Source organism: Muntiacus reevesi, chromosome 10 (assembly GCF_963930625.1).
Source record: "Muntiacus reevesi chromosome 10, mMunRee1.1, whole genome shotgun sequence".
Taxonomy (NCBI): Eukaryota; Metazoa; Chordata; class Mammalia; order Artiodactyla; family Cervidae; genus Muntiacus; species Muntiacus reevesi.
In genome coordinates, this window is record NC_089258.1 from 41124494 (window position 1) to 41193631 (window position 69138).

General features: G+C 53.8%; 3 protein-coding genes and 1 long non-coding RNA gene across 6 annotated transcripts; 1 reads left to right on the forward strand and 3 right to left on the reverse strand.

Annotated features, from left to right (window-relative positions):
- Positions 1 to 10968: 10968 nt before the first annotated feature.
- On the reverse strand, positions 10969 to 12905 carry LOC136176771 (uncharacterized). Its single transcript, XR_010664625.1, has 3 exons — positions 12839 to 12905; positions 11347 to 11414; positions 10969 to 11046 (listed from the first exon to the last, which is right to left on the reverse strand). It is a non-coding gene; the product is annotated as an uncharacterized lncRNA (long non-coding RNA).
- A 1690-nt stretch (positions 12906 to 14595) lies between these two features.
- COLEC11 (collectin subfamily member 11) lies at positions 14596 to 38198 on the reverse strand. The gene is made up of 7 exons (XM_065947182.1): positions 38074 to 38198; positions 33008 to 33150; positions 25469 to 25540; positions 19825 to 19896; positions 17361 to 17414; positions 15514 to 15609; positions 14596 to 15331 (listed from the first exon to the last, which is right to left on the reverse strand). The coding sequence occupies exons 2-7, from the start codon at positions 33123 to 33125 to the stop codon at positions 14940 to 14942; spliced, it is 804 nt and encodes a 267-aa protein (XP_065803254.1). The 5' UTR covers positions 33126 to 33150; positions 38074 to 38198; the 3' UTR covers positions 14596 to 14939.
- Positions 38199 to 42131: 3933 nt separating this feature from the next.
- On the reverse strand, positions 42132 to 47063 carry RPS7 (ribosomal protein S7). Its single transcript, XM_065947159.1, has 7 exons — positions 46988 to 47063; positions 46743 to 46826; positions 46577 to 46648; positions 46297 to 46440; positions 45309 to 45373; positions 42677 to 42827; positions 42132 to 42241 (listed from the first exon to the last, which is right to left on the reverse strand). The coding sequence occupies exons 2-7, from the start codon at positions 46815 to 46817 to the stop codon at positions 42164 to 42166; spliced, it is 585 nt and encodes a 194-aa protein (XP_065803231.1). The 5' UTR covers positions 46818 to 46826; positions 46988 to 47063; the 3' UTR covers positions 42132 to 42163.
- Positions 47064 to 57759: 10696 nt separating this feature from the next.
- On the forward strand, positions 57760 to 67684 carry RNASEH1 (ribonuclease H1). Of its 3 annotated transcripts, XM_065947219.1 has the most exons (9): positions 57760 to 57956; positions 58996 to 59111; positions 61786 to 61944; positions 63689 to 63788; positions 64626 to 64680; positions 65028 to 65112; positions 65572 to 65696; positions 66824 to 66914; positions 67294 to 67684. In XM_065947219.1, exons 1-8 carry the CDS (start codon positions 57826 to 57828, stop codon positions 66908 to 66910), a joined length of 858 nt encoding a protein of 285 aa, XP_065803291.1. In that variant the 5' UTR covers positions 57760 to 57825; the 3' UTR covers positions 66911 to 66914; positions 67294 to 67684. The 3 variants fall into 3 exon arrangements, with proteins under 3 accessions (XP_065803291.1, XP_065803290.1, XP_065803292.1); XM_065947218.1 differs by having other exon boundaries at positions 66824 to 67684; XM_065947220.1 differs by lacking the exon at positions 61786 to 61944 and having other exon boundaries at positions 66824 to 67684.
- Positions 67685 to 69138: the final 1454 nt, after the last annotated feature.

The following is a 69138-nucleotide window of genomic DNA, read 5'->3' on the forward strand; positions in this document are numbered from 1 at the left end:
CTGTCTGCCCTCTGATGGAGACGGATACGAGGCTTATGTAAGCTTCCTGATGGGAGAGACTGACTGAGGTGGAAGCTGGGTTTTGTTCTGATGGGCGGGCTATGCTCAGTAAATCTTTAATCCAATTTTCTGTTGATGGGCGGGGCTGTGTTCCCTCCCTGTTTCTTGACCTGAGGCCAAACTATGCTGGAGGTGATGAAGATGATGGTGACCTCCTTACATGCATCCCATGCGCACACTGCTGCACTCACTGCCCCCGACCCTGCGGCAGGTCCTCGCCGACTCACACCTCCGCCGGAGACCTGGACACTCCCGGGCAGGTCTGGGTCAGTCTCTTGTGGGGTCCCTGCTCCTCTCTCCTGGGTCCTGGTGTGCAGAAGGTCCTGTCTGTGCCCGCCAAGAGTCTGTTTCCCCAGTTCTGTATAAGTTCTAGCGGCTCTATGGTGGGTTAATGGCGGCCTCCTCCAAGAGCGCTTATGCCACCCCCAGGTCTGCTGCACCCGGAGCCCCTGCCCTGCAGCGGGCCACTGCTGGCCCGGGCCTCCGCAGGAGACGCTCAGACACAGCTCTGGCTCCGTCTCCGTGGGGTCTCTGGGTCCTGGTGCACACAAGGTCTGTTTGAGCCCTCTGAGCGTCTCTGGCGGGTAAGGGGTTTGATTCTAAACATGATTTTTCCCCTCCTACCATCTTGCTGAGGCTTCTCCTTTGCCTCTGTGGTTTGTTAACCAAAGCAGAATGTTTGTTTGTTTGGCCACACCTCATGACTCAGGGGGATTTTAGTTGCCCCACCAAGCAGGGATTGAACCCTGGACATGGCAATGAAAGCGCTGAGTCCTCACCACTGGACTGCCAGGGGCTCCCAAACCAGGACAGCTTCGAGAGTGAGCTGTAGACTGGCTGCTGGCCACTCCGTCGAACCTGAGGCCCAGGGACCCTTGTGGTCTGGGAAAGAGTGTCCTGACCTCTGAGCCCAGCCAGAACCTGAAAGGCAGGGGAGGGCCGAGGCTGTCTGGGGTCGCTGGTTGTCTGGATGGCCGAATGTGGGGGCCATCTCTGTGTGGCCGGAGAGCACAGGCCCGAGAGTGAAGTGCACATCAGAGGAAGGGCCGTTAGCCTCCAACTAAAATAAATAAAGTAATTTAATAATAGAATAAAGGACGGTGTCAGTGAGCCCAGACTCTGCTCGGTCCTCTCCAACTCTCGTGACCCCGTGGACTGTAGCCCACCAGGCCCTCCGTCCATGGGATTCTCCAGGCGGGAATACTGGAGTGGGTGCCATTTCCTTCCCCAGGGGACCTTCCCAACCCAAGGGTCGAACCCACGTCTCTACATCTCTTGCATTGGCAGGTGGGTTCTTAACCACGAGCGCCACCTGGGAAGCCCATACACAGAAGAGGGCCAAAACCAGAAGATGTCTGGTTTTCTTTTACGAATAGGAACCTTTTGATGTTGTGATGACGTGGTCTTTGTTGCAAAAGCCCCTACAGATCCTTGCTCCCCCCTCACCTCTTCGGAGCCATCCGTAGAGCCCTGTGAGAGGCTGTGTCCCGGGCTGACGCCCTTGGCTGTATCCTCCGAATAAAGCACGGTGCTCAGCTTTTAGGTTGTGCAGGGTTTTGTCTGTTGACATCTGCCTCCCGAGGACGCAGCTCGGTGAGCTCACCTGGGCATCCCTCCCCTGCTCAGGGCCTGCAGCCCTCCTCTGGGGCAGAAACCTTCCAGGCACAGGGGGCCTCGCTACCCCTCCAGGCTCCTGCCCTCACACCCCGCGTCAGCTGCCTTCCCCTCGTCCTCTGTCTGACCCTCCCCGTCACCCCGCTGCCTTGCCTGCTCTTCCCCTGACTGAGGGCTCCTTCGAGCCTCACTTCCCTGCATGGGCCTCCCCTGCCTCCCCACCCTGCGTGGTAGATGTGGCCCCGCAGTGCCCTGTCCTGCCTTGATGCCAGCGCTGGTCTGCACATCTCCCGGCAGAGCCTAAGCTCCCGAGGGTAGGTCTGTAGCTCACCTGGCGCCTCGTGTTAGGTTCTCACGTGATTCTCACACTGAAGTCTGAGGCCCACTCATCTGCCCCATAAGAAAACACACGGGGGGTGGGGAGTTCTTTTCACAGGGGCAAAATGCGTGTTTCCAACCTCGGGCAATGCTGCCCCGGTCATAGTTGTCACCAATTTAGGGAACGCTCCCTGGGAGACCTTGGTGGTGACGGGCTTCCTCGGGGAGGCCAGCCCTCTTCCTGATTCCGGCTGTTCTGTGCTGTTCTAGCTCAGGTCCCCACAGTGGTCAGCACCAGCCCGGGTGCGTAAGTGCAACACTTGCTCTCGCCCTGAGACACCCTGCTCACCTTTCCTCCTACAAACTCAGATGCCAAGTCAATCAGCTGTGTGAAGTTCTGGAGGCCTAGCCACTTTTCCTTCCCAGGGGGAGTCAGCCAAGCTTCCTGCAAGGAGAAAGGCAGGCTGGGTCAGCATCAGGCCCCCAAACCAAGGCTTGAGCTGTTCAAACAACACACATGCCCCCCACTGGTTGTGGGGGTACCTGCTGGCTTAGGGTCCCTCCCCAGCAACTTTGCACAAAACTGCAGTTGGGAAGGAACTAGAGATGACCCCCATGTGAAGCATCTAAGAAGAAAATACACAAATTCTGCAGCCACAAAATGCAAAGTTTCATTATTCAAGGAGGAAAAAATGCTTCAGTGTAGAAAAGAACAATCTGCCTTGAATAGTTTTGAGGTACATTCAAAAAATACATACCGGGCTTCCCTGGTGACTCAGTGGTAAAGAATCCTCTGCAAATGCAGGAAACACAGGTTCAATCCCCGGTCCAGGAAGATCCCACACGCCATGCGGCAAGTAAGCCCATGTGCCAAAACTACTGCACCTGCGCTCTAGGGCCCAGGAGCCGCAACTGCTGAGACCCCGCGCCCTCCCGGCCGCGACCCTCAAGAGCAGTCACTGCAGTGAGAAGCCCCCGCTCGCCACAGCTAGAGAAAAGCCCGAGCAACAAAGAAGACTCAGCACGGGCCAAAATAATAAATAAAGCATAAATAAAGTTATTCGGAAAATAGCCTTACAGAAAGGCTACTCTGAGACATTAGGAAACAATGTCACTTTAAAAAACAAAACATGTTTTGATTCCATGTGTTTGACTTCGTATGAATAGAACGATAGATTTCTAATTTAAAAATAATATACACACAAGCAACAAAGGTTTGGAGTGTAGCACGGGAAACTCTAGTCAGCACCTTGTAATAATGGAAAACACTCTGTAATATATGTGTATATGTATAACTGAATCACCTTGCTATGCACCTAAAACATTTTGTCAACTATACGTCAATGAAATATAATATTAAGAACACACACACACACGTCGAGCAGCGGGGCGGTAGACCCTGGTGGAGGTGGGCACAGAAATCAGAGGAGAGACACCCTCCTCGTCCCCAGTGCCGGACGTCCTGCCTCGGGAGCCTGGCGGCGTCTGTCCCCTCTGCCAGGCAGTTCTTCCCCTGCACCTGTGCAGCTCACCCGTGACCTGTGCTCAAGGCTTGGCTGGACTGTCACCTTCTTGGTGCAAACTGCTCCTGCAGTGCAGTGGCATCTCCACCCACCCGCCCACCCCAGCACTGCCAACACCCCTACCACATCTACCTTTGTCTCCACAGCACACAGACCTCTGTGGGATTCGCCTGCTTGTAGGTTTTATTATCTTATTTCCCGATTAGATGTGCTACGCTCCATGAGGACACTCGTGAGTCAGCTCATTAGAGAAGACCCCGAGGCTGGGGAAGACGGAGGGCAGGAGGAGAAGGGGGCAACAGAGGACAGGATGGTTGGATGGCATCACCGACTCAATGGACATGAGTTTGAGCAAACTCTGGGAGATGGTGGAGGACAGGAGAGCCTGGCATGCTGCAGTCCACGGGGTCACAAAGAATCAGACACAACTGAGCAACTGAACAACAAATGAGGACACTGATTTTTTCTTTTTTTTTTCTGGCCCACTGGTGTATCTTCAGGGCTTGGACTGTTGACTGCCACATACAAGATGCTTGGTAAATATTTGTTGAATAAATGAATGAGTGAATAATGCTTTCCTGATTTGTGTGTTAAAATACTGATTCCTCAAATGGACTAAAATCTTCCCAAGGATGAACAGGTGCAGAAGAAAACAGGACATTTATTTTCTGACATTTATTTGAGTTTACAATAGCGTCCTACACAGTTCATTTATTTTATCTCATTTTACCAGCTGAGCCACCAGGGAAGCCCTCTATTTTATCTCATTTTAATCCTCAGAACCACCCTGTGAGTTTGGTATTCACATCTTACAAACAAAATGCCTCTCTGAGAGGCCAAGTGAACTGTCCAAACCACACAGCTGGGGAGGGAACCCTATTTCCAACCCAGAAATGTCCTGACATGATGGACATTTGAGAGCTTTCAGCCCACGTCAAAGTCACAGAATGGATGCTCATCCGTTAGCGTTAGGCTCATCCAGTGGCCGAGGCTGAAGCTCCCGTGGTGGCCAGGCCCGCGGCCACGCATGGGACTAACCCCTGACCCCTGCTCTCCAGGGGTCACAGTGGAGGGCAGACACAGCAGGAGATGCAGAGATGAGAGGTGTCCTCCTGGGGCCCCCTTTAGGAGGGACACCGGGCTGGGCACCAGGAGATGGAGCGACAGAGAGCACGTGGCCGGGTGGGCTCCAGGGCCTGGGGGCTGGAGAACCCCACTGGTCCAGACCTGCATGGATCAGCCTGGAAGCCCCTGGCCACAGGTGGCTACTCAGCGAATTTTAAAGAGTCACAAGTGAACAAAATAAAATTTTAAAGAATTACAAGTGAATAAAAGTGAATAAAATAAAATTACAATACAATTCCTCTTGTACTGGCCACATTCTGTGTGGTGAGTAGCCGTGCATGACTCCCAGGTCGCCCGGTGCAGAGAACTTTCCATCCACTCAGGACATTTACTGCCTGGAGAAGATAATAGCGGACGGCCCACCCATGCCCCTCCACCACATACTCGCAATCTTCAAACCTTTAACGCCAAAGGACAGGCAACACTAGTCCACCCGGCAGATGCGCCCTCACTGCTGATCTAACACTTCTCCCCGGAGCGTCCCTGCTGTGCCCCCGGGCAGCCGTCGGAGCTCACACACTCTGCCCTGCTCAGCTCAGCCAGCTGCTCAGGGCACTGGGGGCTCAGAGGATGGGGCAAGGCCGGGCCACAGGGTGGACCCATCCCAGACCCAGTGGGTTGCTCAGGTGCCCCCCACCCCCGACCACCACCATCACGACAGCTCAGTCTGTGTCCAGCGTCTTGAACAAAACCCACAGGGCCGGGCCCCGCGAGCACACTCAACAAAGACTTGTGAGTGTTTCATTTCCGCAGCTAATTATGGAAAATGTGAGTCACCCGTTGTTTCAAACAGGCTCGGCTTTGTTTCTCAGTCGGCTGCAGTGAATTTGAGACACCCCCAGGAGAGAGCATCCGCACGTTTGCCTGAGTCAGGGATGCAGGGTTGCCGGCTCGGTACCCCACTGAATGGGAGGAGCCAGGCATCATGGCAACGCAGGCCCGACCCACACGGAGCAGGCATCACTCTGCCTCCCTGCGTCCCAGAGCGCCGTGGAGGGTGGCGGGCGTTCTTTTTCACCTTAGCCGTCTCTTATCTTTTGCTTTGATGTGCCTCAGACTACACCAAACAGTCGGTATGACACGCATGGACCAGAGGATACAGATTCAAGGGAGAAAGAGATTAAGGGGAAAAAAATTTTACACTTTTTCCCTAGGTATTGGTGTCACCTTTTCAGGTTCTTCCAGCCCCGCCCCCTGAAAACTGGCGCTCCATTTAGACAAGGAACACTGCAGCGCACTTGTTTTAAAAAAAGAACACGCCCCAACACGACATTGTTCATCGACTATGCTCCAATATAACATAAAAAAAAAAAAAAAAAAAGAATGCTCCCTTCTGGAATGAATGTTCCGTTTGGAAAATAAATATATAAAAAGTCCTTCCTGGGTCCACATTGGTCGGTGTAGCAGCACCCCCTGCAGCTAAGGGGTGAAGCCGCCGAAGCGACCCTCGTTCGTCTGCAAGATCCAGGCCGCGTCCGGCCACCAAGCCAGATCTTTCAAAGTGGCCTGTTTCTCAGACGGGGTGAGCACACTTTCCTCATTACAATACATATATATATATTCATCAAAGGGTACTTCAAAAACAGCTGGAAGTTTCCGAGGCTGACCTCTGCTTTTCCCCATGAACTCTGGCATTTGGCAACATCTGTTTTAATCGGCAGAATAACCTTGGCTTGGGGCAGAAATTCTCCGCAGTGTCTTCCTTAGCCTTCCCTGGAGGCCACGTCTGCCTGCTTCCTGAGCCTGCATGCTTTGCTAGAACTGAGGTGTCACATGGGACCTTACAGCCACTCCAAGACCTAGTGAGTTAAAGCTTTATCATTCTCTTGGTAAACTCCATTAACAGGTAAGATTTCGCTACTCAAGTGTGTTTAAAATGTGTTGCATTGAAATAAAAGAAAAACAGATCTTTGTGAAACACTGCAGAGGAGCCAGGATAGAGAGAAATCTTTGAGGAAAATGAAACTCCCAACTCAATTTAATAGAAATAGCAGGGGCAGAGGTGCGGGATGTGAAATCCAGCCCCTGTCTTCTCTTCAGACACACAGCTTTTCCTACGACCCTGTGTTTAGACAAAACATCACGCCCTTCAAACAGGCGAGTCACTCAGCCTTGGGGACTGAGCAAACAAGGCTTGATGCTGGTGTGGGGTCCACGCGTTCTGTGGTTGGGCTAAGATGGTAACTATCTGCTATTTGAACCATTTGAGTTTGAAGTTAATGAAATCTAAAGCTCAGTGCTTAGAAGCCAGGTGTCATCTGAACAGCCAGAAGAGAGATTTCCGTCGCTGTACAAAGTTCTAGTCAAGGTGGAGGTGTGTGGATGCAAAGTACATTGCTGCATGTTATAGGAGGGCACTCGTTATTTTTACGCCTTTTCACAAATAACCTTGGGTGTAATATCAATTTTCAGTAAGTCTTGAAAGTCTTTAACAACCTCCCACCAAGGCAGGAAAGCCAGAGCTAACACTGCAGAGCTGCCCATGGGCTTCCTGCAGTTGGGGACATACTAGGTGCCCCTACAGTTGAAGACCTACTAGGTGCCTCGGAGTTGGAGATGTACTAGGTGCTCCAGGGTTGGAGACCTATTAGGTGCCCCTGAAGTTGGAGACCTACTAGGTGTCCCTGCAGTTGGAGACCTACTAGGCACCTTGGAGTTGGAGACCTCCTAGGTGCCCCTGGAGTTAGAGACCTAATAGGCACCCCTGCAGTTGAAGACCTAATAGGCACCCCTGCAGTTGGAGACCTACTAGGTGCTCCAGAGTTGGAGACCTACTAGGCACCTTGAAGTTGGAGACCTCCTAGGTGCCCCTGAAGTTAGAGACCTACTAGGCATCTCTGCAGTTGAAGACCTTAATAGGCACCCCTGCAGTTGAAGACCTAATAGGCGACCCTGCAGTTGGAGACCTCCTAGGTACCTCAGAGTTAGAGACCTACTAGGTGTTCCAGAGTTGGAGACCTACTAGGCACTCCTGCAGTTGGAGACCTACTAGGCACCTTGGAGTTGGAGACCTCCTAGGTGCCCCTGAAGTTGGAGACCTACTAGGCGCCTCTGCAGTTGAACACCTATTCTTTGCCTCAGAGTTGGAGACCTACTAGGTGTCCCTGCAGTTGGAAACCTACTAGGCACCTTGGAGTTGGAGACGAAGTTAGAGACCTACTAGGCACCTCTGCAGTTGAAGACCTAATAGGTGCCCCTGCAGTTAGAGACCTCCTAGGTGCTCCAGAGTTGGAGACCTACTAGTCGCCCCTGAAGTTGGAGACCTACTAGGCGTGAAGCATGGCGCTCAGACCATGACACAGGCTCTAATGCCCATGAGCTTCTTACAAGGTGACCATGTCTGTCCCCATGTTCCCCATGGATACCATGCACATCCAGCCCCGCTCGGTCTAGGCCTGGGGAGGGAGCTCAGATTGTCCTCTGCAGCCTCCAAAGCCAGTGCTCCTCGCTCAGGGCTTGTCAGACGTGAGGCCACTGGGAGGTCACTGGCGAGCTGAGGGCAGCTGCCCGCCGCGGCCACCAGGCCTCCCTGCACAGATGCCTTCACCCTGGACTCGGGCCGCTCTCCACTCATACTTTGCTTTCCTGCTGCATAGCCTCCTGATCACACCTCCTGGGGGCTGAGGACCCCACCACCACTAAGCCCCACCCCGCATGAAATCCTCGGCCAATCTGAGTGTGAGGGCATGGAACCCACCCACCAGCCTCATTCTGTTACCGAGTCCAAGCTTGCTCTGCTGGCTGCATGAGGCTGGGAAACGACTTTATTTGGAAAGCCAGCTGACCGAGAAGATGGCAGGCTAGCACCAAAAAATAATCATCTTAGCGAGGTCTGGATGCCAGGTTCTTTTACAGATCAGAGATGGGGGGAGATGAGGAAGCAAAGTAAAAAGGCCATTAGTCTTGCACATCGAGAATGGCAAGCCTCAGCCACTGATTGTGTTCATTTCTTCCTTACTGCCATCCACAGGTGGACAAGGCTCTGAACGAAGGCAGTTTGGTTTAACAGTCAGGCGGAGAGGCAGGGTTCTCTGAGGCAGGCAATTGTGTATGATTATAATAACAAAAGCAATGAAAAGCAAGCCAAAGAAACAGTTCCGACATGGAGCCACAATTAGCTGCTTCTGTGCAACAATTCCAGTTCTGGAAGGCCAGCGCGTGGCCTCCCAGGCCGCTCAGGCCCTGGCCCCTTCCTGCCCACGGGCCTCAAGCACTCAGTCATCAGCCTGTCTATCACATCAGCCATCACTCCCAGAGCTTCTTCTGACAGCCAGCTGGGTACCGCTGGGCACTGAGGATGAGACACTAAATTGACCCGCCTGCCTTTGAAGACAGCACTGGGAGAAGAGTGGGAGGGATGAAGTGGGCGTCACAGGGCCATGGAGGGTGCAGAGAGGTCCTCATGTCGGGAGGCTGTGGGTAGGCATTGACGGAGCAAACGTGAAATGGGCTGAGATTCCCCAGTCATGGGCAGGGTGCGCCTCATCTCCGGAGATGCACAGGTCCTGGGGATTGTGCCCACAGGCAGACTCCCCAGCGGACTGGGTCTGAGTCCAGTGATGGGGACCCGTGAACACACACCTCCCACCGCCGGAGGGGGTCCAGTGGTGGGGACCCGTGAACACACACCTCCCACCGCCAGAGGGGGTCCAGTGACGGGGACCCGTGAACACACACCTCCCACCGCCGGAGGGGGTCCAGTGACGGGGACCCGTGAACACACACCTCCCACCGCCGGAGGGGGTCCAGTGGTGGGGACCCGTGAACACACACCTCCCACCGCCGGAGGGGGCCCAGTGGTGGTGACCCGTGAACACACACCTCCCACCGCCGGAGGGGGTCCAGTGGTGGGGACCCGTGAACACACACCTCCCACCGCCGGAGGGGAGTCCAGTGACAGGGGAGACAGAGACACGGGCGCCCATGGATGGTCCCAGCACAGACACGCGGCGGGCCCGAGTGCCGGCACAGCCCGTCCTCCCTGCAGAGGGCAGAAGGCCCCCACCATATTCTGCTTCTTCATCCCCAAAAAACCCTGTGTACATGTCGCTTCACATGGCGAGAGGGAGTTCGCATCTGTGACAAAGGTTATAGGCCCTAAGAGAGGGAGGGGATTCTGGGTGACCCGGGTGAGGTTACCCTAACCACCTGAGACCTCTCGGGGAAGCAGGTCGCCCCTCGGTGAGTGGGGGGCTGTCCACGGCTCTGAGACTCAGGCGCTGTGGGTGCCCCAGACTCTCAGCTCATGGCCCCCCACTGCTTCTATTGATGGAGGAACCCCCACACCTGACTTCTCTCATTCCCACCCGCTCAGACCACTCACCCGCTCAGACTACCTGCTGCGTCTACCTCTACATCTAACTACTAAATACAGAATTCCCTTACCTATTCATTTAAAATTAGCTTTTATATAATTCTAGGCAACAAGCAAGACCTCCTCTAAAAGGGGCTGTGACTGAGGTCAGACCGCTATGCTTAACGCATATGCTAAAGCTTTTCAGGCAAACTGCAACTCGGTCATCAGAGATCAGGAGCATTATATGGGTTATTCCAGTGCATGGAGGCCATTATTCCCTCCCGACGGAAAAAGCCTAGTCTTTAAATTTCATACAGTCAAGAGCTATTTTCCTTTGGGATTTGCCCTAAAATGGGAAGGTGCTGTGGGGGTGAATCTGGGAAACGTGTGTGGAAGTCTTTGTTCGAGGAGACAGCCAGGCTGTGCTGACAATTCAAGAACAACAGTGACTTCTGTCATCAGTGTTGAAAAGCCCTAATTAAAAAAAAAAAAGCCTCTGGCCAGAAGTATGAGGTTTATAGCAAAATGGATGAAGTTTATTGAAGTGCGGACAAAACTAGAGTGAGTGTGGGCAGTGACACAGAGGGCCCCAAGGTCGGCACTGCGGCCCCTGGGGAACGCGACTGGGGATTTGCTCAAGTTTTTCCCGGGTGTGGCTCTCCTTCGGAATAAAGTTTCATCTCACCCGTGGGCTTGGTGCTGTCAGCGTTTCTGTAGTTTTTTAAAGACCAAAGTCAAATGATTTGAGCTCCAGCAGGGCAGGACCAGAGCCCAGAGCCGCTCAGCGCACTCAGGCTGTTCCCGGCTCTGCAAACACTGTTCCTGGGGCTCAGCCACTCCCGACACGGAGTGTCCGCCAGACCCGCCCCACCCTCCCCTCTCACGGGGGTCAACACTCGCTGTGCTAGCACGTCCCTCTCTGCCGCCCTGTTCTTTCCACAATAACAACTTAAAAACGTGTTGTCTATCAACGGGCCTCCAAGCTCACCAGGAAGGAGTCTGATGTTCTGCATTCAGGACTGGGTCTCTTCTGTCCCACAAGCCAGCCCGGATCGCGTGGCGCTCAGGCGCCAGCAGGAGAGAATTCAGTTTCCCAGGGATGGGCTGCTCCTGTGTGACATCAGGAGGGCTGTGGGCAACGGAGCTCCGAGCTGAGTGGCCCCTCCCCGCAGAAGCCAAGGGCCCCCCCCACCCCCAACTGAACAATGTGGGCCTGAAGCCCCCTCTGCCAGCCCTCGGGTCCCCGGGGGTCCATCTCTAGGAGGCTCCCGTTAGAGCATGTGTCCATACACCCAGCCGTGGGCGCCCAGCAGAGGGTGTGGGTGCAGGAAGGACCCTCCGCCCAGAAAGTGCAGACGCACACGGAGCTTCCGGGGGCTAAAGGGGCCCGTGGACCTGGAGAAAACATACCTGTGCCTCGTGGTGCAGGAAAGACACCTGTCCTGGCCCTGGAAGCCTGGGGTCTGGGGAAGGGCTCCCTGTGAGATGGGGACAGCTGAGCACCACCTGACACCTGTGTTCATACATGACACGCATGATCATGCCTGACACCTGTGGTCACACCTGACATGCGTGGTCGTGCCCAACACACGTGGTCACACCTGACATACATGGTCATGCTTGACACACGTTGTCTTGCCTGACACCCATGGTCACGCCTGATATGCATGGTCATGCCTGACACACGTGGTCATGTCTGACACATGAGGGGCGCAGCCGACTGCACTCATCATCACAGCATGCTGCAGTGCGGTGTTATCCCGGCTCACAGATGTAGAAACTGCAGCCCAAGGTTGCCAAGGTCATCCTGGGAGCCTATGTCAGGAGCGGCTAACCTGAGCAGGGGCTCAGACACCCGGTGTGTAGGTGCGCGGGTGCCGCTGCCCCTGGAGGCGTTTCCCACCCCAGGAGACCCTCCCGCTTCCCTGCCAGGGCTCTCCTCCCAGGCCTTGGCCCCCGAGGCTCCCCCTGCACCCCCACCCCGCCCTGATGGAAAGGCTGCCCCCGTCCCCCTCCAGGAACCTGCCTAGCTCCCACCAGACCCTCTGGTACCCAGCGGCACACGTCTCCCCTTCCAAGTGAAACTCTTAACAGCAAAACGCGTCCTGTGCTTCTTCACGGAGCAGACTGTCTTAATTTAAATTAATGGGCGTGCTTCTGTCCTGATGTCTCTGGTCACTCACGGCCTCTCTGGAGGCGGCAGCCACAGTGTCCAGGCGGCGGCCTCCAGTGGGTCCCCAGAGCAGGAGGGCCTTGCTGTCCTCCGCTTCTCTGAGTCCAGCCAGACACAGACAGCAGCCACAGCAGGGTTCTCGGAGCTGGCGGAGGCTGCCGGCCCCGCAGGCCCATGTTCTGCAGTATGTTTGGGGTTCTCCCTTCCTTGGACGGAGCACCTGACATTCTGCAGTCTTTCCAAAATTCCTTTCACCTGCCCCAAAGTTTTCAACAAACCCCCTTTCTACTTACACCAGCCAGACTCTGATTTTCTTGCTTACAGCGAAGAAACAGCCCTGCCCTCAGTTCTGACCTGCTGGATTAAACTGGGCTACACCTGGTGACCCCCCCCACCAGGTCTTCCCCTGCCGCCTGCCCCCAAGGAAGGGCGTGGGTTCCGCCTAGACCCGACACCAGGTGGTCGGTGCCCACGGGCAGACGTCAGAGCCTTTGTCACCCTCATCAAGAGGCAGGGATGTCCAGACAAAGGCTTCCCCAGGGACAAGAATATGCCCACAGGATATCTGAGCGAGGAATCACCTTCCTGCCAGCCTAGCTGCGGCCTCCGCCCCCAGACCCCCAGGGCCCAGGGCAGCAGGGGGTGGGGACCAGGGCAGGAATGACAGCCCCTGGCTAGAGCCGACCGCCCCGCTGCAGTCCGAGCAGCCACCTGGGGTCACACTCGCACCTGGAAGGGACCCCACACGAGCTCGATTCTTTCCTGACGGCCCCCCGCGGCTGGGTCTGGGGGCCCCTGCTCCCCTTCCTCCCAGGCGCCGGTCATCCCTTTGTTCCTCCTTCGGCCGTCTCCGCGGCCGCTGGGTGGCAGTGTGGACGCGCGCACCGGCCACCCCGCCGGGCAGTTCCTCGGGCCGCGGGCGGCGCGCATCCGCGCACAGCGTCGTGGTCCCGCCTCGGTGCAGCCTGAGAAGCCCGGCCCACCCGCAGCCAGACCGCCGCTCCTCCTCCGCAGATGGGGCGCCGCGCCCTCCCTTGCCAAACCGGGGGATTGAATTAGCGCTTCAATCCCGCCTTCCCGCCGGCTGTCGAGTCCGAGCGAATGCGGCTGCAGTCGTCACCCCCTGCAGAGGCGTGTGGCCCTGCCTGACCGCAGACCGAGCCGCGGGCTTCCTGCGCGCCCTGCTGGCACGGGGCCTCCCAGAAAGGCGTGGCGGAGGAGGGAGCGTACACGGCTCCCTCTGGTCCCCATGAGAGCACAGAGGTGCCCCATTCCGCCTCCCTATAAGAGAGGGACCCAGACCAGGGAGGTGAGGGCTTGCCCTGGGCTGCACTTACCCGGGGAGGAGAGCCCGGCTAGGGCCGGTGGGGGCACCCCTGACCCACCCTAGAACCAGGGCGGTTCCCGTGATGGGGCGCAGTCTCTCAGGCAGAGGTCCCGGCCCTCACGCTGCAGAGGCTCAGGCTTCAGGACTCCCGGGCCCGACCCCTCCCGAGCCCCCGGCCCGCACCGTCCTGCGCAGTCAGCTCCCTGGCACCGGGCCCCCTGGGCTGGATCTGCATGTCCTGTGAGGGGCAGGCACCCGGGCCAGCTCAGGGCAGTGGGCTGGGGGCGGGGATGCCTGCAGACCCGGGGGTGCTGTGGGGGCGCCCACAGAAACCCGGAGCAAGGCTGCTATGGTACCTACACATCCACAGGGCGCTCGGAGAGGACCAGCCCTCTGATGGAATCCGGCCCCTTCACCGCGCTGGGCGTCACCCGGCCTTCCCTTCGCCCCAGTGCTCGAGGCAGACCGTCCCTTCCTCCGAGGCAGTCAGAGTACAAGCTGCAGACATAGTCGGGTAGCAGGGCCTCGCTCCCAAAGTGGACTCGCAGGAGGCGCTGAGACGGTCTCCCCCCAGCCCCCTTCTGGCCTCCAGCCCCGGCTGTTTTCCTTCGAGCATACACATTTATATGCTTCCTTAGAAAAATCAAGATGTTTGTTATTTGCTTGCTTAGAAAAATGAAGATGCTTGTTAATTATTTTGCTGAGGTTTCTGACATACAAGAGGAAGAACCATGGCTGACTGTGGCAGGCAGCTTCTAGAATGGCCCCCAGTGGCCCCACCCCCAGGAGGCCCCTCCTGAGCACAGGCTGGGCCTGGCCACTGGCTTCTGAGACAGGGATGCAGACTGGGACGGGGCGTCACTTCCCTCATGGGCTCAGGCTGCACTGCTCGGAAGCGCCAGCGGTCCTCGGGAGCTGCCCAGGGCAAGGTGCCCAGCGAGGAACCCAGGCATCGTCCAGCCGCCTGAGTGGCCTCACGGTCAAGCGTGGCCAGTAAGGCAGAGCCTGGCCGTGCCTGGCATGAAGGCCTGCCCCACGGCACCTGCAGGGACACCAAGTTGCTGTTTGGGGGTGACAGTGATACAGGAACAGACAAGGAATACCGCTCCTGAGGACGGGGAAGACAAAAGGACACCGTACATTCAGTCAACAGATTGGAGCCTTTATTTTTCTTGTTCTTGAAATCTGGGTTTGCAGCAAAGCAAAATTGTCTCTACTTGATTAATAAAGAAAAGGAACTTATATTTTAATATAATTTACGGATGCATGATAAAGAGGATGCTTTTCCATGCATACTCCTTTAAGACCTCACTACCATTGTTCGTACTTAACTGTTGTAATATTTAAAGACATCATTTTATACTTTGAACAAAGCCAAGAGCAATTCTGAGTAATAATTACATAACAAACATTCTGGCTACAAGTTGTAAAACGTTAGGTTCTTCAGGAATAATACCCAGAAGCACTGTTTTTCCTTTCAGACCCTGGAGATGTGGGGGCCCCCTACACGTGCTCTTTGTCAAACTCGCAGAGGAAGTGCATGGTGAGGTGGCAGGCCACGTCGTTCCAGCCCCCTGAGGCCACCAGCTCCACGCAGTCCTCCTCATCGTAGGCATTGTTGGGTTCCCCACTGCGCCACTTGCTGAAGGTCTGCATGGGCGAGCGGTCCGCGTAGACGAACGCGCCCTCCCTCTCCAGGTCGTTGATGCCGATGAAGACGCGAGACAGGCCGGCCTGCGTGATGTAGGCAGCCAGCAGCGCGTTGGCGGCCTCGTCCTTGGGCATGCTCAGCGTGCCGCCCCGGCCCTGGCAGGCCAGCTGCGCATCCACGTAGCGCTTCTCTTCCTTCACCAGCAGGTACATCTTCTGCTCCGTCTCGCGCACCCCGGCGACGGCTGCGACGATAGGGCTGCAGGGTGAGCGCTGGTGGTCCCCGAACGGAGCACCGACCCAGCGCACCGTGCAGCAGGAGCAGACAGAGTCCCGGCCGGCCCACGGAAACCACGCCCGCATCCAGCAGTCCCCGGGGCAGGGCTGGGTGAGGCCCGGGAGCAGGAAGGTGCCCGGAAGCACGTACCGTTTTTTATGAACTTCAGCTCGGCCGTGAGCTGGGTGACCTGGTTGTCCATCTCCCCGATGGCCTTTCTCAGCTGGCTGCACTCGCACGGGATGCCTGCGGATGGAGACCACGGCCAGCATGTTAGGAGATGAACCCCCTCCTCAAAGCACCGACGTGATGCAGCAGACACGCAGGCCGTCCAGGCTGTGAGCGAGACTTAACCCTAAAGACGAGGAGCGGTGGGAGGGCGGCAACAGGGGCGCCCGAGTCAGGTCCGAGTTTCTCAGTCTCGCTCTGGTCACCGTGGGAAGGAAATCAGTGGGGTGCAGAAGTGGGACGGGGTGGGCGAGAGTGAGTGTCGTGACCGACACCGCTGGAGGATATCTGGACCATCACTGCCGGGGGCGGGGGGAGGTGGAGAGAAGACGTGACGTTTGAGAACCTTGGTGGAGCTGGAGCCCTTGGGTGATGTTCGGTCATCCATGCGTAGCCCAGCACGCTTCAGTTTAGGTATCTCCTCCTGGCCTCTCGAGAGGACCCTAATCATCATGCCCTGAAGAGCTCCACGGGGTAAGGAGCCTTTTCGGAATGTCACTTGGCCGTCACAGCATCCGGGTCGACTCGCAGGTGGAGTCACACCTGGCTCCAGCCTCCGCTCCAGACGTGGAGGGGCCGCTGGCTCCGCCCGCCCGCGGCCCCGCCCTCCCACGGCTCCGCCCACCCGCGGCTCTGCCCACCTATGGCTCCGCCCACCCGTGACTAGGCCCCGCCCCCAACCGCGGCCCCGCCCACCCGCAGGACTCGTCAGCGTCGGCGTCCGGCCCGTCGTCCAGACTCCCAGCCAGCCTTTCTCACCGACAGCCCGAACGCCCCCACCACCCGCAGGGCGCCCCCTCCCGGGGCACGGGTGCCGCTGCGCCTGGGTGCGGTCGCTCTGAGGGCACTCTCTCTGAGCGGTGTCTTCGAGGTCTCTGAGGGCCGAGCTGGAGAGCTGGGCCCGCTGTCCGCCCCACAGGCCCCTCAGCGCGCCCAGGGGCCGCCCCGGGGACGCGGACGGCGCGTGCCCACCTCATCCAGAGTCTGTGAGGCGTCTCCTGCGCCACCCGGGGGCGGGGGGCAGACAAGGACCGGCAGGTGCAGACCCGCCGGGAGGGGGTCTCAGCAGCGGGTCTGAGCGGCCGCGAGAGCCGCGGGAGGCCGCGGCAGGGGCCGGAAGCAGGACGGACGTCGGGGTGCCCGCAGGGAGGGACGGTCCGGCGCGGTGGGGAGGCTGTGTGTGCTCAAGGCGGACCTGCGGGGACGCTGGAGGCGCGAGCTGGGCGGTGGCTGGGCGGTGAGGGCCGCCCGGGAGGGGCTGGGGCAGGCGGCTCCGCGTGGAGAAGGAAGGCGGGCAGCAGAGGGGCTCCTCCGGGGAGAGAGGGGAAGTGGGGGCGACGGGACGCTGACAGAGAGGACGGGTCTGCCCGCCGCCGGAGGGTGGCCGGCAGGGACGAGCTGGGCTGGGGTCCCCTGGGGAGTCTGCTGCAAGGACTCCAGAAAGAGCACAACCAGAAGGTACAGACAGTGCTTTTCAGAGAAGCCGGGAGCTCAGAGCAAGCGGGCTCCCCAGAGACGCATCAGGAAAGGACCCCTGTGTCTGAGCTGGATGAGGAGCTGGGACCACATGCAGTCGGCAGGCAGACCACGGCCCGAAGCAGGACAAGGACACGTTCAGGCGGGAGGGAACCAATCACTGAAGGAGCCTAGGGAGCAGCGCCGGGGAGGGGGGTGGAGGGTGGCAGGTCCGGGTTCTGTCATGATTTAAACTTTCTAAAAGTACAGTTTTAACACATGTTTAAGAAAGTCTTGGACCCTTTATGCCATACCTGGTTCTCCATTAGGGCCAGGGGGTCCTATGTCACCAGAATCTCCTTTTTCACCTGCAAAAGAGAAGCAAGGCCAAAGTCACCAAGCAGGGGTGCGGCGTGCTCCATGAGCTCAGAATGTCCAGGTGACAGCGTTCATTCTCCCATGGGCAGTGCCCTGGGGTTTCTCCCGGTCCCTCCTCCCGCGGTGAACTGTAGGGAGATACAGTCTGTCGAAGATTGCCTCTCCAGGCTCTGCTTACATGACCGGGAACACACACATGCATGGGACTTGAGAGTTGACCAGACAAGCGTTCCTTCATGTCAGTCCTGGAAAGTCAGCGTGTTTCCTAGAACATCCATCATCTCAGGAAATCTTAGGCTCAGTGCTAGTCCTGTCCGAGTCCCTCATGACAGCAAGAGAACCCAGGTGGAACATGTGACCTCAGAGATGAATGGACCTTATGGGTTACCCAGCCAGACAGTCAAGATGAGACTGATCCTCCCCGACCCTCTCTGGGAGGCAGCAAGGTGTCACCATGGACACCTGAGCACCAGCCTTCCGTGGACAGGACACTCAGCCACTCTGCCCCTCCATCTCTCCCAACTTATGAAACAAGGGGGTCAGAGAAAGCCACGGAGACAGAGCTTCTAGCTGCTTTGAAATTAGACGATGGATATTTATTTTTAAATCACAGGGATGTCCCTAAAGCATAATCATTCTTCCCACTGAGAGAACCTAGGCATCTCTGCTGACCTGGCAGTGAAGGGATGGTGAAGTGCATATCCTTGGAGACCCGTGTTCTCTCTGATGGAGATGAAGAGAGCTCGGTAGGCTCCACCCTAGTGATGCCTTTGTTTTATCAGCATCAGGAGCTTGAGAATGACGCAGGGTTCAGCCTGACAAGGGCCCAGCATGGCAGCCTCAGAGACGCGGAAGCCCGGGTAAGCTGAGCCCACTGAGTGCCTCCAGGGCAAGCTGTCCCCCATGAGACCCCGACATTTACCCAGAGCATGTGCTGTGTGTTACAAGCATGCACACCCCTACTCCTAGGCAACGTCCACTGCCTTTTGCACAATGGTTAAAAGGCAGAAACCCCTCCAGCGACCCTCAGCAGATGAAGGAGCAAGTACAGTGTGGTCCATCCATGCAACAGAATATCGTTCAGCCTATGGAGGGAGGAGGTCCTGACGCCTACTGCAGCAGAGATGAGCCTTGGAAGCATCGTTCTAGTGAAATAAGATACAAAAGCGCAAATAATGTATGATTCCATGTATATGAAATATCTAAATGGGCAAGTTCACAGACAGAATGCAGATAAGTGGTCGCTGGGGCTGGAGGGGAGAGGGGAGTTACTACTTCATGAAAACAGTTTCTCTTTGGAGTAACAAAAGCATTTTGGAAATATATGTATTTTCAAATATCTATATGTATATAAACCAGCAGTGGTGGTTGTACAACATGGCAGTGGTACTTAGTGGCACTGAATTGTACGCTGAAAGTGATGCATTTTATGTTATGAGTGTTTTACCACCACTTTTTAAAGTTTCCTGGAAGCAATCATGTCCTCTGTGTCACGCACGTCTGTGTGCTCTGTGACGAATCCCCGGGGCAGGGGCTCCCTGCGGATTTGCTAGGGACAGAGGAGCTCTAGGGACAGTCCCTGTCCTCAGCGTGGGGCCCGAGGACTGTGCCCCGTCACCCCATCTGGGGCTTTGAGTCACGAGTGGGTCTAGGTGATCTCTCCTCATGGGGGCCACAGGGACCTGCCCTTGCCCAGCCCGGCCCTGGCAGGAAGGGCTCCTTGGCCAGGACTGTGATGGAGGGTGTGCTCACTGGGCAGAGCTGACCACAGCCAAGCTCCCTCACCCCTAACCCCCCGCAGCCTTCCAGGCCCCCCCAGCCTCAGTCTCCTGCTGCCAACACCTGCAACAAGACCTGTGAGAAGCCTCCATGGGACCGGGGGCCTGCCTGCCTCATCAGGAGCCTGGGGGTCCAGCAGAGGTGTAGATAAGCCAGGGGCTCAGAAATTATTCGCTGACAGAGGGTGGAGGGGGCAGTGCATGACGCTGAGCCACCCCTTGACTGCCCTGGGCCTCGTCTCTCAAGCCCACCCTCCAGGGTCGTGCGGGTCAGACGGGGTGACGGGGGCCTTGATGCTCGTGGGGAGCTGTCCCCCAGTCCCAGGAAGTCTGAGCCCCCCGAGCGGGAGGTGGACACACGGTGCATCCAGAACACCGTCCTTCCGCTGCTCAAACAGGCCTCCTGATTGTCCCCCGAGACCGGGCAGCTCGTGAGCCCTGCAGGGTGGAGGCACCCCTGCCTGGAGGCACCCAGTCGAGTCTGATCACTCCCCAAAACTAAACATCAGGGCAGACCCGATCACGTGTAAAGCGCATACAATGAACACGCCCCCCAGCGGCTCTCCGAGCGTCCACTGATGAGCCCGCGAGGGAGCGTGAGCCAGAGGTGTGAGTGAGATACCTTTGGAGCCGATGGGGCCGATCTTCCCGTGGCGCCCCACGCCGCCTTTCTGTCCTTTATCGCCCACGTCGCCTGGGGAAACAACGAAATCACGGTCGGCCGAGGCATGGGTAACGCGTACGGGTAAGGCGTACGCATGCCAGCCTCCCCGAACACACACGCATGCGCACACACACAGCCACGCACACATACGAGGAGGCCGGACACGAGGCGAGTCCTACCGCAGACGCCGTGTGCCCTGCGTGACGCTGGGGACGCAAGAGCGACATATCTCAGCGTCTGCTGGAGGAGGCGGCTCTAACCCCAGTGACGAGTGTTGTAACAGGAGACGCGTGGGGGCCTCCTGGGGTGGTTTGGCTGGTTTTCACACTGTTTCCTCATTGACCCACAGGGTTCGCTGGGATGCTCGCGATGGCCTCCTTAGGGGACATGCAGATCCGCTAAATTAGGTTAACCTTGGGCTCCACCGGCAGCCTCGTGAAGACCCATGCCCAGAGCAGCTGGAGGTCTCGGAGACCACCCACCCAACCACAGCTGCAGACGGGAGGGTAGAGACACAGCCAAGGGCCTTGCACCTACAGTGAGGAGCTGGGTAAATGGTTCCCGGCACGAGGACCCCACTGGGGACGGGCGGGCCACTGGAGCCTGGGGAGTGACCTCCTGCCTGGGGAACATGCCGTCTCACTCGGAAGACCCACCACTGCAGAGGAGCCTGGGTCACACTGGGGTAGGTCGGGTGTGAGCCCGGGCCTGTCACCCGGAGTCTGCTGTTTGCTAAAAAGATTCCAACTAGAAAAGGTGAGAACACAGTGCGGGTCTCCTACAACCTGAGGTTCACTTCTCCCTGAGACCCCTGCAGCGGGGCGCTCAGAACAACACCTGCCCACTCCTCTGCTCCCCCGAGACGGCGCCTGCCACCCCAAGCAGACAGGAGAGGGTAGGAGGCTGGGAGGAGGGCCTAGAGCGGAAGCACCTCCATCAGGAACAATCTGGTGAAGTGCTTCCTCCCCCGCTTCCCCCACCACATGTAAAACCTCTCAGCTTAGCAGTCGATCAAGTAATGATTCAGTTCATCTGCTGAAGGACGCAGTCAGGGTCTAGCACACATCCTGCTGTTGTAAATAAGTCATAACCGGAGGATGATTGCAGAGCCCCTGGCGTTCAGCCCATCTGTGAATTGCACAGCCGAACTTCACCACTAATTCAAGGTTGCCGCTGACAGAGGGCACCTGTCCCCAGCATGTCTGTGTCCGGCTCCTGCCCTTGGAGGAGTGTGGGACATGGTCCCTGCTGCAGGGAGCTCTGAGAAACCAGGTACAGATACGGGCAATCAGACAGTCGGACACTAGCGGCTCATGGGGCAGGGGATGGAGGCAGGCCTGGAGCCCAAGGCCAACGGGGAGCGAAGGCGCTGCGATCTGCAGACCCGGGAAGAGGCCCCCAGGGGCTTGTCACCACGGATGGCTGGACCCACCCCAGGGGGTACTCCACAGGTCTGGGAGGGGTGTCCCCACAAGCTCCCAGGTGATACAGATGCTGGTCTGCATCCTGGTCCCAGAACCAGGCTTGGGGGCCCCTGAGGTTTTGGGGGCACGAGAAGGCTGGAGGTGCAGGAGGCCACCTGTGCAGGCCGAAGCTGGGGCTCAGCCAGCCCTGCGTCTGGGCCCTCAAAATCGACTCTCTCCAAACGGTGTGATAATAATGTCCTCCTTGTGGCCTGAGATGCTGGGTGCACGGCGCTGCCCACCTGCCCCAAGGAGCCGTGTGTGGGGCGCTCAGAACTTGGGCCCTGGCTGAACTCCTCCCATCATTCGACACCACCTGGACCCACACAGATACACAGAGCCCTGGGCCCACCAGCTCATGCACCAGAGTCTACATTTTAACACATCCCAGGGTGACCCCAAGGCCCTGAAGCTGGAGCAGGACCGGGCCTGCTCCCCGCCTGGTGGCCTCACAAGAGGGCCTCTGTGCAGAAGGCCAGGCGCTGGGGGAAGCTGGGCCCCAGGTGTGGCCAGCATGACCAGCACCCCGCCCTGCACGGTTCCCACACATCAGGCCCCCCAAGGGCAGAGTGACAACAGCTACCAGCTGTGGGTGCTGCTGCGGGCGGTGTTGGTGCTGGGCAACTCACGCACACACACGTGTGTGCACGCACACACATTACACATGTGTGCACATGTGTGTGTTACATGTGTGCACACACGTGTATGCTAATACTTATATACATGTGTGCACACGTGCGTTCATGCAAATGTGCTCATGCACATGCCTGTGCATGTATATGCATGATATACACATGCACACATGTGCGTACACACGTCTACACTCACACAGACATGCACACATGAACGAACACCACATTCAGACATGCAAACGTAAACACACACCCTGCAACCCTGCCATCCTTGCAGAACTTGGGCTGGAACGGGGAGCAGGAGCCGGCAGGTCCTGCACCCTGATCCTGCGCACACGAGACCTTTGGGGTGTGGGCTGCCGCTCCTCATGGAATATTCTCTCCGTGGGGTTTGCTGGAGAAGGAAGAGGCGAGAACCACTGGGTCCCCTGACATATCCACATGCTCTCTGCTTGAGGGTGACCCACGGTCAACCAGAAGCAGCAGAAAAGCCAGGTGACTGCCAACCCGGCAGGGACTGGATGCAACAAGAGCCCACTACCTTCATCCTGCCTTCTCTCGAGTCCTTTAGGACAAAAAAGCAAACTCCCCTGCTCTGGAAGTGGGGGAGGACCGGGAACACACTGGACACACTCAGATCCTATCCCTCCACACCTCCGGAGCCGGCAGTGGTGGCTCCCGGGGAGCCCGTCCCCTCCGCTAATGAGACGGGCACTGCGCACATTTGTCCTCTGGACACGCACAAGGGACGGGGCTCGCAGCGGGCTGGTGATTCTGATTAATTTTAATGAAGATCTCACACAGTCCTTTGAAGAGGAGATGGGGCAGAAAGAGCACTTGGCAGCCTGCTTCCTCAGCGATTTTTAACGGGGATGACGCACACGTTCCAGCGCCCAGAAAGCCCATCAGGGTCAGGATCACCCTCCATCCTCCCGGGCCGGGAGGGGCCCCAGCTCCTGCGCTTGGGGGCTCAGCGGGCAACCTCTTAGCTGCGTGTCTGGGGGCTTGAGACGACACGTGATTAGCAGGTGGTGTCAGCAAGCCCAGCTCATGCCGTGTGCACAGGGCGTTTGGGCAGGAAGTGCGGGCAGGACTCGCATTCCAATGAAGGACCCCAGCAGCGGTGGGGTGGGGGGGTGGTCTGCTGCGCACGGGCTGGTCTTTGTTCTTCCAGAAAAGCCAGCCAGCAGCTTGCAGGCACTTTCAGCTGCAGCTGCTTTGAGTTCCCAGCAGGGGGGCTGCTCCGTGTGTGACCAGAGACACCCCCCCAACACATGGCATGCCAACTGACAAGGGAGGCCACCCCCCGCCTGCAGCAGCCCCACATCGACACAGCCGGCCTTCCGTGGGAGCTGTGCTGAGAAGGGCGCCAGGGGCAGGGTGCTGCGGTCCCACCCACCACACCCCCCCTGGCACCGGCCGACAGTCTTGCCCACCTCGGCCACCCCCCCAAACCAAACCTGAAGCTGTGTAAGCCCAGCTGGTCCTCCTGCTTGGAGGAGCATCTCGGACCAGAGTGTCTGCCTGACGGGCAGCAGGGGGAAGCCAGCCCAGCATGGCCAGATGCCTTGGCCACAGACCACCCCACCCACCCCGGAACCTGGGGAGGGGCGGGTCCCCGCACAGTCACCCCGGCCCTCAGACAGGCCACCCACAGATTTCATGGGCATTCCTTCCAGGTATTTCCCAGACAACTGACTGAGGGCCTTCCAAGGGCCGGGTCCTTGATGGGATGGGAAGACTCCAGTCAGGAGCCAGGGGAGAAGGGAAGGAAGGGGTCCCACGGGAAAACGGTGCAAAATCAGGGAGACTGGATGCCCGGGGGGCATTCGGGACATCTGGAGGGGATTCCTCACACTTTCTCAGCAACTCACAAAAATGTTCCTGGTCGGACAACTAGGATCCCACATGCCTCGGGGGAACTCAGCCCACGGGCCAAAACTAGAGAGCTCCCGAGTGATGAAACAAAGATCCCGAGTGTCCCAGTGAAGGCCTGACGTGGCCAGGAAAGTCAATATGTCTTTTTAAAAAGCACACCAATGTAGCCTCTCACTGCTGCCAGGATGGCGGCTCTCCGAGGAGGTGAGGGTGATGGCGGATAGCCTTCTTTTGCTTCAGTAAGAAAGAAAGGGTGGACAGATTTAACCCTTTTGAATGGCCATATCCACCCATATTTCAAAGACATCAGCATTTCGATCTACAATTACATGCCTGGAATTTATCTTCCAGCCCCACTCATGCACATTAAGAATGACATTTAAAGATGACTCACTGCGGCCAGGCCCTAGGAAACTGCAAACCTGCCTTAACAGGAGACCAGCCAGATAAAACCCAGACACCATGTCGTCAGGAGGGAGCGAGCAAACCCGCGTGTCCTCCTGTGGACGGATCTCCAAGTACACGGACAAGCGGAAAGAATAAAACGCACGACAACACACACATTTTGCAACTGCTCTACAGAAGCAGGAAAGAACAGAGCTCACTTGGTCGTTCCAAAATATCTCTGCGAAGATGAAGAACCCTGACAGTAGGTCAGTGGGGAGGGTGGCTGGTGGGGAAGGAAGGAGGCTAGTCCTTGGGAATATATGTTTTGAACTTTGAGCCAGGAGCATAGTTGGTTTATTTTTGAATTAATTTGTTCCAAGTAAAGGCAGAATAAATAAAAACCAGCTCCTGGGCTTGATGGAGGGGTGGTGGTGACAGAAATGCTCTAGGTCTTACGTGGGACCAGGGTTTCACAGGCTGAAGTCACGGATGATACATGCCAAAAGGAGACGGTGGGTAAATCACACCTCGAAAAAATGAGAAAACAGGGCATGGGCTGACAGACATAATGGCCTTTCGCAGCCTCCCCTTGACACCAGTGTTGTGAGCTTGGCTGGGGACGGGCTAGACCATCTCAGGGCGTGTTCTCACAGGACAGTGTTCCAGCGCTGACAGAGCACTCCACACACCGCTTTTAAGGACTTCGCAAATTTTAAAGCAGCCGCAGTAAGTGTTCCTAAAGAGGACGCTTGCTGACCTCGTCGTGCACCGTGTAGCTGCTGGCCTGTGAACCTCAGCACCAGCCCAGGAAGCAGGTTACACGCACCATTTTACTAGCGAGGGAACAGGGGCAAAGTGACCTTCGTTCTCGGGTTTCAGAACCCGCCCAAAAAATGACTAGCGTCCATCAGCCATAAATGGGAGGCCACAGAGTGTCCCCCACCAAGGCCCACCCAAACCTGCACCCTCTCTCCCCTGCACACCGCGTAACTGCTTCCATCGCTGTTTGCACACCCTCATGATCGCGCTTAGTGTGACGATCACAGGGCACGTGAGGGCCAGCCAGAGCTGAGCTCCACGCCCTGAGCCATCCCGTGATGTGCGCCCCCAGGAAGCACTTAGTTTCCTGGGGCCAGTTAAAAGAGCGCTCTATGCGCCTGCTCACTCACACTCCCCGCCCTCTTCTCCCCCGGCAGCGCCCGCGCCCCATCCGTGCTCGCGGGGCCCAGGGGCGGCAGGTACCTTTCTCTCCCGTGGGGCCGACTCTTCCGGGCCGTCCTGGGCCGCCTTTGTCCCCCTTCGCACCAGCGTCCCCTGCGGAAGAAGCCACAGGCCGTTAGGACCTCACGCCGAGCGCCGGGCGCCGGCCTCTGTGCGGAGTGGGCAACCGCAGAAAGCTGCTCCGCGTCTGTGCCTCCAGCCGGGCCCTGCCCTCCCTCCTGCCCGGCCCCAGGGGCTTCAGCCCCGCATCCCCATCCCTCCCACCAGCCTCCCTCCGGGTCTGCTCTCCAGACTCTGCGTCCTCGCCCACCCTCTCCCGGCAGCCATGTGCCCCTCTCCAGCCAGCCCTCAGGCCTGGCGCCGTCTTTCCTTTCATTTATTTTGTTCAGAACCAAAACAGGGAAATGGGCTGTCTGTTGAGTCTCCCAGATGCTGTGTACTTGGCACGTCCCGAATCGACCCCAGGGTTTACCCCCAGAAGTGAGTCTCTTCTGTGGGCTTTCCTGCCGTTGAGACATCGACTCGCCCGGACGCCAAGCCCCAGGCCCCGAGATGTTCTGGTTTTCCATCCCCCTCGCCAAGGCTGGTGGGCTACAGTCCATGGGGTCGCAGAGAGAGACAGAGAAAAGTCGCTCAGTCGTGTCTGACTCTTTGCCACCCCACGGACGGCAGCTGACCAGGCTCCTCCATCCATGGGATTCTCCAGGCAAGATTACTTGAATGGGTCGCCATTTCCTTCTCCAGGGAACCTTCCCAATCCAGGGATTGAACCTGGGTCTCCCGCACTGCAGGCAGACTCTTTACCATCTGAGCCAAAGACTGGGAGGCAACGGGGAGAGTGAGTATCCGCCAGCCGCACAGGCCAGCCAGCTCTCCAGGTCTCCCTCTGCGGCCCCCATGCCCGGCCGTGTCTCTGCAGCTCTGGGGGTGCGTGGACCATGAGCCTGCCCTCACATGGCTCGGGACGGGACAGGTCATAGAGAACCCCGCGGCAGCAGGTTAGGATGTGGCGGGAGAGGACGGAGTCCTGACGGAACATCCCGGCCCCCCGCCCGCCCCGGTCCCGCTCCAGTCCACGCCAGAATGACCTTCCTAAAACGCAGAGCCCGTTAGGACACCTTCCTTGGTTGGAGATTCAAAACCACCGGCTGCCAAATGTCCCTAAAAATAATGTCCCGTCTCTAAGCCCCACAAGCCCATGCCCGGAGCCCAGGTCTTTCTCACACGGCTGCTTCCACCGAGTCGGCCACGACCGTCAGCCCACCTGGAGGGGTTCCTTCTCATCATCAGACCCTCTAGGAGGCTGTTCCTCAGCCCCCCGAAGGTGGGTCTCCCCTCTCTGGAGACGGGGAGCCTGTCCTCACCACAGTCATCACGCCTCTCGTAGCTTCCCGCTGCACCCCCTCCCGGGAGTGGGTGTGGCTGACGCGCCTTCCCAGGTGTGCACAAAGCAGGCACAAGTTCCCAGGTGTGCACACGTTCAAGTGCACTTCCGTCCTGCGTGAACGCTCCACGTGCCCCTTCCCTGGGTGGCCAGCTTCTCTGAGATTACCGACTCCCCAGTGACATTGCCCAAACCGATAATCTGGCCTAAGAGTGTGGGCTGGGAAGCGTTCAACAAAGAGACGAGCAAAGTGAGCGCCAAGGAGACCTGGAAGGCGGGGGGCATGTTACCGCCACCCCAGCACAGCCGTGGCGGCTCCGGGAGCCACTACTCAGGGTGACTGACACGTGAGGAACACACACTCCTTGAATCGCCGGGTAGTTCTCGGGACTTTTTCTTATCTTTTAAAAAGGAATGGCAGCCCACTCCAGTGTTCTTGCCTGGAAAATTCCATGGATGGAGGAGCCTGGTAGGCTACAGTCCATGGGGTCACAAAGAGTCAGACATGACTGAACAACTTCACTTTTTATCTTTCTTTAAAAGGAAGAAAACCATTGCAGCAATGGTCCTGGGAGAAGCACTGAAGCAGCAGCTAACAGACTCATCTGTTACCGCCAAGAATCGGCGGACACTGCAGGGCCACCGGCATCGTGAGAGAGAAGGAACAACCCAGGAGGCAGGACTCGGAGGGCAGCCAGACCTGCTCTGAAATGAGACCCAGAGGATCCCCGCAAGGACGAGAGGGAACAGGAGCAAAGGTCGGTGAGAAAGGACCAACTAGGGATCTCCTGCATGAAATGGATTTCCAAAACCAGCTGCTCTAGAGACAGGGCTTCCCGGGTGGCCCTAGTGGGAAAGAACCTGCCTGCCGGTGCAGGAGACGTGGGTTCCATCCCTGGGTCAGGAAGATCCCTGGAGGAGGCCACGGCAACCCGCTCCAGTGTTCTTGCCTGGAGAAGTCCATGGACAGAGGAGCCTGGAGGGCTACAGTTCATGGGGTCACAAAGAGTCGGACACAACTGAAGCGACTTAACACACACATAGACAGGCTGAGCAACAGAATAGCCAATGACAAGGCTAGTTTACGAAACAAAAGATTAGATAGAAGGACTTGGATGAAGGGCTGGAAAGTTTTGTTTCGGTTTTGAAGTTATCGAGTCAGAGTTGAAGAAAAAACCCACAAATCCCCACACCCACCACGCAGGAATTCCAGAAAAGGGGAACAGACGTCTGAGCCTTCATAGCTGTGATTTTCCAGCTCTGCGGAAAGTCACGAAGGGTGTGATGCGAGCGCCCACAGAGCAGCAGCAGAAGAAAATGAGGGAAACAACTCAGACGTGCTAGAGTGACACACGGGACGTCCAAAGTAAAGAGAAAATTCTGCAAGCAACACGAGCAAAAGGAATATGTAAAGCCTGCGAGCACGTGCATGGGAATTAGACGGACGTGAATCCCCAGTAGTGACATGGGCTACGAGAATAAAATGAGGCAGGTTTTCAACAAAAGGCCATAATTTAGACAGAGATCGGGAGGGGCCTCCCCGATGACACGGCTACTGACAGAGACCTGCTGAAGCAGGCGGATGCACCCAGGCAGGGAGTGAGGGGGGAGAGGACCGCCTGGGCAGGTGAGGAGCGGCGAGCCGGGGGTCTGGGCCAGTGGCGGGGAGCCAGAGTAGCCTGCGCTCAGACCAGGCGCCCGCCAGGCTGCGGGAGGGAAGCGCCCATCAGAGCACCTGCTGCATCGCAGGAGGGCAGTGAGGAGAGTGTCCACGTCTCTGAGAGCACCCGGGGAGCCCGGACCTCACGGGCGCCTCTACAATCCTGGAAAAGTAGCACCAGCAAACCCACCAGGTTTTCTTTCATCAGTTAGGATGGATTCCGAGAGCTCACACACCGCTTCATTCATCTCCATAGCATTACCACCTCGCCCCCCGCCCCCCGACACCCCATGTGACGCAGGAACCGTGTCCACTTCATGGATGAAGACTCAGGCCAGAGACAGGCCACACGTCAGCCCTTCAACCCTGGCCTCAGCCACGCTTCCTGGGACAGCCAAGCCCCGGGGAGCGGACAGGCAGCCAAGCCCCTCCTTGGGGAGAGAAAGTCATCATGCCGCCTCCTGCCCCACGTCCGCCCACTTCCACGGGCCCTCTCCGAGGATCCGGCAGGGGTTGGGAGTGAGGATCCAAGGTCAGCAAGAGCCTGAAGAGCCCCGAACATCACCTCGTGTCCCCGGACTCCCCTTGCTGAGACAGGAACAGGAATAAGACATCGCCCGACATAGTTAAGGCTTCCTGATGAGTGGGACCCATGGGGCTTCTTTTCTTTTTTCTAATTAATTAATTTAACTGTAGGATAATTACTTTACAATACCGTGGTGATCTTTGCCATACATCGACGTGACTCAGTCACGGGTACACACGTGTCCCCCCGTCCTGAAGCCCCCCCACCTCCCTCCCCTGAGGGGTTTCTCTCCTCCCAAGTGTAGGCAGAAAACCCTCCTCGCCCTTCTCCCAAGGCTCTGGGGCTCTGACCCGTGACTCTCTGGCTCCAGGCCCTTCAAGCCTCCCCCAGCGCTGGACGGAGGCCCCCAGCCTTCCTCGCAGTCCTGCCGGGGGTCGTCCAGAACCTGGAGTCCCCTGGCCTCCTTGCCCCAGGCCATGTAGACTGTCCCGCCTGGCTCCCTCATCTCTGAAGAGGAGGGGATGACCTGTGTGCTGGGGGTCGCTGGAAAGACTCACCCTGCCCCGCCCACCCTGGAAGGCAGCCCAGATACCGAGGCTCAGCACCGGGAAAGCTCCTGGTCACCTGTCCAGCGACCTTGACCTTGAACTTGACTTCCTCCTTGCACACGCACCCTAGAGGTGCTTCCAGGAACACAGGCGTTTTCCAAGCCCTGTTGGTGGTCGGCAGGCCTTGAATTCATGGTGTCTGCTGTCTGGGGCATAGAGCCTGTACTCCTGCGGGGCTGGGGGTGCTCGCTGCGGACTGTCCTCCTGACCCCTCCCGCACACACACGTGATGACACGCATCCGGCAACGCACACCAGCCCGGGAGCACGGAAGCCTTTCGCCACAGCCGGGTCTCTGTTGGGCACTGATCTGGGGCCGGTTTGCTACGTCAGGTTCTGAATGACGGGTATTCGTCGTGTCTCCACCAGCAGAGGCTGACGCTTTGCTGTCTCGCTCATTTCCCGCGGCTGTGTGCAGATGTCCTCCGGCCTCAGGGAAGGGAGGCTCGCCTGGCACCTGCGCACCACGTCGAGATCCGTGGGCGAGCTCCCCGCCTAGACTGCACTCAGGGAGACTCTCCACCGGAGCGAGAAGGCAGGGCGCGCATCGCAGGCTGAGTTCACAGCCTCTGGGGGAGGACCACAGTGGCTCGGCTCTCACCACACCTGCTGCAAATGCCGAGTCTGCGGGCAGACCTCCCCAGGCCTGGAGACGGCAAGAGAAGGGGACACGGGCCGGGAGAAACATTTCAGAAGAGCGAAATTCCCAAGTGCGTGTGTGAGTCACGTAACTGGTTTATCAACCTTCCTCCAATCAATTTTTTTCCAGTTGTCATGCATGGATGTGAGAGTTGGACTATAAAGCAAGCTGAGCACTGAAGACTTGATGCTTTTGAACTGTGGTGTTGGAGAAGACTCTTGTGAGTCCCTTGGACTGCAAGAAGATCCAACCAGTCCATCCTAAAGGAGATCAGTCCTGGGTGTTCATTGGAAGGACTGATGCTGAAGCTGAAGCTCCAATACTTTGACCACCTGATGTGAAGAGCTGACTCATTGGGAAAGACCCTGATTCTGGGAAAGATTGAAGGCGGGAGGAGAAGGGGATGACAGAGGATGAGATGGCTGGATGGCATCATTGACTCAATGGACATGAGTTTGGGTAAACTCCGGGAGTTGGTGATGGACAGGGAGGCCTGGCGTGCTGCAGTCCATGGGGTCGCAGAGTTGGACACAACTGAGTGACTGAACTGAACTGAACCAATCAATTGGATAAAACCTTCAGAATAACGATGCCATTTTAAAATCTCTGAGTGGCAGGCTTGCTAATACACACTAGTGTTCTCCCTGCAACCCCATTGTTTCAGCCATAATGGAAAGGGCTCTTACTCTCTCTGAATGCAAAGACAGCATGCTATTTTTGGGTCTGCAAACGGACCTCACCTCAAGCACAGCACCAGTCTGGGAGAAGGCCGCCTGGAATCGTGCTGAGAAGGACCTGAAGCCCCTGTGGACTCGGTGGAGGAGGCGTCTGCATGGGACGGCAGAGGCGGCAGCGTTCAAGACCCTCTGTGCCTCCAGGCTCCCTCTCTAAGGAGACGGGCACTGGCTGGTCCTTGCGAGCTGAGTCTGGCCCCATGTTTATCTAATGGACAAGCGGAGGCCACGCACCTCCTCTTTCACCTTAAGAGCAGGACCCGTATTGTGTTTCTACTTCCATCCCCACCGGCCAAGGCCATTCCTGACACGCATGCGGTCATCAGACCTTTCACAGGCTCTTGGGCACGTTCCAGGCAGGTGTGGCCGGCAGAGCCCTTGTCCCCTCCCTGGCTCCCTGTGTGGCCGGAGCACCCAGTGGTCGGGAAGCCGCTTGGAGAGGGCGGGGGCGGCCGGGCATCCCCTGTGCCCTGAGGCTGACTGTGACGCTGACGCTCTTCACACCGAGGGCTGGAGGAGTCCCAGCCCCGCCACGACCCTGAGCCCCATGGAAGGGCCTGGGGTCAGAAGGGCCTCTCTCTGCTCCCAGGGGCCTCCTGCTCTCTGCGTCCGGGAGCGTCCCGGAGCACCTTCGAGGTCAGAGACGGAGCTGTGAGCCGGGGATCCAGGCAGTGAGGACCAGCCGAGCGCAGCTGCCCCCTGCTCCCCCTCTCCCGCCGCAGGGGCCCAGGTCTGGGGGGGCCCTGCCATGATGCCAGCCTCACTCTGCAGGGGGCACGTGTGCACGAAGACCTGAGCGTCTCTCCTCCACCCTTTCACCGCTGCCCCGCACAAAGCCCAGAACACTGAATCCCTCCTCGCTTCCAGCCAGCACGCTCTCATCCAGAAGGCCCTCACACGGCCCCGCAGCTCTGAGTCAGAACACGCCGTGCAGAGAGTATCCAGGTGAGATGCGGGCGGGCCCGTCAGCGTGCCTCTGCAGCCGGTTCACAAGGAGCCTGTGGAGTCCAGCATCACGCAGCTCACCCTGAATAGCCGCTGCAGCTTGTTTGCCAGTTACGCCTCGGCAAAGCCGGATAGCTAAGAAAAAACAAGCTGTCCAGATCCCAAGGGCTTTTGCAAATATACTAGGAAGTTTCTCCACTGGAAATGCAGGTTTGATGTCGACAGACTAGCATGAAACTACACGTGTGAGACGAGGCTGCCCCTGAGATCAGGATCCAGACCGCACGCTGAGTTATAGCATGTCACCCACGGCCCCAGACATCCCACGCCGCGGCTTGGAGCCTGTCCAACCTCCTGCTAGCGGGTGAGCCTGGTGAGCAGGGTCCAGGCTGATTCAGCGACACACCCCCTCTGCGGAAGACCTCTCACAGCATTTGCTCACTGCACCTGCCCAGCCCGTGCGTGTGGGAGGGGCCGGGGGGACAGCCGGTCAGCTCTCTGTGGACTGGCCTTTGCCTGGCAGTTCAGTGGCGCATCAGGTGGTGAGAGACCATTGCTGAAGGAAGTGACCGGTCCCTGGGGCAGCTGCCCATGCGGGAGAAAGCCGTACCAGGCCCATGGAGCATCTGGGCCAGAGACATCTCATCTGGATGTGGCAGAAATGGTGCCGAAGCAGATGGAGACAGCATCTTCTCAGAAGCGCCCTCGAGATGCGCTTGTAAACCCAGATGCCTGACTCTAGATGCTGCCCCCATTTTGTATTTAATCTGTGGACATGGCTGAGCCGTAGACAGGCGGGGCTGCGCCCTCCTGGACTCTGCTCAGAAGCGCGGCTGCTGACACGGCGGTGGGTCTCCTTCCAGCTTTTCTTCCAATTTCTGTGCATTTGTATATTTTTATTGGGATTCAGAAGGGACCATTTAAAATTGCTGACTCTTTCTACAACAACTGGTCTATGTGTAAAGCGTTCCTTAGGATCTCCTCCTGGTTGCCTTTCCCAGGTTACCCACTCGCCCACCGGCCTCCATGTGGGAGGCCCAGCCCAGGAAGCCTGGGGACCGTACCTTTGAGGCCGGGAACGAGGATCTGCACGGAGCAGGCGTCGTCCACTGTCTGCTGAGAGGCCCCAGCCCAGAGCACACACAGGAAGGCCAGGCCCATCAGAGCCAGAGCCCGCTTCATGGTGAGGCTGGCAGGACGCTGACTCCTGGAGGGAGGGGGGAGGAATAAACAGTGACGGGAATCCCGAAAGCCCAGAGTGAGTGACAGTGCGCAGGCCGCCAGCCTGGGGCCGCTGCCATCGTTCTGGGGCATCCCTCTCTCTCCCTCTCTCTCCGTCTCTCTCTGCCTCTGTCTCTTTCTCACTCAGGTGCCAACTTAAAATCCTCCACCCAGACGTCCCCGTCCCCTTGCCCAGCGGTGACAATGATGACCATCCTGGGAGGTGTTACTCCGGATTCTTATCTTTTGGTTCTTTATAACTAAGGCTCATTACACACAAAGGCAGGTTCATCATCAAAAACCAAACGCTGGAGAGCCAGCCCTTCACACGATGGCGTCCTGACCCCAGTCTCTGGCGCCTGCCCCGGCCACGTCTCCTGCAGAGGGGCCCGTCCCCACACCTGTGAGCCCGCTCCCCCTGCCCTGCAGTCGGCTTAGCGGACTCCTGGCCAGCGCAGGGCTAGTGCATCCGGATCTCAGTCCTGGGATCCTGGTTCTCACTGCGTGGTCTTACCTGCTTGACTCAGCATTTTATTTTGCTTGTTTAGCTGCTCAGTCATGTCCGACTCTTTGTGACTCCATGGACTGTAGCCCACCAGGCTCCTCTGTCACTGGGATTCTCCGGGCAAGAATACTGGAGTGGGTTGCCTTTTCATCCTCAAGGGGATCTTCCCGACCCCGGGAGCGAGCCCTTCTTTCCTGCATCGCAGGTGGGCTCCTTCCTGCTGAGCCACCAGGGAAGCCCTTAGTCAACATTAGCGCTCCAGGAGACATGTACATTGTGTTGCTACAGGCGTCTGTGGCTTATCCGTTATCTCCTCACATCGATGAGAAGGCATCTCACCAGGAGGGCTGGGGCGGGAAGAGAGGGAACCCCCGCTTTAGCGGCAGATCGCTTGTGCTCAGGTCGATGGACTCTGGTTTCTTGGTGTTTGTGGGATGCAGGCCATGTTCAGATTGTTTTAATTAAAAGTGTACATGAGAATATCCTCTCTAGCTAGAAACATCTGCATCAGGAGGCTACCAGGGTGTTTAGCAAGACCTATTGCTCTGACTGGTCATAGCAAACACCCTCTTCCAACAACACAAGAGAAGACTCTACACATGGACATCACAAGATGGTCAACACCAAAATCAGATTGATTATATTCTTTGCAACCAAGGATGGAGAACCTCTATACAGTCAGCAAAAACATGACCGGGAGCTGACTGTGGATCAGATCATGAACTCCTTACGCAAAATTCAGACTTAAATTGAAGATAACAAGGAAAACCACTAGACCATTCAGGTATGACCTAAATCAAAACCCTTATGACTATACAGTGAAAGTGAGAAGTAGATTCAAGGGACTAGATCTGATAGAGTGCCTGATGAACTATGGATGGAGGTTCGTGACATTATACAGGAGACAGGAATCAAGAGCATCCCCAAGAAAAAGAAATGCGAAAGAAGCAAAATGGCTGTCTGAGGAGGCCTTACAAATAGCTATGAAAAGATGGGAAGTGAAAAGCAAAGGAGAAAAGGAAAGATATACCCATTTGAATGCAGAGTTCCAAAGAATAGCAAGGACAGATAAGAAAGCCTTCCTCAGTGATCAGTGCAAAGGAATAGAGGAAAACAATAGAATGGGAAAGACTAGAGATCTCTTCAAGAAAATTAGAGATACCAAGGGAACAATTTCATGCAAAGATGGGCTCAATAAAGTACAGAAATGGTAGGGACCTAACAGAAGCAGAAGATATTATGAAGAGGTGGCAAGAATATACAGAAGAACTATACCAAAAAGATCTTCATGACCCAGATAATCATGATGGTGTGATCACTCACCTAGAGCCAGACATCCTGGAATGTGAAGTCAAGTGTGAAGCATCACTACGAACAAAGCTAGTGGAGGTGATGAAATTCCAGTTGAGCTATTTCAAATCCTGAAAGATGATGCTGTGAAAGTGCTGCACTCAATATGCCAGCAAATTTGGAAAACTCAGCAGTGGCCACAGGACTGGAAAAAGTCAGTTTTCATTCCAATCTCAAAGAAAGGCAATGCCAAAGAATGTTCAAACTACCGCACAGTTGCACTCATCTCACACGCTAGTAAAGTAATGCTTAAAATTCTCCAAGCCAGACTTCAGCAATACATGAACCATGAACTTCCAGATGTTCAAGCTGGTTTTAGAAAAGGCTGAGGAACTAGAGATCAAATTGCCAACATTTGATGGATCATCAGAAAAGCAAGAGAGTTCCAGAAAAACATCTATTTCTGCTTTATTGACTATGCCAAAGCCTTTGACTGTGTGGATCACAATAAACTATGGAAAATTCTGAAAGAGATGGGAATACCAGACCACCTGACCTGCCTCTTGAGAAACCTGCATGCAGGTCAGGAAGCAACAGTTAGAACTGGACATGGAACAACAGACTGGTTCCAAATAGGTAAAGGAGTGCATCTGGGCTGTATATTGTCACCATGCTTATTTAACTTATATGCAGAGTACATCATGAGAAATGCTGGGTTGGAGGAAGCACAAGCTGGAATCGTTTGCCGGGAGAAATATCAATAATCTCAGATTATTGGCAGAAAGTGAACAAGAACTAAAGAGCCTCTTGATGAAAGTGAAAGAGGAGAGTGAAAAAGTTGGCTTAAAGCTCAACATTCAGAAAACTAAGATCATGGCATCCAGTCGCATCACTTCATGGCAGATAGATGGGGAAACAAGGAAACAGTGTCAGACTTCATTTTGGGGGGGCTCCAAAATCACTGCAGATGGTAATTGCAGCAATGAAATTAAGATGCTTACTCCTTGGAAGGAAAGTTATGACCAACCTAGACAGCATATTAAAAAGCAGAGACATTACTTTGCCAACAAATGTCCGTCTAGTCAAGGCTATGGTTTTTCCAATGGTCATGTATGGATGTGAGAGTTGGACTATAAAGAAGTCTGAGTGCAGAAGAATTGATGCTTTTGAACTGTGGTGTTGGAGAAGACTCTTGAGAGTCCCTTGGACTACAAGGAGATCAAACCAGTTCATCCTAAAGGAGATAAGTCTTGGGTGTTCATTGGAAGGACTGATGCTGAAGCTGAAGCTGAAGCTCCAATACTTTGGCCACCTGATGCTAAGAACTGACTCATTTGTAAAGACCGTGTGATGCTGGGAAAGATCGAGGGCAGGAGGAGAAGGGGATGACAGAGGATGAGATGGTTGGATGGCATCACTGAGTCAATGGACATGAGTTTGAGTAAACTCTGGGAGTTGGTGATGGACAGGGAGGCCTGGCGTGCTGCGATTCATGGGGTCGCAAAGAGTCGGACACGACTGAGTGACTGAACAACAACTGCTCCGACCTGGTCTCAAGAAGACCGCCTCTCGAGAAAGGGGAGCAGCGGGAGAAGGACCCTGCGTGGCGGACAGCCCCCTCAGCCCTTCCCTCGCCCCCTGGCCCTCTGCCCACTTGTGTGTCTGTGCCCACCCACCCAGTAGGTCCTGTCAGCAGAAGCTGGGGTGGGCAGACCCTGGTGGGAGCCTGTTTCCCAGCCTTCAGACTCCTTCCTGCCCTCTTAGAAGAGGAATTTTGTTTTATAAACCAGGAAGCTGCAGCCCCTCCCGGCGCCTCTTCAACAACAACACCCTTATCTCCCGGCCACGACCCGGGAGGCCAGAGCCCGCGAGACTAGGACCCTCCCCTCCATGAAGGAGGCGGCTTTGCAGAGGGGAAAGGAAATTCAATTTGGAACTTTTAGCAGAAATACATTGTAAGAATGAAACAGGCAATGAAAAAATGAGGCTTCCTGTATGCCAAACATGCAATTGTACATTTTCGTTAAACACCCACAGCGGGCCCAGCACCTCATGGTTACCTCGAGTCCCTGCAGAGCAGCATGTTTCTTGGAAGCGCCGCGGGTCTGGGGGGCAGTCACCCCACCCCACTCCACCCCCCGTGACATTCCTGCAGTGACACTGGGCCTCCCCTGTGGCCACAGCACGGCCAGCGTCACCCCAAAGGCACGCATCTTTCCTGTCTTCTTACCAAAGACCCCCAAAGGAAGAAGAGCCCTTTTCCGTATTTCCCCCCCTAACTTTATGAGAATCATCCATGTGTTCTCTTTATTTGGCATATAGGTTGTTCAAAACCGTAAATAAAATTGGAGAGCCGTGAAAGTTTGGGGTGCTGCTCTGCTCACCCCCAGGGCAACACGTTTCCCATCAAACCAAAAACCCGGTTATACACACTCGTGGCTTCCAAGCATCCCCCGTCAGCTTCAGGACTGGGGCCCAGCTTCAGCCCGCAGGCAGGCGTTGGGGATGGGGGGCCCTGTGACACTGCCCAGCCCAGTGCTGGAGGCGGGGTGACCCCTCCCCGATTATAAAGGGACCCGACTTGCCCCGACAGCTTGCCTTCTGCAGCCCCGCTGGACTCCCGTCACTGTGCCCCCCCAGGAGCTGCTGGGCTCCGGGTTTGGGTAAACTCTGGGAGTTGGTGATGGACAGGGACGCCTGGCGTGCGCGGCTCATGGGGTCGCGAAGAGTCGGACACGACTGAGCGACTGAACTGAACTGAAAGCGCAGAGGAGCAGCTCTCCTGGGCGCCCTCCTGCGGGGCACGTATCCGGGCTGGGACTCAGGGAAAACTGCTGCTCCCCGCTTGAGTCAGCTTGGCAGGGCTTGCCTCGGTCTGCTAGTAACTGGTAGACTAAGTGCTTCTCCTTGGTGGGCTCCGGGCGGTCTCCACCATGAACCAGAGCATTAACCTGGCCTTGGTCCCTGCGACTGGCCGACCCGGAGTAGACCACTCCGCCCCGCTCCCAGTACCCCTAGCGCCCCCCAGCAGCCACGCCTCGCGGCCCCAGCATCTTCCGCGGGGTCCCCCCGTGTCCCGCCCCCAGGCTGCAGAGGGGCCGGCAGAGTCCCTACCTGAGGCGCACAGCAGGCGGAGGGGCGTCCTGGCCGCGGCCGCGGGGACTCTGCACCCCGGCCTGGGGCCTGCACTCAGACCCACGTCGGGCGAGTGGCCTGGCTGTCAGACGGCCAGTGACTCGGGCCGGGGCTGCATCCTTATCTGCAAACGGCTTCCTGTTTGCAAAGCCTCGGGCGGAGGAGGGAGTGTGGGAACTCGGGGATGTGTGAGATGTCGGGGTCTCAGGGCCCCTCACTCTTCCCCCCAGACTTCCACATCAGTCCCTTCTTTATGCATCTTTTCTGTTCCTCTATCTTTTTTTGAGTAAATAAGCATGCATATTGTGGGAATGCAGGAGAGTAGAAAGGAGAGTGACAATTATCACCTGATATCACACACAGAGCAATAAATACAGGCTGACATACTGTGTTTTTTTTTTCCGTGTGGGTTTCACTCTAAAACCATGAAGTACTCACCTGCTGCTTGCCGAGACCTAATCTGTGTGCTAAGTCGCTTCTGTCGTGTCTGACTCTGCAACTCTATGGACTGTAGCCGCCAGGCTCCTCTGTCCATGGGGACTCTCCAGGCAAGAATGCTGGAGTGGGCTGCCACACCCTCCTCCAGGGGATCTTCCCGACCCAGAAATCGAACCCACGTCTCTCATGTCCCCAGCATTGGCAGGCGGGGTTCTTTACTACCGCCACCTGGGAAGCCCTAACCCACGGTGAGATCCCCAAAGCCCTCCACTCACTGGAATTCATTTAAGGCAACACAAGCCAAATCCATGACTGGATGGATCCAGCCTCCATGTGGCCGGAAGTGGGGCGCGGGGGCTGGGGGTGTCGCTTAATAAGACACTTAGCAAATTAGGATCACAAAAAGCTGGGTTCAAAGATGAACATTTATTAAGACTGGCAAGAGAAGTTGTCACAAATTACAAAAGTAGGGACTGACAGATGCCACACACATCCCCAGAGGCATGAGGAAGAACAGACTGTTTCTTCAAGTCATCAACCCGACAACTCAGAGGGAACCAGACCACTTCCTGGAAAACAGGAGCTGCCACCACTGGACTCACCACGAAAGAGAAGCCAACAGGCCTGGGGCGATTAAGGGGACCACACTCGTAATTTTAAATCTTCCCAAAAGGAAATCTCTAGGCCAGATGGTTTCATAGGAGAATTCTGCCAAATGTTTAAAGAAAAACTAATTCCATACACTTCTTCCAGGAAACAGAAGGGGGTGGGGGGAAACACTTACCAATTTATTTTATAAAGTTAGTGTTACCCTGATACCAAAACCAAAGACACTACCAAAAAGAAAAGTATAGACCAAACACTCGCAAAAGATTATGGATGCAAAAAAAAAAAAAAAAAAATGTGTAGATGAAGTCAATTTTTAGCCAAGTATTAGCAAACAGAATTGAGCAATATAGGAAAAGATTTATAAGCTATGACTGTGGGGTATTTTGGGGATGCAAGGCTGGGTCGATATTCAAAAACCGGCTAAAGTGAAAAATCGACTAAAGTGATCCACCATACTAATAAACTAACACAGAAAAGCTACATGTCACATCAGTTGAGGCAAAAAGCATCTGACAAAATCCAACACACTTCAATGATAGAAACTCTCAGAAAAATGGGAACTGATGGGGAATTTCCTCATCTTGACAAAGGGCAAGCATTTTTTTTTTCTTTAAAACAAAAACTGTATTTTTAATTGAAACATATCTGACACATGACATTTAAGACCAAGGTGTATAGCACATTGATCTGATACATCTGAACACGGAATATGGTTGCCTACAGGGGTGGCATCAGTTAGCACTTCACTACATCCGAGTTGTCATTGCTCTTTTAAATGTTTATTTAAAAATTTTTTGGCTGACTGGTCTTAACTGCGGCATGCAGGATCTTAGTTCCCTCCTGCTGCTGCTGCTGCTGCTAAGTCGCTTCAGTCATGTCCGACTCTGTGTGACCCCATAGACGGCAGCCCACCAGACTCTACCGTCCCTGGGATTCTCCAGGCAAGAACACTGGAGAGGGTTGCCACTGCCTTCTCCACTTAGTTCCCTGACCAGGGATCAAACCCAAGCCGTCTGCACTGGGAGTGGAGTCTTCAGCCACCAGGGAAGTCTGTCATTTCTTTTTTTTGTGGGAATAATTAAGATCTAGCTCTCAGGAACCTTGACGGTTTTAACACAACATTGCTGTCAGTGTTTACTACACTGCGCTCTCAGCTCTCCAGGACTTGCTAACTGCACACTTGTACCCTGAAACCCCTCTCCCAGTCCCCGCCTGCCAGCACCACTCTGGCAACCACTGCCTTTCTAGTTTGGCTTCCTCAGATCCACGTGAAAGTTACAATCAGTGTCTTTCCATTGGATTATCTCACTTGGCTTATGACGTCAGGTAAAAGCATGTTATCGTCAATGAAGGACGCCCCTCCTCCTCACGACTGAGTATTTGATTGCACATCTCTATCTGTAGCTTTATCCATTTGTCCCGTGACAAGGTAGGTTTCAGTACCTTGACTATTGTGAATAACGCTGCACCAAGCCTGGGAGGACAGACATCCTTTGACGTTTTTATTACTTTTGCATAAATACTCAGAAGTGGAACTGTGTGATCGTTTGGCAACTCCTTTTTTGAGGAAGCTGCATGCTTTTCTGCAGCGGCCGCACTGATACATTTCCACCAGTGTTTTCTTGAGTTGTTTTCAAGAGTTGTTACCTCCATTCTGTTACCTCTATGACCAGCATTCTGACAGGTGTGAGGTGATAGCTTGTGGTTTTGATGTGCATTTCTGTGATTTTAACTTGCGTATTTGAAGTACAAGAAGTACATTGTAAATTATAGCTGTTTCTAGATCACAAATTGCGTTTATACCTGCCTTGCAAATAAGTATTAAAAAGCCTCCAGCATCACTGGTGCTTCTCCTCTGGGGCCTCCTGTCTTCCTCTTCTTCACCCCACTGACCCCTACCCCAAACTGACCGCCAGAGAGCTGGGCCACTTCCGAGGGTTCAGACGAGAATCTGGCCCACGTCCCAGTTATTATTTACATTTCTCAGGCATAACTGAGACATCTGGACACACACAGAAAGCCCAAGTGTCTCCAGCTGGGACTCTTCCCCAGAGGTCACCTCTGTGCGGCCATATCTCCGGACACTTTGTCCACGAGGACGTCAACCTCGCTCGCCTTCTCCTCAAGGTTTCACTTCTCCAGAGCTCCTGGTGGCAGAGGGACACCAGGCCACCCGCCCCGTCCACACGGCCTGCTAGCTCGACACAGGCGCCCAGCCAGCAGGGGCAAGGACGCCAACGTGGAGCGCACAGGGCCCCGTGGTGGTGAGAGGCGTCACAGCATGTGACACCTGAAGGTCCCGAGGCCATGAGGGATCTTGGTAGAGGCGGCAGCTCAGAATTGGCCGGAGGACTTTGAAACCCTGGAGATGGCCCATCCCTGCAGCTTCAGCTTCGGGTGGCCAGGCTCGGACCCAGGTGTTTCCCTCCAGCGAGCTCCGGGCTTGTGGCTGCCAGTGCAGACCCCACCACAGGGCCCCCACGGGAGGCGGCTCTCGAAGGCAGCTGAGTCCTGCCCCCTCCCTTGTTGCCCAGCTTCCTGGTCCAGCATAGAACAAGTCAACAAACCACCCATCACTGAAGGGAGACCTGGCCCACAGGCCCAAGGTGAGGCTCCTCAGGCCACAGGGGAGGAAGAATGGGAGGAGCAGGGGCAGCCTTGGAGGTGGTCAGTCCACCAGGGGGCTGGGGCAGCGGGGGACTGGGGCAGCGGGGCCCTCGGCCAGTCACGGACCCCAAGACAAACCCCGCGGTTTAAAAGTGGGCTCCGCTCTGTAACAGAGGACACATGAACTACACCCGTGCGTGTGACCACCTACAACGGGCGGGAACCAGAAACACGGACGCACGTGTACGGGGGCCACTGTGCCGTGCACCCGAGACCGACACAGGGCCCCGACCACAGGCCGTGGGTCCAAGGCCCCCACTCGGGCAGGAAGCGCCGCGGAAATCCAGACAGCTCTGCAGGTCCGAAAGCCACGCCCAGAACAGTACCGTGAATAATATTTTATTTAGTCATTTGTCTATAACTGAAACTCTGGGAATTCAAAATTAACGTCCTTGCCCGTGAGCTTCTTATAGACACCAGAAAATGTTTCAACCTACGAGAGAAGAGATAAATCGTCACAACAAAGACAGGGGACGTGCCGTCTGCAGTCCCAAATGGGACAAGCTCGTCTCTGGTGAGGGGAAAGGACTCCACACCCCCACCGAGCGTGGCTCCGCTGGGGCACTCGGAGACCCTCGGTGACGGTTTACCGGGAATGAAGCTAAAGGACAGCTCTCCCCAGGTTCTATACTGACCACCACCCAGCCCTAAGTTCAGCCTAACACACCAGAGGATTACTTCACTTCCATTTCTCCTAACAATTTAAAACAACTCCAGTGTTTAAAACATCTCCCAGTTTAACCTGATCTATAGCCCACAAGGCCGTCGGCGCCGGGCCCACAGGCGGGGTCCGGAGCCGACGGGGAGCGCTGGGCTGCACTCCGCTGGGTCTGCGTCTGGGCCTCTCCCTGGGAGGCTGGCCCACTACCTTGTGTTCCACGTTGTTCTGCTGAGCCTTGTCCAAATGGACCTTTATGAGTCGGCTGCCGTCAAGCTTCACGCGGATCCTCTTGCCCACGATCTCACTGGGGAAAACCAAGTCCTCCAGGATGGCGTCGTGCACGGCGGTCAGAGTGCGGCTTGAAGAACACAGCGACAGAGGTGAGAAACCCAGCAAGGTCTGCCTCCTGGGAACCCCAGGGCACCTCCGCAAGCCCAACCCCGAGTGGGGGCGCCAGGTTCCTGAGGCCACAGCAACACGAGCTTTATAACACGAGTCACACCCTTCCGGCTCATGTCACAGCAGAGCTGCTGTCTCACGAGGAGAGGCAGACACACACGCTACCATCTCACTGCAAAAGCTCAGCGGGCCGTAAACCACACACAGCAGCTGTCACCAGTGATCGTCTCCAGGAAAAGGACATTGGTGATGACTTTTATTTCTGGACACACCTTTAGGTTGTCATTCACATGATTCTCAACTAAATCACTACAGTACCTCTTTTCTCTTCCAAAACAATCTTCTCCAGTATTGTCAAATGATTATAGATATCACCACAGGCTTTACCTACCGAAGACACTTTGAGGGCTCCCTGGCCTCTAAGATGCACCAAAGTCCCTCACTGTTACTGCAGTGGAATGAGGCAACACCCCGCCCAAAGGACACTGCTCTATCCCAGACTCTAGGATGTAGCCCCTCCCATGAGGGTCCCAATTTCAGCCCACCCCATCACAGGGGCAGCCCTCCCCTGCCAAGGGAGCCTTGCTCCTCTCCTGGATATGACTCCAAATTCACAACCCATCTGGCTGCCTGACAAGGTTCAATTAACCCCAAACTTCTAGCCTATCAGCTCTGTACCACAGGATACCAGGAATGAGAGAATTAAGAGACTGTTCTCATTTCCAATGTTTGCAGGGCTCCCTTTCATTACGGAACGCGTCCAGGTCTTATTCACCCCTCAGGGCTCAGACAGCACGTCCGTCTCTTCCTGTCCAGCAGCTCCACACACAGAAGGGGCTCCTAAATGACTGCAAAGCCTCACTGCTCCAAGACCAAAAGCAGCTTCCTCATCTCCCAGCAAACAAATCAGACAGTCAGCCCCGTCGCCGAATGGCTGTTAACCACTGGCTAAGCACACACCATGGACAGTTAATTACTTCCTTCAAAACGGAGTAAAAAAAAAAACCGCAGAGAACAGAATCCAAGCTGGTCTCAAATTCTAGCCGATCTAAAGTCTCTCTGAGGGAAAGCAGTGGCTGCACAACTTACCAATCACGAAGCAGCAGAACAAGTCTGCTTCAGGAGGAAAGTAACCGGACCCTGCATGTAACTCATGCAGGAGAAAGATGAGCACAGAGAAGGAAAAGAAGCCAAAGGCAGGAAAGCAGACTGGACATGGGTGGGATCGCTCAGTGCAGGGGAAGGGAAGACTCGGGTCTGGACCAGGTCACTGGGAAAGGCTGATGTCATCAGCTGAGAAGTGGAGACAGGTTTGGGACGAGGGAGAACCAAGGCTACAGATCTGGGGGTCAGCGCCTTCACTGTGTGCAGAGCAGAGGACCTTCACTGGGTCTGCTTTTATATTCGAGGGCTAATTCAGGTTGTCAGAGGCTACAAAACTACTTAAGTATCAGCGTTAACAAACTAAACGTTCTTGATTATCCCTGTATTTGATCTCCTGCCAACTGTCCAGAATAGCCGTTCCCCAAAAAAGTTCTACATTTCAGTGCTACTCCAACTGCCCTGAAAACAAGATCAAAGCAGCTACAGTGCAAGTTCCATAACACCCGGCACCCGCCTTTCCGGCCTCCCACTGCCTCTCCATCCTCCACGCTGGCACCGGCAACACCTGCCCACAACACTACAGACGCCTCACGCCCTGCTTCCAGGCACTCCCGGGTTCAAGACAATACTGAGTTCGGACGCCAGCACCACGGACACCAGCTGAATGGAGGCTGAGTGATACCCTTTACCCCGTGAGCAGGGATGCTAAAGTCCTTTCTCAAACTGCCCAAGCGCAGGGCCTGCAGGGACCCAATAAACCAAGTGTGTGGAATCAGCGACTTCAACAAAATACCAGTAAGCCCAGACCAAGGAGCCAACCTCCAGTATCTAGTTTACGGGAGATAACCTACAGGCCAATCAAGTTCATAAAACATGCATCTAAAATGCCAGCAACAATAAAAAAAAAACGCCAGCAACACCGTTAACCTGTGCCATGAGCCAACAGACAAGCCCAGTTTTTCAACCTCAAATCCACAGCAAAAGTAAAAACTGAGCACACACGTACTGCTCACCTCCACACTGGCGTGCTTCACCCCACCACACTCAACCAGATCCCTCCTCACTGCTCCCACCCTTCACCCGAAGAACTGAATCAAAGTCTCACCTCTGTGAGCCCAGCAACCTACTGTACCACCTACGTGACTGTATGTAATTCTTACCTCCAGAATCAACCTTAAAACATTTCACACACAGTTACAGAAACCACGTTACTTGATAAAAATCCCCATGTGAACGGCTTTCCTCCATCATCCACACTTAATTTAAAAAAACTTACTATAAATCTTACTATAAACAACCCATGCCAATCAACATTTTTGATGCTGATAAAACCTACCTCCTGGGACGTTTCTGCTTATTTTTCGTACGGCTTTTTCGAGTTGGCTTAGGCAGAATTCTCCTCTGTAAGGGAAAAATTATCATGCAACAAACTTTTAACAACAAAGGACTTAATGGCTGAATAAATTCAAAGCTCCAGAAAGTTACACAACCTAGACCCAACAAGTGAGTAAGAATCTCTGAAGTACTTCCTGACCTCATTTTCCCTTTCAGAACCCATAGCTTATATTAAAATGTAACTGTAAAAATGTGACTGATCCCCCAAATATAACATGCCTGTTCACATTTCATCCAACCCACCACCCACTTACAGGTACTAAGTCAGAATACTACGCCTTGACTTCCTCATAAGCCAAGTACTTAAGTCCTATAGATTTCTGTCTGCAGGAAGGCCCAATCTAACTTAAAAAACAAGAACAGCCTTTTAACCATTTTCTCCTTACCCTATCAACAATTCCTTAGCATGCCTTTTCCTCCCAACATCTACATGTAATTCCCCAGGATGGTGTGAGCCTGCTGAGAAATCCCACCAGGCGGAGCAAGCGCCAAGTTCACATCTTACCTTCATCACCTTTGCACAACCCACTACCTTTATGGCACTGCAACCAAGGCAGGCATTGAGGCCGCTTTAACATTAACAGCAATTTAGCTCAGTTCTGTCGCTCACTCCTGTCCGACCCTTTGCGACCCCACGGACCGCAACATGCCAGGCTTCCCTCTCCATCACCATCTCTCAGAGCTTACTCAAACTCATGTCCATCGAGTCGGTGATGCCACCCAACCATCTCTTCCTCTGTCGTCCCCTTCTCCTCCCGCCTTCAATCTTTCCCAGCATCAGGGTGTTTTCCAAGGAGTCAGGTCTTCGCAACAGGTGGCCAGCCAGCAGCAGTACCCCCTATCTCGTTAACCTGGTGCGAGCACCGACCAGTGACTCTACCAACACAAGCCCTCACTCCAGCGACCCGACACGTGCCCCGCGGGCGCACCTGGGCAATGAAGACGACGTGCTTCCCGCTGAACTTCTTCTCCAGCTCGCGCACCAGGCGCACCTGGATTTTCTGGAAAGACTTCAGCTGCGGGACGGGGACGAAGATGATGATAGCTTTCCGGCCACCGCCAACTTCGATCTCCTAGTGTCGAAGCGGGAAGAGAAGAGATGCAGTTAGGCAGGGAGAGTGGCCCCGGCCCTCCCGGCGGCCCGCGCACGTGCCCGAGCCCCGCCCCGTCCTGGGGGGACCCGAAGCCCACCCCGGGGGCCCCCCTTGCCTTGGCGGCCGTGATGTTCAGCTCCCGCAGCTGCGCCTTGAGGTCCGAGTTCATCTCCAGCTCCAGCAGGGCCTGCGGGGCGGCAGAGGGCGCAGCCCATGTTCAGCGCGCGCAGCCTTCATTCACCCCGACCCCCGTCGGGACCTCGGCTCGCCCGCCCCCTCACCTGGGAGATGCCCGACTCGAACTCGTCCGGCTTCTCGCCGTTGGGCTTGACGATCTTGGCGCTGGAGCTGAACATGGCCGGGACCTGGAAGCACAGGGCGCTCAGAGGGAGCGGCCGGCCCCATCCTCCCCCGCACAAGCCATCGGGGCCCCCGAGCCGGACAATCGGCCGCATCCCCACCCGGGGGCCGCAGACGTGTGCCCCCCGAAGCCGGCGGACCGGCAAGGCGCCCACGAATCACGTACCTTGCAGAGGCGGCCAAAGGTTTTTGCCGCTGCCGACTCGAACAGGCCTAGGAAGAGGCCTAAACCTCGCGAGAGTTCGTTAAATCCCGGCGGCGGAGGGGAAGAGGCGGGAATAGCGCGAGTAGAGAAACCGGAAGAACCACTGAGACGCGGAGGCAGCCTAGAGAGTCCCCGGAAGGGGCTCCTGAGGGCCGGAAAGCTGGGAAGGCTTTTCGGCTCGGCAGTTATCCTTGTCTCCGCGGCTCGCGGAATTCTCCTGTGGGCTGTCTAGGTTCCAAGCGGGTGGTGGGTGGCCCCGGCGGGAGTCTGTCAGGCGACCCAGGTCAGCCCTAGGAAAACAGCTTGGGCTACACCCGGAGACAGGACCAGAAGCATAACTTAACAGGAGGAAGCTTAACGTCCCAGCTGAAGTAATGGAAAGGAACCGGAGACTTGGGTTCCGTTTGGGCTGTGGAGGACCAATTGAGATGCTTGTGAAAGCGCTTTGGGAACGAATTGCTTTACGAATAAATGTGGTTTTCCAAACCACAGTGGGCTCTAGTATCGACTACTTGGTGCGGCCGACGATTCTGAGACGTCTAGAAATATCTGTGGTGGAGGCGGCCGGGAGCTGAAAAGCCACCCCAAGAGGGGGAGTTCAGCTCAGTTCAGTTGCTCAGTCGTGTCCGACTCTTTGCGACCCCATGGACCGCAGGACGCCAGGCTTCCCTGTCCATCACCGACTCTCAGAGTTTACTCAAACTCGTGTCCATTGAGTCCGTGATGCCATCCAACTATCTCATCCTCTGTCATCCCCTTCTCCTCCTGCCTTCAGTCTTTCTCAGCATCAGGGTCTTTTCCAATGAGTCAGTTCTTTGCATCAGGTGGCCAAAGTATTGGAAGCTTCAGCATCAGTCCTTCCAATGAACACCCAGTACTGATGTCCTTTAGGGTGGACTGGTTGGATCTCCTTGCAGTCCAAGAGACTCTCAAGAGTCTTCTCCAACACCACAGTTCAAAAGCATCAATTCTTTGGTGCTCAGCTTTCTTTATAGTCCAACTCTCACATCCATACATGACTACTGGAAAAACGATAGCTTTGACTCGACGGACCTTTGTTGGCAAAGTAATGTCTCTGCTTTTTAATATGCTGTTTAGGTTGGTCATAACTTTCCTTCCAAGGAGCAAACGTTTTTTAATTTCATGGCTGCAGTCACCATCTGCAAAGACCTGGGGCCAAACAGGGCGCAATTCCAGGAAGCGGACGAGGGATGCTTAGGGAAAGTCAGGGCTCAAGCTGGACAGCTAAATTTAGTCCAGGTGTGGTGAAAGATTTGGGAATGGCAAATGGCCTGAGAGTGGGTCAAGAATTCGACACAGAATAATTTTTTATTGGAAAAATGCTTACTATCCTGTCACTTGAAATACGTGTGTAAAGGACTTCCTGCCCTAGAGAGGAGCGAAAAATACAATTCACAAATAATTGTCTAGGTGTGTGTTCTATACTAGCTATAAGGAAAACCCACTGGACCCTTGCCCTTGGGAGATGGCAGTTTAGATAGTGAAAGTGAGAGTCGCTCAGTCGTGTCCGACTCTTTGCAACCCCATGGACTACACAGTCCATAGAACTCTCCAGACCAGAATATTGAAGTGGGTAACCTCTCCCTTCTCCAGGGGATCTTCCCAACCCAGGGATCGAACCCAGGTCTCCCACACTGTAGGTGGATTCTTTACCAACTGAGCCACCAGGGAAGCTCACCAAGGAAGTTTAGTGAAAAAACATAAATTGTATGACTGAATATATAATGACAAGTTATAACAGTACACACGAGTAAGATGAGTAAAGGGGGCCAGGAGGACTCATGCTTTAAGAAACCAGGGAATTCTGTGGAAGAGATGCAGTTAATCTGTGGTGAGGAGAAGGGGAGGACAGAGGATGAGATGGTTGGATGGCATCACTGACTCGATGGATGTGAGTTTGAGCAAGCTTCAGGAGTTTGTGATGGACAGGGAAGCCTGGCGTTCTGCGGTCCATGGGGTGCCAAAGAGTCACTAGGGAGAAGGGCATTTCCAACCTAGCAAACAGTATCTGGCTGTGGGGAGATAATCTACTTGAACTTCAGTTTCCTCACCTGTCGAATTTACCAGAGCAATTGTCCACATGGGCCAGGTGTTGTGGAAAACGCTAGAACATTACACTGCTGCTGTGGCTGCTACGTTGCTTCAGTCGTGTCCGACCCTATAGACCAGCCCACCAGACTCTGCCATCCCTAGGATTCTCTGGGCAAGAACATTGGAGTGGGTTGCCATTTCCTTCTCCAATGCATGAAAGTGAAAAGTGAAAGTGAAGTCGCTCAGTCGCGTCTGACTCTGTGGGACCCCATGGACTGCAGCCTACCAGGCTCCTCCATCCATGGGATTTTCCAGGCAAGAGTACTGGAGTGGGTTGCCATTGCCTTCTCCAAGAACGTTACACTAGGTGATTTCTAAGATTTCAAGCAACCTTTACTAAGATTGTGTTCATCTCAGATTTTTAAAGCTATATATACTTCTCTATGTGATTGCAGCCATGAAATTAAAAGATGCTTACTCCTTGGTAGGAAAGCTATGACCAACCTAGACAGCATATTAAAAAGCAGAGACATTACTTTGTCAACAAAGGTCCATCTAGTCAAGGCTATCGTTTTTCCAGTAGTCATGTATGGATGTGAGAGTTGGACTATAAAGAAAGCTGAGCACCAAAGAATTGATGCTTTTGAACTGTGGTGTTGGAGAAGACTCTTGAGAGTCCCTTGGACTGCAAGGAGATCCAGCCAGTCCATCCTACAGGACATCAGTCCTGGGTGTTCATTGGAAGGACTGATGTTGAAGGTGAAACTCTAATAATTTGGCCAATTGATGTGAAGGGCTGACTCATTGGAAAAGACACTGATGCTGGGAAAGATTGAGGGCAGGAGGAGAAGGGGATGACAGAGGATGAGATGTTTGGATGGTATCACCGACTCAATGGACATGAGTTTGCATAGGCTCCAGGAGTTGGTGATGGACAGGGAGGCCTGGCGTGCTGCAGCTCCTGGAGTCACAAAGAGTCAGACATGACTGAGTGACTGAACTGAACTGATACTTCTCTAATGTTAGGGGGAGAGGGGTCAACTAATAATCTCACTGGAGTCAGCTTGGAACTTGTTGAAGACAGAAAATAGAGCTGACCTGTGATCTTACCTGGGTCATCATTCCAAACCCCCTTGATGAACCATTTCCATTCCTTTGCCCACTTTTTCCTCTGGCTTCTGTATCTCCCACTCCACGAAAGCAGCTCTCCGAAGTTCATCCAGTAGTTCTTTCTGGTCTCCGGGACTTTGCTGGAAGGCCTGGTGGGAGAGGACAGTCTTGCCTTGTTCCCCATCCTTGGGGAAAGCACTCTTTCATCACATCAGTGAGTATGATGTCAGCATTAAGTGTTTGTAGATGTTTTTTATTTTTGAGGAAGTTCCCTTCTATCCCTGTTTTCTGGGTTTTTTTTTTTATCATAAATGGGATTATGTCAAATGCACTTTATGCATCAATTAGTATAATCATGTGAGTTTTTCTTCCTAGCCTGTTAATATTGTAGACTACTTTAATGGGTTTTCAAATATTGCACCTTCCTTGAATGTCTGGAATAAACCCTGCTTGGTAATGGGGTGTAATTCTTTCTCACTGGGCTCATCATCTTAGTCTCATTTAGTTTCTCATCATCCATTTATTAGTATTTTGTTGAGGATTTTTAATGTCTATTCACAAGAGACATTGGTCTCTAGTTTTGTTTTTTTGTACTGTTTTGGTCAGGTTTTGGTTTTAGGTTAATACCAGCATAAAATAAGTTGGGAAGTGCTCCCTTGTCTTGTATTTTCTGAAAACAGTTGTGTAGAATCAGTGTTAATTCTTCAAACATTTGGTTGAATTCAGCTGTGAAATTGTCAGGGGCTGGAGATTTCTTTTTCTGGGGGTTTTTACTGTGATGAATTCCATTCCTTTAAAAGTTACAAGGATATTTAGATTATTTCTTTCATATTGGATGAAATTTGGCAGTTTGGTACATTTCATTTAAATTGTTGAATTTATGCCAGTAGAATTGTTCATAATATTCCCTTATTATCCTTTTAATGTTCAGAACATTAAAAGATGTATTTTTAAGAAGATCCCACAGGAACCTTCAAGTCAGTACATTATTTCAAGTTCCTGCAAGAGGAAAGTACTACGTGGAAACAGAGCTTGTACGTCCCAGGATTAAAGGACATCTGGGCAGTGATCGGGAGAGCAGTGTCTGTTGAGGGGGAGTGAACAACAAAGCACCCCTTCTTTAGGAAGATCTACCTTCCAGAAGTCAGAGGAAGGTCACTTAGTGCTAGAGAGATCAGGTTTTTCATCTGTTCTGATAGCAGATGCCTTAAGTGTCGAACCTTGGCTTGGAAAAACTGCTGTTTTTCTTTGGTAATCCTAGGTCCCTTTATGGATAAAAGCATTAGCAAGTGGATGCTGTCTTCCTGAGGGGAGGCTCAAGAAGGAGAGCAAAGAAGCAAATCTATATGTTGCAACAGAGTAGAACCTTGGGAAGTTTGTAACACCCGGGTCAGCCTTCAGAATTTGTGAAGAATGAGGACTCTCAGTAAGATCCTGAGGCGTTACTGTCCCTGAATCGTTTTTCTTTCAAGTGAAAGGGACAAGGTACTGGCCTGTTTCATTAACTGGAATACTAAAGAAATCGAGATATTGAGAAATGGAATATTGCCTGCCACATCAGTAAACAAAGAATGTCACAGTCATCAGTAATCGCAGTCAGCTCTGAAGGTGAGTTGGCCAGCCCTGAGGGAACTCAGGAAGGAAACAGTATCAGCCAGGAGAAGCTATCAGACTGCAGCTTCTCCTTATAGTGAGCCCTGAGGAAATCAGGGTGTGAAAATACTGAGATGCATGTGAAAGGAATGATTTCAATGAGCCCAGACTCTTGCATCTTCCCATACACAGTTGTTCAGTTGCTGAGTCTTGTCCTCCAACTCTTTGCAAACCCGTGGACTGCAGCACACCAGGCTTCCCTGTCCTTCACGATCTCCCTGAGCTTGCTCAAACTCATGTCTGTTGAGTTCTGATGCCATCCAACCATCTCATCCTCTATCGCCCTCTTCTCCTTTTGCTTTCAATTTTTCCCAGTTGGCAATGCAATAATGTCTCTGTCCAGAAGGAAAAGGCCAAAGGCGGAAAAACTCAGCACTGCTTTGTCTGGAGCTGTGCTATGCGCTGCGCTAAGTCTTTGGGACCCTTTGGACGGTAGCCCACCCGGCTCCTCCGTCCGTGGGGTTTCCCAGTCAAGTATACTGGAGTGGGTTGCCATTTCCTCCTCTGGGAGATCTTCCCAACTCAGGGATCAAATCCGAGGCTCCTGCATCTCTTGCATTGCGGGCAGATTCTTTACCCACTGAACCATCTGGGAAGCCCCCATTGTCTGAAACACCCCTTCCCAGGAACCAGGCAAGTGGCATTTTCAGCCAGCTTTGGTTGAAATGGTCTGATCTCAAGATGAGACTGAAGTGCCAAAGGCAAACTCACATACAGAGCAAGGCCTGAACTGGAAAGAAGTCTTTACATAGATCCCACATAAAGCCTGGAGGACCTCACACACAAAGAGGCTGTGAGCGTGGATCCACGAGAAAGATGTACCTTCAAACTCCAGGGTCAGCAGGGAAAGCAGTGAGCCCAACAGGGCAACATGGGTACCACCTCTCCTTGCTCACCCAGTGAAGGAGGAAACAGACAGAACAGGCTCCATCTTGAAAGCAGGACTCCATCTTGGGCCAGACTGTGAATTTTGAGCTACATGCCCAGTATCTATGGAAACATACCAACTGGAAAACCAGGCCCCCGGAAGGAAGAGCCCCAGGGCTCATACCTAGACTCTCTGTAGCCTAAAAGAATACCCTAATTATCTGTGTAACCAAATAGGATCATAAATTCTATTAAGCTTATTGGGGTATGACCACAGGCCTATTGATAATTGTCCACTGTTAACTACCTAGGCTTAAGGCATATGAATCATGGGTTAAGTTTGACTGTATCTTTCTTTTCCTTTATTCAGACTGGTTTCAGGGAATTAGGGGAGGTGGATTTGGGCATGTATGCTTAGGGTATATAAGGTTTTCATGAAAACTGGTTGGGGTCCTTAGCTAAGAGGAGACTCTGCCTTGGCCCCGCTGGTGTAACAAACTGCACTCCACTATCTTCATTGTCCTGAGTGAGTGTTTCCCGGAACGCGTGGCTACAATACTAGACGTGCTCTGGAGCCTTCTCTGGCCCCTGTAGGGACAAGAAAAGTGATGGCCTTAAACAAACAGACTGCTAGGTATTTCTCCAGCAAAGACGGGGTTATTCGGGGTCAGCAGAGAAGTGCAGTTCAGGATCTGCCACCATGGTGAGCCGTGTGGAGTTCTGGCACAGCGAGGGAAAGAGCGCACTTCTATGGAGAAGAGGGAGGTGGGGGGCTGTGGAAGACAGTCTGTGGCTGTTTGCTGGCCGAGTCTCTGCCGGGAAAGAAGAGAAGCCCTCTTCCTCTTGGGCTCTGCCATTGTCACAGGGCAGGAGAGATCCCATTCTGGCCTCCCAGGTCTATTTAAGGTTTCTGCTAATTAACTTTTTACACTGGGTAGTTCTGGCCCAGGACAGAATACTGCCAGGGCAGAGGGTGCAGTTAAACAATCAAGATCAGTTCTCCTTTAAAAAGTTAACTTGTTTATTGTATAAAAGTGCCCATGAGAAATGATCCTGTGTTGGGAATGCTTTATCTCAGCTCTGTGAGGCAGAAAGCCTAGAGGTCAAGGGGGAGAGAGAGCTTAGACTTCAAAACAATTCTCTTCCCTGCAGATCACAACTCCTGATGTTCATAATAAAATGACAAAAGATGAGTTACTGATGAGTCCTTGAGTGTAAAATGAATTTATGGACCTGCCTGTCTGATCAAGAATTAATGGACTGAATTTAACAGAAGGTTTCCTCTCCCCTCCACTTAGAGCTGGCAGGATTTTTATTGTATTATCTATCAGCCAATGTAAGGAGCATGTGAGTAAAATAAATGTGCAAGCCTGTAATGAATGTGAAAATCTTATGCATTTAATTGAAGCGAGGTCACTGGCTTCTTCTGGAGAGTCTCAAGGTCACTTTTCCCCTATTACAATAGGTGGCCTGTAGAAATACAGGTGAACTATCAGTAGGCAGATGGTGATTGCTGAGATATTAATATCTAAATTATAGAAATATTAATACATTTGATTTTTATCACAAACTGATTACTTGCTCATCTTCATGAGCAAGTATATATATATCTCATCAAACACAACACCATTTTTCCCGGGCATCTTCATGAAACACGCACAAGAGGAAAAGAATTGGTGCATTTGCAGACACGCTGTGTATCAACCACATTATCCACACACAGTCTGGATACTCAGCCACCGGACATGGCAGCAGCATCTCCATTTTTCAAACCATAGAACAGAGACTTTAAGCAACTCACTGAATTAATACAGCTGGAAATTGTGGGGCTGAAATTTTCAGTCAACACTGTCACCTTCACAGCTCAGGGGCAGAGAGTAGCAGATCTGGGGGGCCACGTCACAGCCGCACCGCATCACTTCTGCCACTCAGCCCCACCCCCCACCCCTGGGCAAATACCCCCTGGCAGTATCTTCCAACTCTGGTTCAGGGCTCAGTACCTTATTGAGAATGGGCCAGTTTTTGCCCAGGGTAAGTAAAGTCACACACTTGAAGCCAGAGATTAAGACAAAAAAACATTTACAGTTATCAGTCAACAAAAATGCCAGAAGAAACAGTTTTCTAATTGCAGAAAGCCACTCAGATGATTTTCTGAACATACTCAGATAATTCAAACCACAACTTTGTAGGGGTGATGAGTACTCTGTGATAAAGGACCACAGTCAGCTAACTTACACGAAAAAACTAGTCTTAATGAAATAGGTCGGACCCAAGGGTCAAGCTAGTGGGAGGCGGGCAGCAGTCAGGCAGCACTTTCCCAGGGGCCCAGCCTCTTTCCTCCTCCAGGCAACACGGCAGTCCACAGCTGTGTCCATATCCTGCACAACTGTTATCATTTCATATCTGGCTGACAATCCCAGTTCTTTCCAAGCTTTGAAGATACTTGCTTTTGACTCACTGCCCTGACTTACTTCCACTTCAGCTTCTCAATCAGAAGTCAGCTCTTCCAGGTGCCACCTGTGTCCACAATTTAACCTGTACCACTAGGAGGAGGTAATTGAGTGATGAGTCTAAAGAAAGTAGGTCAAAAGTAACATTTCCAAGGCCCTGGTCTGTGCATACCAGGAGGCCACAGGAGCTCCCGAGGCCCTGGGCAAAGGGAGAATGAACAATCTCAAGAACGGGCTCCTGAGAGTGGTCACTGGGCCGTCCCTAACTCTCATCATATATTCACAGGAGAGATGTGGGCATCAATCATTACTTGATTTTTAAGGGCAACTTTTTTGAAAGAAGCTACTTTGAAGTGCAATAACAACAGGGATGAGCAATGGACAAGAGCCAATTTAAATTAGTAAAGCTGAAATGTTTTAAATGGATATTCATTGAGTTCACAGGCAAGAACACACTTATCACATGCTTGCTGCTCCTTCTTCCTGGAGTATCAGACTTCCTTCTCTGCCTAACTCACCTGAGTGAACGCTCCTTTTATCCTTCAAATCTTACTCTTGCTCTACTGCATTCCCTGGCCCCCCAGGCACTGGCTCACTCCCCCTGCCTGGCACACACTTTTCTCTTGAGATGTCATCTGTCTGTTCACAGGCCTATCTCTGTCTTTGTCAATTTTGTATCCCCGGGGCTTGGGTCACACAGCATAGGTGTTCAGTAACATTTGTTGAACTGAAGACTTCAAGAAAGTTGTTTTTGTTCAGTTGCTAAGTCCTGTCTGACTCTTTGACCCCATGAACTGCAGCACTCAGGCTTCCCTGTCCTTCAGTATCACCCTGAGTTTGCTCAAACTTGTCCACTGAATCAGTGATGCCATCCAACCATCTCATCCTATGTCATCCCCTTCCTCTGCCCTCAATCTTTCCCAGCATCAGGGCCTTTTCCAGTGAGCCGGCTCTTCACATCAGGTGGCCAAAATATTGAAGCTTCAGCATCAGTCCTTCCCGTGAATATTCAGGACTGATTTCCTTTAGGATGGACTGGTTTGAAAATTAGGTAGATTAAAATTATTATTTGAAAAGGAAGGCTTGTCAATGGAGAGGACTTTTAAAGAAGTCCATTTGCTTACAGAACAAAATGTGAAATATTGGGTAGATTATAGTCTAAGACGCCACCCTTATGGCAGAAAGTGAAGAAGAACTAAAGAGCCTCTTGATGAAAGTGAAAGAGGAGAGTGAAAAAGTTGGCTTAAAGCTCAACATTCAGAAAACTAACATCATGGCATTTGGTCCCATCACTTTATGGCAAATAGATGAGGAAAGAGTGGAAAGAGTGGCTGGCTTTTTTTTTTTTTTTCTGGGCTCCAAAACCACTTCAGAAGGTGATTGTAGCCATGAAGTTAAAAGACGCTTACTCCCTGGAAGGAAAGTTATGACCAACCTAGACGGCATATTAAAAAGCAGAGACATTACTTTGTCAACAAAAGTCCGTCTAGTCAAGGCTATCATTTTTCCAGTAGTCATGTATGGATGTGAGAGTTGGACTATAAAGAAAGCTGAGTGATGAAGAACTGATGCTTTTGAACTGCGGTGTTGGAGAAGGCTCTTGAGAGTCCCTTGGACTGCAAGGAGATCCAACCAGTCCATCCTAAAGGAGATCAGTCCTGGGTGTTCATTGGAGGGAGTGATGTTGAAGCGGAAACTCCAATACTTTGGCCACCTGACGTGAAGAGCTGACTCATCTGAAAAGACCCTGATGCTGGGGAAGTTCGAGGGCAGGAGGAAAAGAGGACGATAGAGGATAAGATGGTTGGATGGCATCACCGACTCAATGGACATGGGTTTGGGTGGACTCTGGGAGTTGGTGATGGACAGGGAGGCCTGCAGTGCTGCGGTTCATGGGGTCGCAAGGGTTGGACACGACTGAGCGACCGAACTGATAGTCTAAGAGAATAGTCTAAGACATTAGCGTTCCCATAAATTTCCCCTTGGGTCTCACTGCGTTAAGTACTGGACATCCCTCTGGTTACAGCGCCTGGGTGGAGGTGGGGAAACGTGCCCCCCCAACTTGAGGGGGCCATGGAAGCGGCGGCGGGGTGCGGGCTCACCCCCTTCCCCCCCTCTCTCTGCCGCACCCACCCCTCTTTTCCCTTGTGGACCCCAATGTCTTTCCAGCCAGGACAACAGTGGGTGAGGAGACCAGCCCATCCGCGTGCCTGGCTGGCCCCGAGTGTACCCCGCACCCCGGGAAAGCCCCGGAAGACGGAGGGCTGGCCTGGGGCCGGGGGCTGGGGACCCGATGCCCAGCGCGCAGAGCCTCCAGCGCCCACCACAGCACCAGACGCCCTGAACAGCTACCAGGGGCGCAGGCGGGCGAGAGCCGGGCGGCACGCCCCCCACGCAGGCCCCGCCCCCAGACGTCTCCGCGGGGGCCCGCCCCGGAAGTCCCTGCCCCCGCTTCTGCCCCCTGGGCCCGGACCCCGAGACTTCCGCCCTGGTCTCGTCCTCACGGACATCCGGCAAATTGACGAGTCAGAAGAGCGCTTGGCTCTGGGCCCCACCCTCGGCACCGGGATTTGCGTCATCTCCCTGCGCCGCCACCGGAAGTTCGGGCTCTGTGATGGCGGCGGTCGGCTGGGAGCTGAGGTGGTCGGCGGTGGCCGGGCATGAGCGATGACCCGACTCCTGGGCGTGGTGCACAGAGTGGCTTTGGCCATTGTGGGCTGCAGTAGCCCCAGCTGCCGCAGTCTTGCCATGTTCTATGCCGTGAAGAGAGGCCGCAAGGCCGGAGTCTTCCTGACCTGGTGAGCAAGCCGCACCGGCCCAAGGCGGTGTGGGCGGCTTCGCGGCGAGGGGGCGGCAGTCCTTGGAGCCCGCGGCCCTCTCTTGGGGTAGGTGCGTGGGGGCCCTGACGTCGTCGGCCTCGGTTCCGCTTCGTGTTTGCTGGGAGTATCAGAAACGTCACTTACAGTCAGGGGGTGACCAGAGGATTATTTATATTTAATCCTTCCTGGTGGCTCAGACGGTAAAGCGTTTCCCTACAATGGGGGAGACCCGGGTTCAATCCCTGGGTCGCGAAGATTTCCTGGAGAAGGAAATGGCAATGCACTCCATTATTCTTGCCTCGAAAATTCCATGGACTGATAAGCCTGGTAGGGTACAGTCCATGGGGTCATAAAGAGTCGGACACGACTGAGTGACATCACTTCACTTCTTCCCTTCTTTTGCACGCAAAGAGTTTCCAAACGGTGACACATAATGGAGCTCAACGCCTAATGTCATCTTCTGCTTTTAAAAAGAAATTCTTGTCAACTAGTGTTTATATCCCCGTAACAATCCTGTGAGTTAGATGGGATTCTCATTTTTGGGTGCAGTTCCTGTGTTACATAAATTCAGGGGGCGAGTAAGTGACAAATGTAGGTCTTGAACCCAGGTGTTATGCTTCCAGGACCAGGACTCTTCCCCCTGCATTATCGAGGTCTGTTACCTGTGTATGTGTTGTGAGTGCGCGGTGTTCCCCCCTGCGGCCATGCAGTGAGGAAGAGGCACCTCAGAAGCTGATCTTTATGTTGTAATGAAGTAATTAAAGACTCAAAAGTTCTAATATGCTTTGAGGAAGGCTACTTATGGTGTGAGTGTACTGTCTGGCTGGCACATAGCATGAAACAGGGTGAAGGGTTGGACATGCAAGATATACTACAAACACTAAGGTATGATCCTTTGCCTCTGAGGAGCTGACAGCCTCACCATTTTTCACACTGTTCCCAACCTGAGAAAGTCGTCCGTTAAAAAGTAGGGTAAATAGCAGAGCAGGGAACGCGGTAACACTGCCTTTTGTTTCAGGGATGAATGCAGAGCACAGGTGGACCGGTTTCCTGCAGCCAGATTTAAGAAGTTCGCCACAGAGGAGGAAGCTTGGGCCTTTGTCAGAAGGTCTGCAAGCCCCAGTGATTCAGGAGGTACTCACAGCTCACATGTTGGTGACATTTTAGCCTGTTGAACTGAGACGGCAATGGCAACCCACTCCAGCACTCTTGCCTGGAAAATCCGATGGACGGAGGAGCCTAGTGGGCTACAGTCCATGGGGTCGCTATGAGTTGGACACGACTGGGCGACTTCACTTTCACTTTTCACTTTCATGCATTGGAGAAGGAAATGACAACCCACTCCAGTGTTCTTGCCCGGAGAATCCTAGGGACGGCGGAGCCTGGTGGGCTGCCGTCTGTGGGGTCGCACAGAGTCAGACACGACTGAAGTGACTTAGCAGCAGCAGCAGCCTATTCAAAGTTTGTCAAAGCCCAGGATTCTCTTGATCTATATGTTGTGGTGGTGGTTCAGTTGCTAAGTCTGCCACTCTTTGTGACTCCATGGACTGTAGCATGCCAGGCTCCTCTGTCCTCTGCTATGCTCTATATAGCTACTCTTCTAAACACAGAGAGGAGATATTTTGGTCGTTTCCATTTTACAGATTAGGAAATGGGCTGAAAGCATTTTAGCTTAGGGACTGCTGTTGGTAACAGTGTTAGAGACAAGCCAGGACTCAGGCCCCTCACTGTGCTTAATCCCACCTTTAAGAATACGCGCTCTTGTTCGTGGGTTGAATGGGCTTTAGTTGTAAAATGACGAATGTAGTTCTTTTCCCAGCATGCACCTCTGTGGCATTTCCTGTTTACCTTAGACGGAGTCCTGCAATTGGAACTTCCCCCAGTTCCCATGTTAGAAAGTAGAGTTAGTTGACGTTTAAGGACTAACATAAGGGACACTGAGAGTGACTGCTTCAGCGCACAAAAGTTTAAACTATAACCTACCCTGAAGAAGTGCTTTTTATTTTCATGAACTTTACTCAGGCATTTTTTACGGCAGTGGATGAAGGCTGAGAGGAGACTATTTCAAATCAGCTTCTTTTGAGCAGTCTCGAGCTCACTGAGGTGCTCAAGCTTTGAACAAGTACTCCTCTGGGCTGTCGTGACCATTTTGGGCAGAGCGGAGTTCTGGGAGAGGCAGGTCCTGCTGGGAATCTGCCCTGAAATGTGAGTTTCCAAAGTAGAGGAGACCCACCCTCCTGTGTGGCCGCTGCCTCCTCCATCTGCCAGCAGCCTTTCAACAGGGGTGTGATGTGACAGTTCCATTTTCTCCCCAGGTGGGAAATCAGTATAGAAAGCTAGTTTGGAAGTTTCAGTCTTGTCTTGGCTGGGTCCTTTTTCTTTTTCTTAAGATTTATTTTTGGCTGTGCTGGGTCTTCCTTGATGCAAGGCCATGCTCTCTAGCTTCTGTAAGTGGGGATAACCCTTGATTGTGGAGCATGGGCCCTAGGCGCGTGGGGTTTAGTAGTTGTGGTGCAGGGACTTAGTTACCTCTTGGGCATGTAGGGTTTTTCCAGACCAGGGATCGAACCTGTAACCCTTGTATTGGCAAGCAGACTCATAATCACTGGACCACCAGGGAAGTCCCCTAGAGGAGTATTTTCAAGGTAAATATGAGGAAATACAAGTGCATCAGAGTGGAAATACCAGTGTTGCTCTGGAGGTAGTGGAAACTTCCCTGCAGTTCTGCCAGGCTGGCCTTAGCATTCCTCTGAGACGTGTGGGACGAGAGGCTGTGCCAGGCAGGAGGCTCCAGCCGATGCCTGTCTAGTCAGTGCTCAGTAAATGCACTGGTTTAGGGTTAGGGCAGGAAGTGCACTCCAGTGTTGGGTTAAGGTGGTGGTTTTCGAGATCTCCTCTGTGAGAAATTTCTGCTCCATGAAAGGGAAGTGCAGGGAAAGCGGCTTCAGGTCACCGAGTGCCTCCTTGGACAGCAGCTGTGATGGGTGCAGTCATCTGATGGAGTTCACAGCTGATGAAGGGTAGAACTCAGATCGAAACCAGTTGTTTGAATCCTGGTCTCATTCTTCTGCGTCAGCTGCCATAAGTACATGAGAGAGTTAAGCGAGCTATAGCCTGAGTGGGTATGAGTATCCTTTGAGGGTCACCCTTGGGTCCACTCTGGAGGTAGCGCTCGGCCAGTGCTGCCCCCACCCCGTGCAGTGCCCCCACCCCGTGCAGTGCCCCCTCCCCCCCGTGCAGTGCCCCTCCTCTCGTGCAGTGCCCCTCCCCCCGTGCAGTCCCCCCTCCTCCCCCTCGTGCAGTGCCCCTCCCCCTGTGCAGTCCCCCCTCCCCGCTGTGTGGTGCCCCCCCCCCCCCCCCCCCCGTGCGGTGCCCCTCTCCCCGTGCAGTGCCCGCCGGTGCCGTCCCTGCGGGGCCCCAACCCTGATACCTTTTGGCTTCCACTTCCCTTTCTTAATACGTCCCATGGTCTGTTCTCAGCTTATGTAGAAAAACTGGGTTCTTGTTTTCTCTTGGGAAAGAGCCTCTCAGATTTTCAAACTTGGAGCCCTAGAGGGTTCAGCACCCGTGGTATCTCTGCCGCCTGCATGGCGACCAGCGTTCTTCTTTAGCAGAAGCTTTGCTGTGGTCTTCACCCTGCCCTTGTGGAGCTTCTTAAGGAAAATTTAGAGTCACTTTCCAGGACATTAGTCTTTCCCTTTTTACAGAGCCCCACACAGGATGTTTAAGCCTGACTCAGTGAGTTTCTGGATTCTCCATCATTTCATGTTGTGTTGTTTCCAGGTTTTGAATAGACTCTATCTTTCAGGGCAAAAAACTAAACACGCAGAAGAACCACAAGGGAAAGCAAGCAAGCGACTCCATGAGCCCTTGGATGAGGGTGATAAGGCAGAGCCGTGTGCAAAGCACGTGAGGCAGAGCACAGAGCCACCACCTCCAGTTAGCAAAGATACCTTTTCTTACATGGGTATGTCTGTCTGGAATTTTTAAAATTTTAGTAGTGTAATTGTTTATGTGTAAAAGCTTTTTCTACTTCATAAGGGAAATTTGAGCTGACGTGTAACATTCTTACCTGGAAAAATTAATTTAAAAATCTCTGAGGTCACTATTTTATAATCGATCAAATGGTGCAGAATTATTAGAATTTTAGACATTCACTGAAAACTATTATATAAGCTACACATTAAAAAGTGTGATCTTTGTAAACACCATTGTTCTCTATGGACACAGTATTTCTGGTCCCTAAGAAAATGCAACGACTTCAGCTTTTCAGATAAGAACGCCCTGGACAGAGCTCCTTTATATGTTGACTGGCACCAGTATCTTAACCATTTATGTGCCATCTTTGCAAAACAGACATGATCCTGTCGTCTCCTATGAAGCAAGATAGCTGTGAATGTCTCCTGTGCTTTTAACTCTAGGAATTAACTGTTTGTATTTAGTGACTTACGGTACATGAGTCTCCTTTTTGTCTTTAACATGTTTAAATAAAAAACAGGAATGAGTAGCAATTTTTATATAAATCAGTGTATTTGGGGGTTCCAAGTTTTCCCAAAGAAGAAACCATTTTAAAATTCAAAAGTGAAAAAATAAAATTCAAAAGTGAAGTCGCTCAGTTGTGTCCGACTCTTTGCGACCCCGTGGACTGTCTGTAGCCTACCACGCTCCTCTGTCCATGGGATTTTCCAGGCAAGAGTACTATTCAAGGGAATTAGAAATTCAAGGGAAGCCAGTAAAAAAGTTTGGTCAGACTGCGTGGAAACTGTGTTTGAAGTTATGTGAAAAGCAGAATCAAATGGTTTAGATCAAGTGAGGCAGATACTTGTGGGGTGACTGGGAGATGAGTGTGCCCAGCGCTCCAACAGGTGCCTGAAGTACGAGGGTCCCCGACTCAGTGCCTGATGAGTCCTCACAGTGGGCACAGAGCCGAGGACCCGGGAGGCCGTCGTGCTGAACGTCTCGTTCACTAGACCGTGGTCTCCAAGGCTGCCAGCCCTGCCCTCACGCCTCGCCTCCACCCCGCTTGCCTTCGCCTGTTTAGTCTGCCCTCCGCTGCCGCACGCCGCACAGACACAGTCTCTGCTGCCCCACACCCCTGCTCCCCGGCGCCTGGTAGCCCAGGGCCCCCGGTCCTGCTGAGTGCCTTGCTGGCCATCAGCGGCCCGAGAGTCACTCCTGCTCGGCCTTGTTCTTTATACAGCGTTGGTGTGTTGATCAAACTCTATTTTGGTGGAAAGAAGCAAACAGGACCACAGTTCACTGTAGCAAAAGGTCCAAGACAAAAGTTAGGTCCGCATTTGTCAGAGGACTTGCCCTTCAGGCAGGGAGAACTTCATCACCGTCAAGGCACTGGTGTCTGCAGGGGCCGCTTCTGGGGGTAAACGCACCCCCGGCCCCTGTGGGAGGGGACGGTGGCATTGCTGGTTGGCCTCTGAAGCAAGCATTGTAAACAGCAGCAGGTTCTGGCTTTACAGAGCGATCGCTTTCACTTGAACTTGCCCAGCAGGCAGGACTGAAATATGAGTGGATTCCAAGCAGGAAGTGTCAAGTGCCCCCTGTGGCATTAGTAATGTTCTCCTGCACAGAAAACTTCCAAAGCATAAATACCTTCTTGAAGTAGAGTGCTAACTCAACTGTAGTAAATCTTTTAGATGAAGTCCAGTTTTTCATAATGCTGATCCCTTGACACTCACTCGGTCTCCCACTCACAGGGGACTCTGTGGTTGTCTACACCGACGGCTGCTGCTCCAGTAACGGGCGCAAGAGGGCCCGAGCGGGAATCGGCGTTTACTGGGGGCCGGGCCATCCTCTGTAAGTAAGCCAGAAAAGTGGCTTTTATTAAGCTTCACAGTTAACTGAGTCATGCTTCAAAACCTAGGAAAGGATGAGGCAGCGTCTGCCACTGTTTGATTATTTGGAGGCGTTGGCAGGGCTAGCAGGAGGCTCCCGAGCCCCTGGGAAGTGGTTTTCGCAAGGATGCACCAGGGGCGGGTCACCAGATTGGGACCCTGTGCCCCCGCCACTCTCGAAGATGAGTGAGCTTAGAGGTGACCCGTGGTTTTCAAAAGGCAGAGAGTCAGGGTGAGGGGAAGTGAGATTGTTCACATACGCCTGCCCCAAGTGCGGAAGAACTTGAGTAACTGACGGCCCAGAATTCACGTGAAGGAGGGATTGGAGCCCTGTGAAGTAGCCGCTCACTGGTGTCTAGGTTCCTGAGCGGCCCTGGGCGGGAGCGGGGTCACCCGCGCGGCGTGCTGCTCTCGCGCCTCCTGGCCTGTCCGTCCACCGCCTCCACTTGATGCCTCACTTAGCCTTGAGTCCTCCATGGGGTGGCGAGCTCGGGTGGTGTGAGCATCCAGAGGGGTAGTACCCGACCAGGACCTCATGCTGGCGTGTTTCAGGTCCAGAAATTATCTCGGGTTTTGCCTCCTGGTCCCGGGTTCCCCTACAAGACCACACCATAGCGCCTCTCAATAAAATGTAGGGTTTCTTGGTTTGATTTTTAAAGGCTGTGTTCTTGAATGATGCTTTCATGTTTCAGATAAAAAAATGTATGCAAGCCTGTTAGCCATTAAGAGACTTAAAGGATGAATCACTTTGAGAATTAGTGTTATAATTTTATTTTCCTTTGTACTGTTTTGAAACCAGAAATGTGGGAATTAGACTTCCTGGGCGACAAACAAACCAAAGAGCAGAGATTCATGTAAGTTATTGAATGTGTTTTTCTACCAAATGTGTCAGTTTATCGTTCTTGATTGTTGACTAGAACATATCAACGAACTCTCTACTCTCCGTGTATGTAAGATACTCAGAGTCCAGAAGTTTGGGGCAAGAACAGTCCTGATGAACAGGATATTTCTAGAAAAATGATAAAACTTGTTTCAAATAGATGTCTAAACAGGAGAATTGTATGTGTAGCATTATTTTACATAGACAATATTATCTTTACAATTAGCACAGGAAAAGGAATTTAAATTTTTTGGTAATTTTGAACAACAGTGTCGAAAGTTGAATGACCTTTTCAGCATGAAACTGGTGTGTTTCTTCAAGGCAGCCTGCAAAGCCATCGAGCAAGCTAAGGCTCAGGACATCACTAAGTTGGTTCTCTACACGGACAGTATGTTTACCATCAATGGTAAGCGGCTACATTTGACTTCTCCTAGGGTTTTTGGAATAATTATGCAGGGAAGTAGGTATTTCCTTCCCTGGAGGAGGTGTGGTGTCAGGGCGGGACCCAGACAGTAGGGGATGGTGCTGGTGTGTTGGGGGTGAAGGAGGCCTGCACTGGTCCGGGGTTGGCCCCAGAGGCTCGGCCGTGATGGGCATGTGCACTTCCTCTGGGAAGTTCTGCGCATGGGACCATGACTGCGAGGGGCTGGGGGATTGTGGAGGAGTGGGGAGGAAGCGGGGCCTCAGCCCCGGAGCCGCAGGTTGTAGGTCGAGTGGAGGGATGGAGGAGCCAGCGCACGGCTCCGTGGGAAGGAAGGTCCAGACAGTGACTCGGGTGCCAACGGAGCGGCGGTCAGAGGGCCATCTAGGGAGGAGGGAAGAGTGGCGCGTGCGGGAGGGACCTCTGAGCGTGCGTGTCGTCCAGGCATCACCACCTGGGTGAAGAGCTGGAAGCAGAACGGCTGGAGGACCAGCACCGGGAAGGAGGTGACCAACAAGGAGGACTTCATGGAGCTGGAGCGGCTGGCGCGGGGCATGGACATTCAGTGGGTGAGTGCCGGGCCGCACCCTCGCTGCTCGGGCTGCGAGGACCAGGGGAATCAATGAGCTGGAGCGGCAGTGGTTTGGGGAGTGACGTGATGACCTGTCCAGGCGGCAGCGACAGGGACGGCAGCGTGTGTGCGAGCGCCCCATGAGGAGTGCTGCTGCTGCAGGCGGGCCCGCCGCGAGAGCCGCCTGTGAGCGTCAGCTCCTGGCTGCTTTGGGAGCGGCCGTCACGTCAGCTAAACCAATGTGTAATGTGTCTCGTTAGGAACGTAGTTGCGTGCTGAAACTTTAGTAATGTGATTTCTTTTCTTATGCTAGGTCACTTTTATTAAAATTACCGTTTCTTTTTTTTTTTAGCTTTTTGTTTTATATTGGAGTATAGCCGATAACTATAACTGTTCAGGTGGACAGCATACTCGGCCCTGTATGTACACTCGATGTATATGTATCCATATCCAGTGGAGAATATATATCCATTCTCCCCGAAGGTTGAAAGTCCAGTCACCTTCTTAACCCTGCCTGGCTCTCCCAGCCCAGGACCCTCTTGACCATTCGGCAACCTGTTTGTCATTTAAACTTGCCTTTCGGGGACTTCCCTGGTGGTCTGGGGGTCAGGACTCCGTGCTTTCACTGCTGAGGGCATGAGTTTGATCCCTGGTCAGGGAACTAAGTCCCGCAAGCCTTGCAGTTCAGCCAAAAAATAAAACAAAAAAAAAATCAGTAAACTTGCCTTTCAGCAGCTTAAGTGCAAACAGTGGTTCAGTTACACAAGGGCACCCCTTCTGTGTAGCAGCCCTGAGGGAGAGTAAGGGGTGTGTGTGTGCGTGTGTGTGTGAGTGTGTGTGTATGACATCCATTCCATCCATGCCTCTATTCTGCCTGGAAAGCTCACCATTAAGTGGGAAAAAACCAACACAGCGCTGAAGCCCAGTCTGGAGAAACAGTGGGTCTCTGCCGGCGTGTCTGGTGCTCGGGTGCGGTGGGCACGCGCCTTGGGCTGCTCCGAGCTGCGCTGAGGGGGCCCCGCGCTCGCCCTCTCTGAGGGCTTGGCTCCTACTGCAGTGAGCCTGTAGTCATGTGCTGCTGTGTAAAACACTGGTAAGAATGAAAGGAAACTTTTTATTTAACAGATGCATGTTCCTGGCCATTCGGGATTCAGAGGCAACGAAGAGGCGGACAGGTTGGCGAGAGAAGGCGCGAAGCAGCCCGCAGACTGAGCAGGTGCTGCAGCTCCTGGAAACCCTAAGCCGTGGCCCCTGTCCCCTTTACTTTCCGGGGTGAAGAATAAAGCTACAGGCTGGGCCCCACCGTCTGTGGGCAGACCCGCCTTTCAGACTGAACCCAGAAGGCGGGCTGGCGGTCTGTGGTGTGTGCAGTAAAGCTGGTCTAATGGTTCATAAATTGAACATCCGTTCAGATTTGAGAATTTTGTGAGATCTTAGCATTATGCTTTTTCGGGCTTGATACTGTTCTTGTTAGCTGTATTGCAGTTTGGACAAAAATGTCAGGGCCTTGATTTCACAAGGACGAGGTCAACACGGGTTTAAAAACGCAGGCGAGAAGTCTAGATGTTTTCTGAAAGCGTTCATTTGCCTTCCAGTCGGCAGGATGGAGTCAGGACTCTCAGGTAGACCTGTGCCTACGTGGGGTTGGAGGAAGGTGCAGCCTCCCCCCCTCCCCCCCCCCCCCCAGGACCCAGGACCCATGCCCAGCCAAGGGGATGTGGCTGCACCTGGTGGGCATGAGGGGGGCAGCCTGCTCCCGCAGTCCTGGCTGCATGCCCGCCAGGTAGCAGCGGTCACGGCGTCTGAAGACTGCGGTTGTAGATGAATGCTGTAAAAGTGTCTTTGGTTATTTTTGTTAAAAGCACCTTGAAAATTAAAACTTTAACGTTGTTTTTTTCTGCTATTACAAATTTTGTCATAAAAGCATGCAGAAATGATACAAAATAAATGGACAGCTTATTGAGTTACTGTTACTACTACTAAAAACACCGTTAATATTATGACGATTACTTCAAGGCGAACACCCTTGTGACCACCCCCCGGGCCAAGAAAGAAAACCCAGCCTGGCGCCTCCATGCACAGCAACCCCCGCCTCCCCGAACCAACCCCACTTCTACAGAGGCGACTTCCTGCTCTTCTCCGTGGGAGTTTAGTCTGCTAATTTTTTACCTTGATGTTTCTTTTTTTTTTTTTAATTTATTTTTAACTGGAGGCTAATTGCTTTACAACATTATGTTGGTTTCTGCCTTACAACACAGGAATCTGCCTTTAGTATACATATGTCCCCTCCCTCCTGAACCTCCCCTACCCCCTAACTTGACATTTCTTAAGTTTCTTTAATTCACAGGTTCTGCCTCAATCCATTGGTCTCCCTACAGTTTATCTGTTGAAGAGCCTGAGCAATCCGCCCTGCCAGTTCCCACTCTGAGATCTGTAACTTCCCATCTTGGGCCGTCCAGCGTGTTCCTGCGCCTCTGTCGCCTACAGGTTGGCAGTGGGGTCTGGAGGCCTGGTTACCGCGGGCTCCTCCCGTGGGCGTGTGTGTCCCGGGCGTTCATCAAAAGGCAGCGGCAGCTTCGTCCTTCCCGCGTGGGCAGCTGCGGCGCTCAGGGCCCGGGTCCGTTAAATCTCGCAGGCGGCAGAAGGCTGATACCCTGTCATTCTGCTTGTCTATTAGCTGGAATGGATTCAGAAGCTCTGTCCCCTCAACTGATTTTGGTTCCAGGGGGTAGAGGTCACATACGAAAGGCAGTATAAGTGCTAAGATTGGCTCCCTGTCATCCTGAGAAGGTGACCAGTTAGGGGTTTTTCTCTGTGCGTTTCTATAACATGTAAAGATAGGTATCTCTCATGAACTCACGTACTTGAGCTGCCTTGGTGGATTCCAGCCCAGGCACCCAGCTTGCAGCTGGGGGGAGTCTTTCAGTTGGCTCTTGATTGCTGTTCATGTTCATGTAGGTACATTTCCCGCTGGTCCGTCTCCAGCTGCAATCTGAGTTTCCTGTTTGGGGGAGATTTTACGTTTTTGTGTCTGTAACGGCCTCAGTTGCGCCTGTGTTCCCTCTGGGGTTCAGATGTGTCCTGTCATATCCCAGCGCCGGGCGGGCCCTGCCAGCATCTCCCGGATTAGGGTCGTGGGGGCTGAGGGCCCCCGGGGAAGTCACTCCAGGCACCACTGCAATTCAGCAGCTTCAGAAATCAGGGTCTTACAGTCAGGGATGTGTTTCTCTTTAGCAGTATTTTAGCTCCTCAGGGCCTGAGAATTAGCTGCATTATTTTGGCTGGGGTGGGGGGGTCTTAATTTGTTGGCATAGGCAACTCGATCCATAGGTAGTGTCTTAGGTCTGGGGTGCTGACATCCTGCCACGGCACACCGTGTCCTGAGTTTGGAGGGGCTTCAGGTAGAAAACAGACCCACCTCCTGCATGTCTCGTGGAGGG

Excerpts from the sequence above, each read along its gene's own strand:
- COLEC11 (XM_065947182.1), bottom strand. The coding sequence starts at position 33,125 with ATGAAGCGGGCTCTGGCTCTGATGGGCCTGGCCTTCCTGTGTGTGCTC. Across the intron at positions 25,541-33,007 it reads CCTCGTTCCCGGCCTCAAAG|GGGACGCTGGTGCGAAGGGG; the intron begins GTACGGTCCCCA and ends CTTCTTCCGCAG. Across the intron at positions 15,610-17,360 it reads TGGCCCTAATGGAGAACCAG|GCATCCCGTGCGAGTGCAGC; the intron begins GTATGGCATAAA and ends CTCCATCCGCAG.
- RPS7 (XM_065947159.1), bottom strand. The coding sequence starts at position 46,817 with ATGTTCAGCTCCAGCGCCAAGATCGTCAAGCCCAACGGCGAGAAGCCG. Across the intron at positions 46,649-46,742 it reads TCGAGTCGGGCATCTCCCAG|GCCCTGCTGGAGCTGGAGAT; the intron begins GTGAGGGGGCGG and ends GCCGCCCCGCAG. Across the intron at positions 46,441-46,576 it reads TGAACATCACGGCCGCCAAG|GAGATCGAAGTTGGCGGTGG; the intron begins GCAAGGGGGGCC and ends CTTCGACACTAG.
- RNASEH1 (XM_065947218.1), top strand. The coding sequence starts at position 57,826 with ATGACCCGACTCCTGGGCGTGGTGCACAGAGTGGCTTTGGCCATTGTG. Across the intron at positions 59,112-61,785 it reads AAGCCCCAGTGATTCAGGAG|GGCAAAAAACTAAACACGCA; the intron begins GTACTCACAGCT and ends TCTATCTTTCAG. Across the intron at positions 65,697-66,823 it reads GGGGCATGGACATTCAGTGG|ATGCATGTTCCTGGCCATTC; the intron begins GTGAGTGCCGGG and ends TTTATTTAACAG.